The sequence below is a fragment of the Phoca vitulina genome, unplaced genomic scaffold, assembly GCF_004348235.1.
Source record: "Phoca vitulina isolate PV1807 unplaced genomic scaffold, GSC_HSeal_1.0 scaffold10, whole genome shotgun sequence".
Classification (NCBI taxonomy): domain Eukaryota; kingdom Metazoa; phylum Chordata; class Mammalia; order Carnivora; family Phocidae; genus Phoca; species Phoca vitulina.
Genome location: NW_022589713.1, coordinates 11,986,402 through 12,058,490, shown reverse-complemented (window position 1 = coordinate 12,058,490; position 72,089 = coordinate 11,986,402).

Here is a 72,089-nt window from a genome sequence, read left to right as displayed (position 1 = left end):
TGTAAAGTGCTCTCTATTTAAGAAGTCATAAAAGAGCACAATATATTTCTGGAATACTGTTATCCATAATAAAAATTAAAGTGTTGGTCCTCTAAATAGAAAGTTCTAGTTATTAAGAAAATTCAATTTTGGTGAAATAGTTTCTTCCCTGTGATGCTGACTAAATTAACTGTATTTCTAAATAAGAAACCTTTCGTGCATTACTCAAACCATACCCATAGAAAGCTTAGTTTATTTCCATGCTTTTCAGAACCTCTGTTTCCTTAATTCATTTACATTTCTAATAAATTCGACAGCCAACTTATTTGTTTCTAATCTTTTCCAAGGGTGCAAAAAATTTTAATGTAATCTATTTCTTTTTATTTTTTGAGAGAGTGTATGTAGTTAAAGGGGGAGGAAGAGAGAGAGAACCTTAACCAGGCTCCATGCCTAGCACAGAGCCCCATGTGGGGCTGGATCTCACAACCTTGAGATCATGACCTGAGCTGAAACCAAGAGTCGAATGCATAACTGGCAGAGCTATCCAGGTACCCTAATATAATCTATTTCAATATCATCAGGAATTAATTCAAGTTTAGATTAAATCAGTTATGAAAAATAAGTACTCTAGGTCTAATTTGGTATCTTCAGAAATAAGGACAGTCTTAAAAGTAGTATCTCAGTGTATCTAATGAATTCTAATAGTGAAGCTAATGAAAATCTAACATGTTTAGTTGGTTCTCCTATTTGTTGGCCTTTTAAAAATTAAATGCATATTTGTGTGTGAGTCTGCTCTGTGTAGACAGCTACACGTGTTCTTTTTAACCTTGTGAGAAAAGAGCAGTGGAAGATGGGCGAAAGCAATCGGGAAATAAGATAGAATTAATAAATGTGGGTAGAGGTGATGCTCATTTCATAGACCGAATAGTGTGTTTACAGATAAAATGCTTTCAGGTGATTTGCAAAACTAAAGATTTTCCTACTCTCATTTCTCATTGCTCTGTAGTAAAATATCCTACTAAAAATGCCTGCAGCACTTTTTAAATGCAATTTTCCTTTCCATTAGAAACAAAAGCACATGCATGACTTTCCTTTTACTTGAATTTCTTCACATGATGTAAAAACAAGTAGACCTATTGCTTATTAGCTGTGTGAGCTTTAGCAAGGCATTTAATATATCCAGGACTCAGTTTGCTCATCTGTAAAATAGAGATAATCAGATAATTAAGAGATATTAATGGGAAAGTGTATATACAAATGCTTGCAAGCTTCTGAATATACAAATGTGAATTCATGTTACTATCACTGGCTTTTCACACAGCTAAAGGACGTATTCTTGATTGACTTATAAAAAGAATCAATCCATATGTAAACACAGGTACTCACACATCTAAGCCAAGAACTGCAAAAAGAAATAAGTGCAGTATAAAACAAGGCTCCTGATAACAAATACCCTGTATTCATCAATCTCTGTAATAAGGTACCAAAGTCAAATGCCTTTGGATCTAGAAAGAGCACAACGGTATAAATGCCCAGATGTATAATGATAGTGTATGGAGGAAGTTCAAGGGAAGGGAGGAGAGAGTGTATTCCTTTTAAAGATGTTCAAATTCAATTTTAAATTGGTTGTGCTGGCAAACACAGTTCTGGCTCTGTCAGAGTGTAGCTCACATAGGGTTAAAAACATAAAATGAAAACATATGAAATGATTAGAAAACAATTAAAGGCCCAATTCAGTAGATGACTAAAATTCAAGACCCAAGAATAAGCTGGAACATTCAGTAGTCAGATGGCAGAGAGGAGTAGCCAGTAACCCTGAAGACTGAATAATATCCAGATGGGATGGGAGGAACAGGGAGCAACTTCTGAGAACTCATGCACAGAGCAGGGAATGAATGAGTTCTCCTTAAGGGCCATCGTTGCTTATAAGGCTGAAAGATTATTGAGAATAAGCAAGAGATAAAGTTGGAAGATAGAACACAAAAGTAAAGAAGATTGAAATGAAACTTGAACAGTATGCGATAGGGTATAGGGTGACACTGCATATCTGGGGAGAGATATGCAAATGCATTTTTCTTGCTAAAACCTTTCAGTAAGAAAACTGTTAAAATAAAAATGTAACTGATTAAGAAGTACTGAGGGCTGGGTGCCTGGGTGGCTCAGTCGTTAAGCGTCTGCCTTCAGCTCAGGTCATGATCCCAGGGTCCTGGGATCGAGTCCCACATCGGGCTCCCTGCTCTGCGGGAAGCCTGCTTCTCCCTCTTCCACTCCCCCGGCTTGTGTTCCTGCTCTCGCTATGTCCCTCTCTGTCAAATAAATAAATAAAATCTTAAAAAAAAAAAAAAAAAAAAGAAGTACTGAGGGCTGAAAACCAAAAAGGGGACAAATATTTCAACATGGGAATTTATTTCAAACGAGTAACTTATGAGTAACTGATTAATCAATTTTCTGATTTTGATTAACTTATGAAAGGTGTTGAAATGACTAAAGAAATCAGGGTGGGGGTTAACTGTTTACCATACCCTTTGGGTTTACCCCAGTCTATCATGACCTGTACCTTTTCATCTTCGAGCTATTTTACAACTCTGTAAATTGTAGAAAACTGATAGTAATGTAAATAATTCTTGTTCAGAGAAATGCAAATGAATTTTATCTAGAGAGAAACTGATTCCCCTTAGAAGAAGTCACTTTTACATCTATTAAAAAAAAATAATTTCAGCATTCTTGACTGTCTAAATAGATGTATGTGCTCTCTGCATTCTCCTTTGAATCAGTTTTTAATACTTTACTAGTTCCCTCATGTATCAGTTTCCTAGGGCAGCTACGACAAAGTACCAGAAGATTGGTGGCTTAAAATTTATCTTCTAACATTTTCTGGAGCCTGGACGTTTGCAATTAAGCTGTCAGCAGGGAGGCTCCTGGGCGCTCAGTCAGTTAAGCGTCTGACTCTTGATTTCTGCTCAGGTCATGACCTCAGGGTTGTAAGATCTAGTTTGTCTAAGTCATAATTTTGCTTTTTTTTTTTTTTTAAGCTATATTTCAACAAGATAAACATTTTATAAAAGAAACATGCCCCCATTCCCATTATATATTTTACAGCTAAAATTCAAACTGTGGGCCTCCTGAAGACAGGTTCATTGTCTTTCATTATTTCATCCCCCCACATATAATATTTGGTACAATAGTATGCACTTGATAAAGGTTTGCTGGATTTAAATCAAAATATGGGTATTAAGAGTCCACTAACCATTTTCCTTTCTTTGTAACAACAATGTAAGGAGGCTGAATTGGTCGGGGCCTAAGGTTACTGTTGGGTTCCAGCTGTGAAGTGACAGGGCCTGGATCTAATCAGAATGGAGGAGAAAGAGCAAAGCTGAGTAACATGTCAGAGAAAGAAAATCCCGAATTTGGTGATAAACACTAGAAAATGTGAAGAAAGAATCTAGCTTGACACCAAAGTCCAGGAAAATTGTATCACTTTAATGTTCTGGGAGGTTAATCTTCCAATAATGAAGGAAGTCAGCATTTTGAGGGAGACTAACAAAAAAACCCAACATTCTAAATCTAGAGGCTCTCAGAATCCAGCCACTTCATTTCACAGCATGTTAACTGATTTTCAGAGAAGTTAGGTAGCCAGATTATACAATCCAGCTAGCGAGAGTATAAAGCATCTGTATTCTCTGTCCAGTGGTCTTCTTCCTAAACCATGCTTTCTCCCCAGGAACATATCTTTGAGTTTTATGCTATTAAGGGACTTCCTTCACATCAACCTCTCCCAACTACTCCCAAGTAATAAAGAGGACAGGAGAAGCAATTATTCCATACCCATATTGTCATGCTATGTTATGAACATGTTTCTGACTAGAATGACTATATTGGTGGTGGAATCCTTCACTGCCCTCCTTCTGCATTAGGTAAGCATGGTTTCACCCATCAACTCTCTGCTGGCCCAGATCAGTAGAAAAAACTGTGTTGACTTTTCACATCTGAAACCACAGTGGTCAATCTCTCTGTCTCTCTCTTTTCAGATCTATTCTCTACCTCTGTCTTACTGTGTGCCCCAAGCAGTAGACCCTTAGAGAATGTATTACCCAGGTTTTTTGTTTTCTGGTTTCCAGTGGATTTGGCTAAAGGAAGGCATGGCAAGAGATCAAAGATCAGGAAGAGAAAGGGGGTACTGGGGTAATTTTTTCCTTTCCCTATAACCACATTCCAACCCCCTCTCCCCCACCCACCCCCACATGCCAGGTCCATGATTTGTGGCACTGCTTGCATCCCTTCATGACTACGGCCCCTAAGAGTTGGCACTTTATCCATTGCTCTCCTTATAAGGCTTTAGTACATTACTCCCCAGGGCATAGTGACAGCTTCCCATTATTGACTATCTTTGGCTCCAGCTTCCTTATCCCTGCCCATACCTCAGTAATCAGTCCTTTCAGTAAAGTCTTCAGCTGAGCCTGGTGAATGGAACTGCTTCATGCTGACACACTGAGTGGGGCAGTCACCATTCAGTACAATTCAACATTAGTCAGCGCTGAATTTAAATATAATGAGCCACTTAAAACTAGCTATTTGTGGAATAAAAGGTTAAAAGGCTAAGTCAATGTTTTCTGACAGATTTAATCACAAAATCCCAAGGCCTCGTTCTTACTCCATTTATATCTATTCCTTCAGTGTTCACCACATTCTTTTTGCTTTCTAAAATCTTCTTTCATCTTTCCTATGACAACCTGATGAATCACACATGTCATTATTATAGAGAACCTCTGTAATAGGAGGTCTAAGAATAGCATATGTAGTAACATAGCATTATACAATACCCTGCCTCTTTCAGGACCATGCAATCACATATATCAGTTCATGGAAGTGGTCAGAGGACCACACAGACTTCCATTCCCAAGTAGTAACTTTTTAGTGAACCTCCTACCTATCTATAATATGTATCTCTGGAAATAGTATTAGGTAAAAGCATCTATAAAATACTTAGACATGGAAAATCATTTTTCATGGCTATACGCTCTGATATATGAGCCCATTGAGTCTCTGGTCAATTAACTAGAAAGTCAACAGACTTACTTCTATTACATTCATTTCCTTCTTTTTCTTTTTCTTTTTCTTTTTTTAATGGAACAGTATGTGTTTCTCAGAATCCAGTATGGATTTAATGCTCAAGTAAAAAAATATACATACCCCATGGGGATTTTAACAAGAAGAAGTAATTTAAATAAGGAATCTAAAAACATTTTTGTTCAGAGTTTTTCCACCCCACTTTGTAACTTCTCAAGGGTAGAGGATATTATCCTGCAACTGGAATAAGAAATGAATTCTCACCGTGACTCTCTCCTTAACTGTAACAATGTATAAAATACTTTTCTGGGCTAGTATTTTCTCTGAGACAGTTGCATTAGAAATTCATTAAGATCCCTTTCAGGGTTTGGATTCTATATTCTGCCTATAAATTGACATTTTTCTCTTTACTGTCCCAGGAGAAGAGCCTAAGGGTTTCTTACTTTCACAGGAGGGAACTGCCTGGGGACAAAGCAGGGAGGGGTTGGCTGACAGGAATGCTGCTTTAAATCCTCAGTGTGCCAAATAACTACACTCATTCTCTCAGTAACACCCTTCATTCAAATAGTTGTGGGTGGCCACATGCCACAGAAGCCATGATGAAAGACCTTGCAGCATCTATAACTTCAGGTCTTCATTGTGAAGACCTTCCTCAGACTAGCTCTGTTCCGTCTTTTTATAATGATGAAGGAAGTCTCTCTGCCTGTTTATGGAACTCTGAGCAAATACCCACAGCTGTCCTCAGATGGTACCTGGATCTCCTTGTAATCTCCAAGGGGTTTATGCCCATCTTGGACCTCATAAAATGTATAGTTACTTCACCATCCCCTACACTTTTGTCCCTTCCACATCTGGTAAATTTTCTCGTAAAACAGCTACTTTTGTTGAGTTTCCAGCCATCACTTTGACTAACTTTAGTCATCTGTGATCGTTCATTTTTATAGCGCTTCTAGCTGTTCCCCACCTTGACAGCCATCAGTTGTTGGTGTTTCAGCCCACAGCCCTTCAGTCTTGTAGAAATAGTCCTTGCTATCCAGGAATTCTAGTTTCTGCCTTCTCGTGCCCACTGGGGTAGGAATCCAGGGACGACTATGTAGTTTTGTAAGAGGAAAAGGGAATGGCACACAACCCTATCTCCACTGGAATGCTTTAAGGTGAACAGTTACCATCACTTTTCCTAAGGGCATTCTACCTCACTATTTTCTCCAAATCAGACGCGAGCCCGAAATACAGTAGGAGTGTAGGAAGAATTGGTGAATCTTCACAGAGCAGTAGGTCATAGAAAACAGCAGTAATTTTAATATTAACTCAATTTTTGGTCACCTACCACGGAAAGGTTGGCTATAGACCTTGGCAATTGGCTCATAAAGATCTTTTTCCTTTCCTCCTTCCTCCCTTCCCCCACTCACTTACTCTCCTCTCCCTTTTTAATTCTTTCTCTTCTTCCCCCTTCTGCCTACTGAGCTCCTTTCCCAAACCCTTTCCTTGGGAAATTTCCCTTGGCTTGCCTTCTCTTTTGTCTTACAAATTCAAGCTCCCCACTCTTTCTTGGATGCTAATGAAGTTCACAGGAAAAAGAGATAATGCTCCTATTAACATCTAAAACACTACCCTAGGTGAAAGGATCTTTTTCTTTCATCAGGAATGAGTAGTGAGGGATCCAGTAGGATGCTTTCTCATTCTCAAATCACACCCCCTCCAACAAACAGGTGGTGAGATTTTCACCCTCTAACAAAAACGTGGTGATACGTGACCCTGACACAGGGAGCCTCCTTTACTACTACTCTCTTATGACACACACAAGCATGGTGCAGACCAATGTTCCAGATTTTTCAAAAACAAATCTAAGGCCTGTTAAAAGAATAAAGCATTTCCTTGATGATAATGGAATTTTCATTAAACTCACAAAAATATAATTATTTGTAATCCAGAAGGATGAATTATTTAAAATTCTATGAAACCTCATAGCCAGCCATTCACCTTATGAAGATGATTTGTAAAAAGAAAAAAGCAGACCCTGTCTTATTGATCGAGAAACATAAAATCCTCTGGGGGAAATAGGATATGGAAGATCAAAGTTACATGTAAAAGTGACTTTTATGATCGCTAAAATAAAAAGATTTTACTAAAATAAACTATAAAAGGTGTTTTGCACATCCGAAATTACTAATGAGCCATTAAAATTCATTTCTATCCTATTCATTTACTATCCTTTTGTTCACTAGATGATAGCCTTAGATTTTCTCTCACCAAAACCTTCATCCAGATTTTTTATTTTTTTATCTTGGTTGCAGAAAATATATTTGCTTAGAAGTGTTTTCATTTTCCAGGATCTGAGAGTCTACCCAAATGTTAATGGCTGTTTGATACATGGTTTAGTGTTATTAATATCCTCTGTAGTCTCTCCACAGTCCTGAAAATGAGTAATTTGTTGGAGATGGAAAAATGGAGGTATCTTTATGTAATATACTCAGCTATGCTAAAAGCTATTTTTCAGCAGCTCTCCCCAACATTGGAGTTACAGAATCTCAGCTCAGCTGAGGATGACTTTAGACCAAAAGGTTTATTTGTAGTCTGTTTTTCCACAGAACACCCTAAATTCAATTTCTAATAATCTCAGGGTGCAGATCTAACACTCTGGTTGACCTTTATAGCTCCCAGACTTAATTGCAAGATCCTCTATTCTTAAACTCTATTGTCTGTTTTATTCCCCATTTCTATTTCCAGTTTTTCTCTTTTTCTAATTGTTCCCCAACAGAAATGAGTCATGATTTTGGTAGAATCAAAATGCTCTCAGCCATGGAAAAGTAAATAGAAAGAAATCCTGGAATAAATGTTTCTGCTGAGTGGAGTTATATAACTGTCACTCCAGTCTCTGCAGGGACAAGGGGGTTAGGATTGCACAGAAGGTTGAGAAAGGAGCTTTAACATTCATTTTCATAAAGGGGCCCAGGGGAGAGAAAACTGATGGAAAGAAATGGATATTATTATAGGGCATCTGCTCTCTGCCCAATCACTTGGACAAGTTTTAAGCCCTTTATAAAAAAATGGCATAGGGCCAGGAAAGAGGTTGATATTTCTAAGAGACACCAAGTAGAAATATTGCTGTTTCTGGACTGAGGTGAAACAAGGCAATGCAGAATTGGAAAGAATGTAATTCCTCCTCCTCTGCACAGAACTCAACCCATCTCCAGCCCTACCAGGAGGGACAGCTTTGGACACAGCCTTGGACAGTATCCTTGATGTGCACATTGATGTTCTTATAATATTCTCAGTGGGCACTTTGCCACCAACCATATGGTGCTACACTTCTAGAAGCTTCACAGAGAAGTCAGAACAGGAAGGAAAGGAGTTAATGGATGCCATCTGGTACTGCAGAAGACAGGTACGTGAATGTCCATAAGGGCACCCCCGAGGTCCCGCAGCAATACCAGAGGGAGCTGTGTGAAATTTCTGCATATGCAGTTGGTAAGACTAGACATTTGAGCTCTTAAGATGAATGTGATTTCCTTTTTGTCCATAAATAGTTTAGGATTGGTGATATTTAGGTAATAATTACCTACCAACAAAGAGGGTTCCAAGTTGAGGAGGAGTTACTCTATTTGGGATGTTTCTATGTGAGGATTAGTTGGAACCTTTAAAATCTTCTCATAAATGTATTTATCACTAGCTCCAAGTTAAGTAGTTTACTGCAAAAAAATTACAAAATTCAGGATTTTAGCTTTTAAAAGGCAATCAGAAAAAAATGTCAGATTTTGAGTAACCACTGGAAAAGCTGGGAAGTAAAGCTAGAGCTTTACTAGAGAGACAATTACCTAATTGGAAAAACCTGCCCAAGGGAAATGACTTTTAGAAGGAAAGTGGAGCTCCAAAAGAAAAGTGTTATATCAGAGGAACATTGCTTCAGATTGACTAGTTTGAAAACTAAAAAGAAAACTTTCATGATGGATAACTTCATGATCAGGGACCTCCTTGCAAGGCATCACTCAACAGAGTTAAATAAAGAAAGAAATAATGAACCTAATACCTAATATTATCATTTGACATTTATTAAATGCTAGGAAAAAAATAAAAAGAATATGTTCCATGCTGTTAGGGCATTACTGTGTTTGTAAACCTTTGCTGTTGGCAATAGGGTTTAAAATTAAAGAGCCCATTTTCTGGAACCACACTGCTTACACTTAAATTTTATCTCCATCAGTTTCTAATTGGATGTTCTTGGTTTCTTAAGCTTGTAAACGAGAGATAGTAAAAGCATCAACCTCACAAATTTGGTATGATGTTTAAGCTAACAAGTACATGTAGAATGCATGGAATATGGCCATAAATAACAACTAAATCAAACTATTTCTTTAAAGAACTTAATAATTATGAATTTTTAAATTAAGGATATATACATCAGACTTTTAAAAAATGTTCCTCTATTGCCAGACCTAAAGCATCATCTTTACTGTAGTCTTTTCATATTAATTAATAAAAAAAGGATATATGCTCACTTTAATCAGACTTGCTTAATTCCAATACAACAAAAAAAGTGAGACATTCTTAAATATATCTGGCCCAATGAAGAAGGTTAATAGCCAGGATATTTGCAGTAACTCATAAGCATGTATTCTTGAGTGATATGTCCTAAAAAAGCACTTGCTCCTCTACCATTTCTTGGGAACAGTAGCTTATGGCAGTCAAAAACCTGAAACTTTCACATGGTCCTCATTATGAACAGGAAATGGGGAATTAAGCAGAATCAGAAAAGCAGATGTTGACTCTGAGTCAAGAGTCAGTATAAGACCTCACAGAAAGAGAATGACTCATGGTTCTATGCCTCTTAGAACAATGTCCAATGTGACTAACATGCTACCAAATTAAATGCCTGCTCCAGGACAGTAAAAAAGATGGCCTTGGATTTTCTAATGGACATTTCAATAAGCAAGATTGAGGTAAGGCAGAGAGAGATCCCAGAAGGCTGGGACATTAGGGGTTATGATGAAGATTCTCGGCGGGGAGCGGGGAGGGAGGGAGACTGGAAAATAATTCTTTAAAGCTGCCTTCTTTACATTTACATGTCTTCTGACTCTCTTCTCTGCCCTGGAATATAAGATGGTGCCAAGCAAATGAGGATGAACTTCTGCTCTAAAAAAGCTATATAGTTTGCTAGTTTGCTAGTGATTAATAGATAGATGGATAGATAATAGGTTATATAGATAGGACATGTATCATTTAATATTCAGAGAGGTTAACAATTAAAACATTAAACTCAGTGAAGAATAGCTCTGCCTTACTGATTTTCCATGTCACTGTCTCATAATTTAGGGGAAAATCTCACCTATGATCTGCTTTCAGTCTTTATTGAGTGATCATGACATGCTGAGCACTATGCTGAGACATGTACGCATTGTCAAGAGATTTGTGTGCATTCTACAAATTCAAAGTTAAGTGCTATTATTATCCCCATTGTATAGATGGGAAGACTGAATCTCAGAAAGAAAAAGTGAATCTCCCTAAATCACACAATTCACACATGTGGATTTGTGATTTCAAACTCAGGTCACCCTGATTCCATCCTGAGTGCTTAGGCTTTACCATGAAGCCACCCTCAAGTCAAGCCTTGAATTTTTGCAGTGGATGCCACCTGGGCAGCTTTCATAAATCCTGGTGCCCAGGCTGCACCTGGCACCAATTCAGGAGGAATATCTGGGGTGGAACCCAGGCATCTGTTAAGTTTTTAAAGTTCCCCAGATGAGTCCAATGTGCAGCCAAGGTTGAGAACAACACACATGTATTCCACTTAAAATTTCATAGTTTTGAATATTTTCTTTACATAAATTTTCTTTACATAGTAGCCTCTCATTTTCATAAATGAAAAAGATATTTTTCTTGAAAATTTATGTCCAATTTATGTCTAACTACTCTCAAGACTCTGGAATGCTCCTGGAGAAACCTAATCCAAATGCTTATTTCCTACTGTCATTTTTTTCTTGGTTCATTACTTTTTATCTTATGGATCAGAGTATTTCAATATATAGTAAATCTACAATTAACAATAGCATGATGGTTAAGGGTTGAGAATTTGGAGCTGGCATGTTTAGGTTTGAATCCTAGCTCTATCACTAACCTTGTGCCTCTTTGTGCCTCAGTTTTATCATGTATAAAATGGGGCTGGTAATAACAGATGACTTACAGACCTGTGTCAGAATTAAGTTGCATGGAAAGAAGTCCCAGAATAATTCCTGTCACATACTAAAAAAATCAATAAATTTTAGTTATTATTGTTATTTTGTGCATAACAAGAGAATGTGTTTTCCTTTGTCATGTGCATATTCATGTGATAAGGACCTAATCATATCTCACACTTGACAACTCTCCCCAAATCTAAAAAGTCATTTTTTCTCATCAGAACTAGGCACACAAGGACCCTCTTTGCAGTGCTGGAAAACTGACTGCAAGCTTCTTTTACTTTCACCACTGAACATGCGCCCCAAATACTTGTCTCAATTCTTCTGATCTGCAACTATTACTGTGCACCTATTTTGTTGTCTTAGAGCAACACTCAAGCAAGTCCGCTCCACTCCCATGTAGACACTGTCCTAATTAAGACAAGTTCTAGGTCTGGTGTAGCACCTGGAGCTTGAGTCTATTTTCACCTGTGTCATTTTATCGCTGCCTCCCACAGGATCAGAATTAAGGGGCACTTTGCAGTGGATACAGTGGTGAAGTTTCAGGCCTTCCAATATACACTCAACAGAACTTTGACTCTCAACTGACACAGTAACATTTGTATCATAACCTTACAAGGCTTCTCAATTTAGTCATGAACACTGTAACATATATTTTGCAGCCAGACTCTCCTTTTTTCTTCTGGTTTTCTTTTCCCTATAGATCTCAGCCTAAAGGCTATAGATTTTTTTAAGTGAATGACAAACTATTTTTTATACATCTTTTCTTATCTCTATGCTGCAGTATATTTTGTTCAAGCCATTTGTTTTCTTCTTTTCTCTATTTCTGTCAACATATGCTATTCCATTTCACCTCTGAGAGGTATATCTTTTAAAGATGGCTAAGAATATTTTTAAAGAGAATGCGAATTGATTCTCACATACAGAAATGATTCATTAGCTTTATTTTGAAATTTGAGAACCATAATCAAAATCCACACAGAGAAAAAGATAGGGATATTCACAGAGGGCCTAGTCAAGTTCTAAAGGCTTGAAAAGAAGTGAGAAGATGAACCAGAAAAGTCCAGAGTCTACACCGAAACAGACTGTGAAGCATAATATCAATAAAGGCCATGAAATAGCCAAATGTGCTACATTCTCTCAAAGTTCAGATGCATATCGTAGCTGAGGGATATCTGATACCACAGGCTCTGTCCAGAAGGCCAAAGCCAAGACCAAAGTAGTCTGCTCAGAGCCATGGCAGAAGCCTGTCTGGGCTCAGCCAGAAGTTAACCAAAGCAAGATGAGAAAAAATTTCCCTATTACTAGGAAATCAATCACTTGGCATTGGGGATATTTGTCATACATCACAAAAACAGTACCAAGGAGTACACGGTGCACATTTGGAAAAACACATCAAGCATTAAATGGTGCCTTGGTGCATTAACATGTCCTGGTAACCTTAAACACGTCGCATAATTTCCCAAATTGTCTACATTATATACAGTGAGTAGCTTGACTTGCTCACACATTTAGACAAGAAACTATCATTCCAGACATCTATGATACAATAATGTCATCCCCATTGGCATATGTGCAGTCGCAGTCCTTGCAATTTTATACTTTAGTGCCCATTCTTTAAAAGTATACATTTATATGCTATTACAAGAGAAAAGACTTAAAATCTTATTATTCTAGTACTCACGTCCAAAATTCCTATTGGAATATATATCAGATATTGACCACATTATACTAAATCATAACCTCTCTATGGTTTGTACTAGTTATAATAGGACCCAATACTTTTACATTTCAAAACAAGGGTGGATATAATGGAGTTTTTATACCAGGATGGAGCTGAGCTATTACTACTAAGCCTATTATTCTACAATGCAAGAAATTTAGGCCCATGTCAGAGCTAGAAAAAAATCCCTCTAACTCAGTGTTCTTCAAACGCTTTGAATGGTGTGACCTGTTTAAAGGAACCACACAGAACCTCAGTGTCTTCAATTCTAAATGGAATAGTATCCAATTGCTTTCCCTCAGAGAACTGTTACGAGGTTAAAATAATATGACATAAGGAAAGATCATATAAAATAAACGGAGATTTATAACAGTAACATTATTATTTCTGGCTCTAGTACTAAAAGAGCTATCTGATATTTCCATAAATATTTTTTCTCCAGCTTCATTAAAGAATCTTTAAAGCCATAATTACCTTAAACATTATAACCATTATAATGTTTTATGAAATTATTTTTATGAAAATTTTGCCTACTTTATAGATGTCAATTTTCCAGCCACATTTTTGCAGGTGTGCTCGGAAATCAGATACAGACTTACGCTTTTCAGTCCTTTAGCCCTTAGCATAAACTACGATGGCTAACAATTTCCTACTAAGAGAACATGTTTCCATCTAGAAACTTGATCTTAACAACTAGGACCTTATAATCCTCCAAGGTCTTCTGAAGGTATTAGCATACCCACACCTTGCTGAGGAAGGGACTTGATGATAGAGAGTGGGGACTAGTACCAAATCCCTCAAGTTTCTAATTCAGCTGCTTCCAACAGCTCCTCAGAACCACTCAGATTTGCTGCTTCTTTCCCCTTCAGTTTTTACATTTATAATTATATTATTTAAGGTTATCAATTAACTCAGCCAAAATTCTTCCTTCATTGCCGCATAAGTGGATAAGGAGTCTTTAATTATTAACAGAGGCTAATAAAACGATGTCAATTTTTTTTGTCGGTGTTTTAAAATATTGAGAAGTCTCTCTCCAGAGATGCCTGATTCATATTTTCTTACTTCTTGGAACTGTGTTTCTGTCTCTGTGCCAAACAGTCAACCAGAAGCGAGGAATGGTGAATGCTGCCACTAGCTTTTTACCCAGCTGTGTGAGCAGCATGATACAAGTTCCCTCTGTGTCATTGGCTTTGCCTTATGCAAATCCCAGTTTCTGTCCTCGGTGTCCTCCCATGAATACCTTAGGGAGAATTCACTCAAAACAATGCTAAAGACATTCCAGATCCAACGTGTTATCTGAATTCTCCTTGATAATCGTACTGGATAAATTTGAGAACGTGCCAAACAAAAATGGTTTCTCTTCATAAAATTCACCGATTAGTCAAATTATAGGGGGAAAAAAACAGGCAGAGACCGCAGACTTTCATTAATTGATTCTGAGGTTATTCATTCATTCATTTATTCATTCATTCAATTTGGACAGCAGCTATAACAAAGTGATTCTTCACTTCTCACTCCACAGCACTTTATTATTATGGTTCTGTGCATAGCTATCTGTTCATGTTTCCTCATTTTCCCTTCATCCTCCATTCCCAAATATTATTCCTCTTCCTTCACAGGCACCCACACTGACATATTTAATGTATGTCCCTCTAAGCTATCTTCTGTAAATTAATTTACCTGTATATATACCTGTAATACTTATGATTTATACGTTTATAATGTACACAAAATGTTTGTTCTGGTTTTTTTCAACATAATATTTGGAGCACTATTTAAATTATAATATGCAGATCTGTATCCTGCCTTCTGACCACTGAACAGTATTGCAATTATTTTGTGGTCATTCACATTTTATCACCTACTACTCTGATGTACTTCATGATTAGAGACAGTGACTATAATACAACAGGTATACTGAATACACTGAATACACTTGTCCTCCCAGTGGAGATTGGGAATTGGGCAGCGGTTAATGAAAGCTAAGAGTAGAGAAACTATTCTTTTTAACGGGAGGAAGAAAGAGGAAGGCAAGCATCACTCATCAGGGCTACGCTGGCTGAAATGGAGACAGAGGACAAGAACATTTCCCCAGATTAACTACTACAGTTAATCCACTGCTCTGTAATTTGTGTGAGCCCTGCCTGGCCTTGTCCATTAAGCCCATCCTATCTAGATAGGCCGAGAAGATACATTTAAGCTGCTTCTTCAACCATCTTCATTTTCCTTTTTCCAATCTGTTTGGAATTCCATTCCCCATATTTCACCTACAACTTCGTGCATGCACTTTGAATCCCACACCTGATAAAGCTCTGGCAGGGCTCACATAATCCCCCTTCATCTGGGATTTGCATTCACGCTTCAGACCATTGCATTAAGCTGCTCCAGGAAACAAACAGATGTCTCAAATTCAAGCTTAAAGGCCATCACCAGTAATCAATATTTCAACAGAGTTTGCTTTATTAAAAGGAATAGAAAAATATGGATCAAATAAACAAAACTGATAGTAATTAGCAAAGTCAAGTTTTGGGAGATATGAATGGTGAGATGCCATTCCTCTAGCAAAGAAAATCAATGGGTAGTACATTACCTTCCAAATATCTGATTAGCCTACCCTAATTGGACTATCACAAATCCACGAGAGATTTATTACAATACCCTATATTTCATCTTTACTGCCCACATTAGACAATTTGATCAATTGGCCTATATATTCAGTCATCCTTAAAATTTTTCTAAAAATGGACTCATTTCATTGTGGTATTTCACTAAGGATTTTTCTTCCCTGGATTTTTTCAGTGATGAGGCTATACCTGAAAATTGAAACAGAATGCCCTAATACAAAGAACGTTACATAAAAAGAAATGTTATTAGTTTTAAATGAGTTGGGGATGCAACACTTCTCTCATGTGATCTATAGGAAACATTCTAGTTACTGCGTCTTATATGCAGACCCTGTTTTGAATATGAAGAGTACAGTGATAACTAGTACATGATCAGATTTTCAACTCATTGTTTCTATTTACTTTTCCTAGAAATTTCAAACCAGATTATAAGATTTATAGACTATGATTATAATACAGTTTTTATTATCAGATAGATGCTATGCAATTTACTATTAAATATCAAATCACAATTATTGCAATAAGACACAATTAAGCAAAAAGACACATACATGTTTTAAAGTACACACATGCAATATGCAGAAGAAAGGAAGAGAATAAAGAAAATATGAAATCAAAAGAGGAATTAGGAAAAATGTGTAAGTGGCTATTGCTATTCACCGTCTATCATGGACTAAAATGTCAACTGTTTTGTGACAGAGGCATATAAAATAAAAATTTAGATCATATTATAGTCTTCTTATCTTGGGAGTTTTTTTCTATTCATTTCAAGTGAAGATTAAGAAACTAAATCCAAGCCTTCACTATTTCCCTGCCTGCTTCAGTCTGTGCTCCATTCTGCCTAGTATTTATCTTTTACTTTCCCCTGTGATTATAAACCAGGAAAGTTCCTCATTCCTTAGAGGATAAGGCTAATCTTGAGCAAACTTGTTTAAACTGGGACACACACTTGTCTGTTTGGCTCCCTCTCACTTTCCATCACGTGCCCCCCTCTACAAATACATAGATTATTTAGATTCTGTAAGCAACCCTTTTTTTTCCTCTGAAATTTTACTCACCTTATTACCTTTATCTAAAACGTCCTTTCCCCATTGTCTGCCCCACAAAATCTTGTCCGTCAAAGTTTACTCCAAATGCTACCCCCTCTGTATGACATTCTTGGAAACTTCCCCACTTCCCCCTCCTACTGACAGAATTAGTCACCTTCCCCTCGCATGTACTTGTAGGAGATAGGCAGTTTAGTAGTGCCACCATGATAAGCATTAGATAAGTATTTGAGTCAGCAACTATACGGTCCCCTGTAGCCATAGTCTATCTACCCTCTTCCTAGACTATATAATAAATACTGAGCTTTGAGTGTCTGTGCTGAAAGAAAAGACTGAGACAATCATTTATCTTTAGTCCTAATAAGAAATAGGATACAAGTTTCCAAGTGGAGGAATTATGTGCCTTATCAAATTGTTGAGAAAATCTATTCGTCACTTTTACCACCAAAGACACACAAAATACCTCGGGACTACAGCTAACTGCAACAATTTTTAAATACCCCTGAATTTTCCTCAAAATGTTAACCATAGTGCAATGGAGATCCAGACAGTTCATATTTCAAAAATGTCCTAATTCTCAATATGGGAGATTTTATTTTGAGAATTCTAGATACTCTACAACCTTTTATCACAACCCATGTGCCAAGATCCATGTCAACTTATAAACAGATTAGCATATTCAGTTTTGTTTATATTTGCTTCCTCGAGAACATTAGACATCTGGGTTGAACATCCAGGTTATAGTTACAGCAAATATACAAAATCCATACTGAGAAAGCCTAAAATATTTCTTAATGCCATAATTTCCCTATACCTCTGTGAGAACTGGTGACAGAGTGTCAGCTCCCTTAAAAACGAGGGGATCTCAAGTGCAACAGTGGGTGAGCCAGCTGGGGCCTGGGAACTAGCATTCCAGGGAGAGTGCTGTTTACACGGATGCTGTCCTCCTCTTCCTCCTTCTCTATCTAGTTCTCTCTTCCCTCTCCTTCTAAATAACCATATTCTATTTATCACTCTTGCTAAAAGATTCCAACATAGCAACTCATCTGGAAACAGTTGTATGTTGGCTATTACCGTGCTTTCCAAAAACTTCAACGGTCCTGTGTGTGTGTGTGTGTATACATTACATTACATAAAATGCCTTTGATATTTGGGAAATTGTAGCAATGAGGAAAAAGAAAGCCACCAGGACAATGGCAGCTCTTGGTATCAGTTATCAAGAGGCTACAGGGACATCAACCCTCTCACAGGAGCTAAGAAAGTATTAAGACTTAGGTTTTAACAAAGAGTTTGGGGAGAACCTGGTGCACTTTGCTTTCCTTTGCATGATAGGTAACCTAGGAGAGGGCAGAGCTGTGATCTGAATGAAGATATTTGTACTTAAAAATGCCAGTGCCAGAGTAAACTTAACAGGACATGAATATCCCTAGGTCCTAACCCAACTCCACCTACCATGACAGTAACCTTACCCAAATGTGACAGCATTAGCTACTACTGCTTAACAAAGTACATGTTTGTCTACTTGAAACAACCATCTATTTGGCCACGATTCCCTAGTTCAGCAACTTAGGTCGAGGTAGGCTGGGCAATTCTTCTTAGCTTGGCTGGGCTTCCTCTCTCATGCATCAGCTATCATCCGGAGGCATGGCTCTGATATCGTCTAGGCTCTTCCACATGTCTTTGCCCTCTGCTGGGAAAACTGACTGCCATTACTCGGATTGAGGCAGTCTCTCATCCACAGCAGGCTTGCCCACTCCTTTCCATAGGGCACAGGCAGGGTCCCAGGGACTAAGTGGAATCATACTAGACTCCTTAAAGCTTAGTCTCAGACTGGCACAAGTTTTTACTCAATACATACTGTTTGAATATAAGCCATACTGCTACCCAAATTCAAGAGGAAGGGAAACAGAATCCATCTCTAGCTAAGAGATGCTGCAAAATCATATTGCAAAGGGGCATGAACTCAGAAAGGAGGGAAGGATTGTAGTCACTGTTACATTACTGTTCCTATACATTAGTACCACTGTGTGGCATAGATGTATTGTTTCTTATTCCTGGGGAATCACTGATTTCATCTGTGTATGATTTAGCCCATCCGTATATATATATATATATATATATATATATATATATATATATATGGATGCCCATCCTTAATGAGCTAGTGCTGATGTGATGCATCCCTTTTTGCATCATTGTGCCACATACCTGTGGAATGCTGTGAACTCTAGCTTTAGCTACCAGCTTCTGTTGACATAGAAGGTTTAAGGAAAAAAAAAATTCCACTTGTTACTATCTACTTGCTTGATCCTACTCATCAGTGGCCCAAGAATTTATATAGATGTTTACAGGGTTTTCAAACACAGATTCTTGAATTCAGATGCTAATGCAGCTTCAGTAGTTGCAGAAAAGAGATGGCCTATGATGGCCTATGATATGCTGACCTGCTAGAAGCCTAAGCAGAGACTAATCAGCATCAAACACACTTCAGAAAATAATCAGTGGCCACACACATTTACCTTCCTATCAGACTCCAGCAGTGATATCATTAAGATTCCCAGAATGTTGAGACAGAAGTATGCCACATGATATGGAACAGGCCCTATACAAAAACCCTTGGGACACGTAGGCTTAGATAGGGGTGCATGGCACTGGGAATCCATTCAAGAATGTAATGATTAATGTTATGGAGAGTGCTTCTTAAGGATACTGATGTTCAAATGAGAAAACTGACCCAAACACGGGCAACCTACCAGTTTGGGAAATAATGAGATTAAAATAGGATTATCCGTTGTGCAAAGCATGACCTGAGATATGAGGAAGATTCTTAAGCCTCTTCCTACAACATATCTGGGCCTGTCAAGTTCTGTAGGTCCTCTTTTCCTGAATGTAAAGTCATTGTTGAGCTACATGGGGAATGACTTAAATTGGCCAAGAACAAATGAAAACACACGCCACCTTTCTGAGGTAAAGAACAGAGATTCTATTATGAAATGGTTATCCTCCAATTTCTTAGTGGATTTTAACTCAAGGTACTTTAAAATATACTGATGCCTGTGACCCACCCCTAGAGATTCTGACTTAATTCATCTGAAGTGAGACATAGACATGTAGATTTATATATATGCATATATACATACATATATAATTTATTTGAGAGACAGAGAAAGGGGGAGGGAGAGAGAGAGAGAGCATGAGCACAAGCAGGGGGAGCCAGAGGGAGAAGGAGACTCCCCACTGAGCAAGGAGCTCATTGCAGGACTCGATCCCAGGACTCTGGAATCATGACCTGAGCCAAAAGCAGACGCTTAAACAACTGAGCCACCCAGGTGCCCCTGACATGTAGATTTTAAAAACTGCTTAGATGATTCTAACATGGATAGATTCCTCACTTGAATAGGGAAGAGGAATTATAGAAATTGCTGGAAGTTGTAAAGGGAGTGACTTCCTTCGTACAAAAGTTTCAGAGATGCTTGTTCAAGTTGTAAACCATTAGGACATCCAGGGAGCAACAGACTATAAAAAGACTGACACTACTTACTGGCTTGCAAATCTGTCAAAATTGACTTTCCTGAAAGCATTATTCATACTTGTAGAAAAGATGCCCTATTGGGGCTATACTCTCTTGTCATAAAGCAGACACAGGAAAAAAAAAAAAAAAAAGCTTTAAGATCTCAGGTTTATATTCTTGCAGCTAATAATGGGGCAGGACTGTCATAAAGGATGGAGTATTTAATATTTAGACTATAATTCAAGAGTGCTTTGTTTGTGGGTTTTAATTTATACCGAGAAATTTAATAAACAGAAGGGTTTCATATTGATTTTTATGTTGCTGGCATTGTATTTATCGTATTTATGTCATCATGGGTCACCTACACAGTCTCTACTAAGCTATTTTGGACTGTATAACTAAGCATAATTTAATGTGAAAAATAGAATAGGGATAGGATTTGGGGCTCAGATTCTATGTGGCAATGGGTTAAAAGGACACAGCAATGGGGATACAGGAGGACATAGATCTTACTACATTTCCATTGTGATCCCTAAGAGGAAATTTTTACCAATTCCACATTCTGGCGACAAGTGTCTACATCTATCTTTATCCTATTACTCACCCCTCCCCCAAGAGAGTGAGTAATGATTGGCGCCTGCTACCAGTGAATTCCGCAGAGGTAATGCCGAGGACACTCAGCCTTTCTCCTGCTTATGACCTTCTGGGCCAAGTGCAGTTGAACTTGTTCTCACAGTCCCCAGACACTGGGCAGACAAAATGCACCTCTCCCAGTAGGCCCACCCAGGTCTCAACCCTATCTCGCCTTCTGTGTCTGACTCCATAAAGAACAGGGTCAACCCCGCTCTATAGGCTTGTTGTCTTAAAACAGAGCCTTAGGTCACTCACCACACTCTACAATCCAACTTTACCAGCAATAAAGCTGATGCAATAATTTGCCTCATTTCACTCTTTGGGTCAATTTTTTGATTTGTCACAATCAAGAAAGAAAGATGAGAAAGCGAATAGTCCATATTATGACCCCCAAAACGTTGCTAAAAGTAATTAAATTAAACTAGCAAACAATATGACTCCAGTGTTCTCATCACTAAAATATCTTCAGGCACCTATACCACTAAGATTTGCTTTGAAAGATCCATATGTATATATGTGTATGTGTGTGTGCGTGTGTGTGTGTGTGTGTGTGTGTGTACAGGGATAGAGAAAGAGATCGAGAGAGGGAGAGCACTCTCAAAGCAGGTCACAAATATATATAAATATATATGTATAGTATATATATAATATACACACATATATCATATACACCATATATGTAAACTATATGTTTATAATACATATAAGTGTGCATATATACGTGTGTATGTATATTAAGACAATTTATCAATTAAGCTTATTAATTATTTAAATATAAGATTCTTACTTTGAAAATATTTTTCCATAAACACTAGGAATCCCTAGTGAATTTATAAGATTTTTCAAGAACATAAGAATTTTAGTGAATAAAGCAAAGGGAAAACAAACAAATAAACAAACAACTCCATAATTTACTCACCATAAAATCTGAAATATATCACTTGAAATCTGTTTCCTTTGCCTGATCTGTAAAAAGAAATAATATTAACAGATGCCCTTCCAAAAACAATTATTTCAAGGCTTAAATAAATTGAAAAGAATTAAATCCTTATGTGAAATTCAAAAGACCATGCAATTGTTATTGTATTTACTTTCATTAAAAATAAGTAAGGGCTTAGAATAAAAACCAGACTCTTCTCTCCAGCTGTTCATGATTTTATCGACCATGAGAAATTAGAATGCAATTTAATAAACTTATCTAGAAAATTACATGCTATTAACAAAAGTTATATTCTCATCAAAGTTGTAGTAACATCTGCAAACATTTTTAACCCATTCCTGAATTAAATTACCTAATAACATGTTCACATTAGCACATGGAGGCACTGTGGAGTTGACCAGGTCAGAACAGAGGCCCTAGAACTGGAGAGCTTGGGCTCAACTCCCTTATTAGTTCTGCGGCTTGACTGATCTGCTTAACGCTCTGAGACTCAGTTTTACTCATCTATAAAATAATATCTACCTCATAGGGTTGTTTGAAGGATTAAATTTGATAAGTATATACTAACAATTTAATGCAGTACCTAGCACATAGTACTCAGCTCTTATTAATAAAGAAGTGTTTGTTTTTTTATTAATGCTGTTTTTCATTTATTTTAAAATGTTATAAATATGCTTAAAGTGTTAATGTCTTTATAATTTTGCTGCAGTCTTTCTTGAATATTTCTGCCAAATCTCAGCTCAACTCATAATCAGGCAATAAAAAATATATAATAGCTCAGAAAATATGACTGAAATGTAAAAAGAAATAAAGAACAACCATTCAGCTAACCAAATATTATCTTGCTTTTTATATCACCAAGTAGCATAACTGAGATTTTGCACTAAATTGTCTTTTTTAAACTTACATGACTAAATGGAATAACTCTTTTGGCAGCTTGTAGGTAAATCCTTAGATATAGCTGTGAATGGCCAAATCACAAGTCCATATATCAGTCCACTTGTGTCTTTATTTTAATCATATATAATAGATTTATGATCCCTTTGATGCCAAATAAGCATTTCTGAAAGTCCTAGGAAAAGATCCAAGCATCTGTCTTCTCTAAAAGTAATCACATTAGGGGCACCTGGGTGGCTCAGTTGGTTAAGTGTCTGTCTGCCTTCGACTCAGGTCATGATCCCAGGGTCCTGGGATGGAGCCCCGCATTGGGCTCCCTGCTCCGCGGGAAGCCTGCTTCTCCCTCTCCCTCTCCCACTCCCCCTGCTTGGGTTCCCTCTCTCGCTGTCTGCCTCTGTCAAATAAAGAAATAAAATCTTTTAAAAATTAAAAAAAATAAAATAAAAGTAATCACAGCACACTGATGAATAGTAAAAGACTTCTGCCAACTTAAAAGAAACAAACTGAGGGTTCTAGAGGGGGGGTAGGGGGATGGGTTAGCCTGGTAGGGGGCACATACTGAATGGAGCACTGGGTGTTATACGCAAACAATGAATCATGGAACACTACATCGAAAACTAATGATGTAATGTATGGTGATTAACATAACATAATAAAAAAAAAATATGTCCAAAAAAAAAAGTACTAAATGGCAGAGACAGACAGGCCCTATCAAGCCCCTAAGAATATAGTTTTATTACAATTTATTATGGATATACCTAATTCAAAGTGCAGATTTTCCCAACACAACTTTGTCCAACAAGATAATGTATACTGTTACAATAGAGCCAACATCTACAACACTATTTCACAGTTTCCAAATTTATTCCTAGAAAGCTAGAACTAGCTCTAAAAGGTATTTCATCACCATTTGCAATTTTCAAAGCTTGGAAATATGAAATAGTGGATGAGTTTATTGACCTCATACCTTAAAAACTCATATTCAGTGATAAATGACTGTAGTGTGGCCACACTTGAAATCCACTCTGCCTTTGGGCTGAACTCAAATAATCTTACTGAAGTTAAAAAACAGGGCTAAATTAATAAAATTTTGAAAACCATACTGGGCGTGGAGCCTGCTTAAGATTCTCTATCCTTCTCCCTCTGCCCCTCCCCCCCTTTCTCTCTCTCTCTCTCTCCAAAATAAGTCATAAACCCAGGATGTGCTAAGAATAGCAAAAGACAGTTAGGAATAAAGATACCAAACAAGAAAAGGAAATTTCTAATTAATATTTTTATCTGGTTATACAAAACAGCCACAGGGTTAAAAAATAAAAACAAAAAAACCCACATATTAATGCAAGGTTCCAGAATATCAGCATAAATATATAATTAGTATTATGGGAGTAGATATATCATGGAAGGTGAAAAACTGACATAGACAAATAGTACCCAAATTTAATCTAGTGAAACACTAAGTCTGGGGCACTATGGATAGAAATGCTTTAATCCATATGCACAACCCTCCAAAAAAGAAAATTTTGCATATATATATGTACAAAATGCTTTTTAAGCATATACTTAGATCCTCTTAAAATTAACAATATGCAATCTCATCTGAATCCATTATCGAATGCATTGCAGCTTTTTGCCTTTGTGATTTTCTTTTTCAAAGAAGTGATACTCAAAATACAACTAACAAGAAGCGGTAGTTTGTGAGCCTGATTTATATGCACACACACACACACACACACACAGTTGAAAAATTAAAAGATTTGGAAACATTGTTTATCAATAAAATCATTTGTAGTTCAAAGGCAAGATAAAATATCATGGACTAGGATGACCAATGAAAATGTTCTGGAAATGGAAGAACTTAAATAGATTATTCAGGGATGGATTGAGGATTCATAACAATTTTATAAAAGAGAGGAACGTATTTGATATGAGGGCGATGGCATAATGAAAACATTTAACTGATTTATAAGGGAGCTATTTATAAGACTAGAATACTGTAATTGGACCAAAGTTTTAGGAAGTTAAAATGATCAGATATAAAAGTAAAATTTTATCCTGAAAAATGGGTATACTGAAAGAATTTTAGTAAGAAAATGCCCATAATGAACACTTTCTTAAGGATCACATAACCATCCCCTCTTGTTTTGAAGAACAACAGCTGAATTTTCCTTCGAAAACTACCCCTCCTAGACTCTTAGTCCACAGATCCATGATAAATGTGGAGTTCATCTCATCCTCCAGATTCCAGGAATAGGCACTGGTCCCAGGCCTGGCCAATTAATGTATTACCACCCCTTGGCCAGGGATGAACTCTTAAGACTTGCAAGGCCAGTATAACAGGACGGGGAAGTTTGTTGGAACAGTTGAAAAGAGAAAGTCTCATTCTGCTGGGTCTTCTAGACTATGAGGTTGTAAGCTGAGCAATGCTTGGAGTCACCAATAGAACCTGCTTGAGAATGAGGACAACACCAAGAAGAACTGAGAGATGGGAGAAATAGCTTACAGGTAACAGATTTCTTTGGGGCACCAGGATACATCTGTGCCTGAATACGGGTTTGATGCTGAGGTGATCAATTACATCAGAGAATAAATTCCCTTTTTGGTTTAAGCCAGTTTTCAGAATGGTCCTTAATTCTTGCAACCAAAAGAGGTCTTATTCACTAATAGAATGAACATGTAGGATTGTATCAAAAAACAAGGTCTGTAACAATGGAAAGTGAACACGCCAAGTTACAGAGTCAGCATTGCTCCAATAATTTACCACTGAGAAAGAAAAACACTTCCCCAGTATGGTACTTCCCTTAAAAAGAAAGATGGGTGGAGTAGGAAAACCATGGAATAAGGAATTAGTTTAACAGACAGCAATGGAAAGCAAAACAGCAGACCTCATAACACGACAACCAAAGATGGGTCCTGAGCTATCATCCAGGGAAAATGGTGAGCCATAAATTTATGGTGGAAACATACAGTTTACTGTTAAGAATATAGTTTTTGAATGTAACAAATATCATTAGAATCTAAAAGGGACTAAAGAAACATCTTGAAAAAAAGGCAATGTAGTTTTTGCACACAGAAAAGAAGCATGAAATATATGGTTCAGAGCATGAAAGTGGATGAAATGGCTTCAGAGGAACTGATTAAATCTGTAAAACTGTAAAATTTTTAAGTCAAATATTTCTGCCACCCATCCCATAAACAAAGTACACAGGATTCATTGTAACCCAGCCTTTAAAAGAAAACTTTAATAAATTAAAATTGTGATATTATTTCCAAGAGAACTTTGGAAAAAAAAAAACTACTACTATCCACCTGAACAGGTTTTATGTAAGAATTTGATATATAATGGTTTAACAAAGTACCTTCCAATAGGGAGATGCCAGTGTTTTAAAAGCTGACAAAGCTGTGTCCATTTGGGACTTTATGAGACAAACTGAGGAGCAAGTGGAGCTACTGTGGACCAAGTCAACTGCAGATTAAGTAAAGTATTTTTTCCAGTTTTTGCAAGGTATGTAACTTGGCTTCAATGTAATGATATAAATGTCCTTCTATATGTGACCTCAAAGTTTTGTGCTACAGAATTTTCAAAAACAACAACAACAAAACCCAGAAACCTACATAGAGAAGGAACATTCTTAGAGGGGAAAGAAGCTCCAATGGCAGGGACGGGACACACCTTCCACCCAAAATAATTTCTAGACAGCAGAAAAGGAGGCTTCAGGGAAAGCATGAAGAGGACTCTGTCTGATCCCATCCAGGCACAGTAGTCTCCAGAAATAACTGGTCAGGCCTTACATGAGGACCCTACAGGGATGCAGATGGGGACAGCCTAACAGCAAAATGTGGATATTAGTAGGATTGTTCAAAGCCAATGAGTCCCAGGGAAATTCTAAAAAAAAAAAAAAGAAAAAATATTATTATTAGCCTTTAGTTAACTAATCACAATTAAATGTGTAGACACAGTTTTCATAGGCAGAAAAAATTAGTAATGGAATCAGACATTCCACACAAAAATTTGAACAGCTGATAAACAACTAGAATACACTGGGGAAAAAGGCATCTATTTTGGTAGTAAGTTATATATTAATAGGACTAAACATGCTAGTTATCAATTGTCTGTTTAGTCTTGGGTAGATAGAAATTTTATTTTCCTCACAATATTGCATTTAGAAAAATTTTCATTTGATTCGAAAATGCTGACACTCTCTCTCAATCATTAGACAATATATCTTCTGCAGATACTTATATCACAGACATAAATATAAATGTGGGCAAAAATAAGATGCCAACTCAGACATGCCTTGAGTTTTTTAGTATCTTTCTTGTTTCTTTCAATATATTCATCTCCAAAGTTTATCTTTTCCATATTTCATGGTTAAAGTTAAGCTTCCAAAAATATTGGGCTTGTAAAATAATTGACACTAAATGTGAATCGTTTCTTGAGAAACTTGGATTAAACCAGGAAATAAAGTTCTAAGATTAAAATGGAAATCTAAGCCCACATATTTTACTATCTCCTTCTCCCAAAGGCAAAGGTCCAAGACTATTATGTTATCAAGTCTGTCCAGAAGTAAGATAAAGACAAGGGTAAGTAGCCAGGAGCCCTTTGAGCTTCAAAACTGTTTTGCATGTACTATAAGACAGACTGATGCAACAAACTGGACTGGGTCGCTGGGGAAAAGGACTAGGGATATCCTCACATCCCTTAACTATTGGAGCACTAGCCTCTAATTTCCCTGTCCTAATTGTAGTCCAGATGTCAGATTACAGGATATCTTATCTTTATTTAAGAGAGTATTTCTGTTAAAATTTGAAGTAATGAGAAGATAAGGCAACCAGCATAGTCTAAGAAAAGAGAAATAAGATATAGAGGAAGAACAAAGATATCCTCTGGAAGCCAGGCCAGAGTAAGAGAAGAAGCTGTGGTTTTTATTTTTTTATTTTTATTTTTTTTAAGATTTTTTATTTATTTATTTGAGAGAGACAGAATGAGAGAGAGCAAGCACATGAGAGGGGGGAGGGTCAGAGGGAGAAGCAGACTCCCTGCTGAGCAGGGAGCCCGATGCGGGACTCGATCCAGGGACTCCAGGATCATGACCTGAGCCGAAGGCAGTCGCTTAACCAACTGAGCCACCCAGGCGCCCGAAGCTGTGGTTTTTAATAGAGACTCTTTATGTGTCAGAAACTTATATAGTACCCATATATTCCTCTAAGAATTATTTTGGAGAATTTATTACAACTAAATCGAAAAATACTCAGAAATGGTTCTATTTCAAAAAAAATGGGCTAGAAATTTTATTTTATTTTTTTTAAAAGATTTTATTTATTTATTTGAGAGAATGAGATAGAGACAGAGAGCATGAGAGGGGGGAAGGGTCAGGGGGAGAAGCAGACTCCCTGCTGAGCAGGGAGCCCGATGTGGGACTCGATCCCGGGACTCCAGGATCATGACCTGAGCCGAAGGCAGTCGCTCAACCAACTGAGCCACCCAGGTGCCCAAGGGCTAGAAATTTTAGATAACAGAAAAGATGAAAAAGATGAAAAGAAATATGCTTTAGAGTAGTAAAGTGTTAACAAGAGAAAGATTTATAGAATTAAGACCAAGAGAAAAGGGTAACATAAAGCAGTGAACCCAGATTTGGGGCCAGTTCTCCTACAATGGCAGCTGGCTGTTCTAGTAGCGATGGCTGAGAAACTGAGCAGAACTTTCAACAGGTCACCAGCCTGGGAAAATGAGAACTGGATTTGACGGCAGTCTCGAGTGGGAGAAAGCCAGGTAAAACTCAGATTCTGGGTTGAGACACCAAAGATATACCCTGAGGAATAAGCAATAAAAGAAATAAACTTATTCTGGGAAAGACTGAAGACCATTATTTAAATTAAATCACTGTGTGACTTCATTAATGACATCTGGGAAGCCCTGGCTGCCTTTGGGAGGAGAAAATCAATTAAGTGAGCTTTGTCCACTATTTCTGGGAGTTGGTTTATATATGTATGTTAGCCCTGTTCACTTCATTCCTTGTCTCTTTCATTTTTGTCAGTACTTGCCAGTCTCTGATCTTTCAGTATTTCATCTTATATAGGTTTCTGATCTGCAATTAGTCCATTCTTATTTTCAGTTATTATGTTTTCAAGGTCTTGAAATTCCAATATTTTAAAATAAGTTTCAATCCCCTCTCAAGCTCCCCAATCTTGTCATATATTTTTAGACACACATTATTTTAAAATATTTGTCTGATAACTTCATTATCTGGATATCCTGTTCATTTGTTTCTATTTGTATTGCTTTTCTTGATTTTCAAATATTACAAATAAAAGTTGCAGACAGAACTTAAGGTATGGAATGGACAAAACCATTATCAAACCAAAGATTTAATAAATACTATAAACTACAAATATTACAGATGCACTGTAGGCACATTTTGTAGAGTAGGACTAAAAAAAATGACAAAGAGAATTTTAGAGTCAGACAAAAAAGAACAAAACATACAAGATTGTTAACTTTGTATGGACACAATATAATCCCTTATGAAGCAGGAATTTACAGAGCTAAAAGAGCACTAGATTTTAACATACCTCTTTCATTTTGCTCATAAAGTCAGCAGACTTAAAAGTCAGTAAGGATAGAGAAGGTTTGAATAACATGATAAGACAGTTTGTTCTAATGATCAGTGTTCTTCACCATAATCTGCTGAAGGATGTTCTATTATTTACATCCCTCTTAATTAGATGGGGGAAAAAAGTGTTGTTCATAGAGGTTACTGCTCTAGACAGTTCAGCTAATGAGTGCCAGAACTGGAATATAGACCCTGAACCCACGCTCTTACCTGCTACAAGTCCCTACAACCCACAAAGTCACATGTAAACAATGGAAGGAACATGGTTTTGCTTTGTAACAATTGGGCATAAAGATATCAGATTGGATTTTTTTCTAAGTTAAACTACAGATGACTTTGAGCTTCCTCGTATCATGAAAGCAAAGTGCCAGCTTTGTCCACCCCACCGACGAGATACTCTATGGAATAGAAGAACAGATTTTAGTTGAGAAGGTGGAAAAATATCTCAGTAAGATGAGCCAGATTGAACATCTATAAAAGAGGGGAAGGCATTACAGGAAAATGGAATTAGCATAAATCAAGACAGCAGCAATAACCAGCAGTATGGTTAGATCATAACACCACTGGGGGGTGAGAAGAAACAGAGAAGGAAGGGAAAAAAAAACAACAACAGAAAACAAGAGTGAAAACATTAATCAGGGTCATATTGCTACCATACTAAGAAGTTTGAACTTTTTCCTATAAAACATTGGTTCCCAAATTTTTCACAAGTTAAGAATCCTTTTTCATATCAGAAATCACTGTCAACTCAGCTTGTATGTATTATTTGCACAGCATCTCCTCCCTTAGGAAACTCACCTCCCTGCTTTCCATTGGAAAAATGAGACTGACTTATTCTTCCCAGCCACATATCCCAATGCCAACTACCTCAACAATTATTCCATGAATAAGCAGGGGAGACAATCAGAAGCCTCTTTGAGCCTTTTTTTTTTTTTTTCTTTCCCTTTTTTGCTGGAGCAATTGGGAGAGGTGCACTCTTCCTTTGGAATTAGAAGCTGTTAGGACAACGTAAGCTGGAACCCCTTATAGCCATTTTCACAGCCATACGAAGAAAGTCTTCTGCACTAAGAAAGAATGAGGCCAGTGAAGAAGAAGCAGAGCTCAAAGAAGATAAGAGAGGGGCCTAAAGCTAAGATTAGCCTCCAACTTCAGCCATTATGTCATCTACTTTGCCTACATTTGTGATACAATCTTGCAAATATGTATTAGGCATATTATTTCTTTAGCATACAGACAATGCTTGATGTGCTTGCAGATCTGTGGCTTCCTCATAATAAAACCATTATTCTTCCTGACATCAGGATTCCATGGGTTGGAAATCAAGCTACAGGCAACAGAAAGAATGAGAAGCTAACAAAATTACCAGACAAAGATAAATAAAATGACTAACTGTATTTTTGAGGTCAATTCATATTTCAATAAAATAATTATGGTCTTTTTATGTAAATTTAGTATTACTTGACTTCACTCCTTTTCCCTCTATTTTTGTCTAGTTATGTATATATTTAATACATCTGTTGGCATCGATTTATAATATTCAGCATTGTTCTCGATTTATTATGTTGAAAAAGGACTGAATTAGTTGAACTACATAGACATATTAATATATAAGTGTGGTCAAAATGGAGAAGCAACTTCAAAAAAAAAAAAAAAAAGCCAAAGCAGAAATCTATAGGAATGTGGTTAAAATTCACCCAGGCCCTTGCAAAATCATTTGCTTGGTGTCATTGTTTCTTCTCACTACTATTCTAAGTAAAAGTAACTTTTTTTTAATTGGAAAAACTGACATTTGGTGAAATTATTCATTTTGAGAATCAAAAGTCAGCCTTTATCAGATGCATGGTTTCTCTGGAAATGAGATGAGTTTTTTGATGTTGCCACCCTTAATTTTCTAAATGGAACAGATATTGTCTGGATATAATAGGTATGTGTCTACATGAATCCTTCATTTCTGAAAACAAACTTCCAGAAGTACTTGTCTTCATGTGAAAAACAAAAACAAAACACCATTGTTCCTCACAAGTACTATGATGAAACTTTCTCAACAAAAGTTGTTTTAAAAAAAAATTTAAAGTGTTTGTTACTATTGGCGCTGTTTTGTGATGGTTACTCTGAGTTCATGTCTCTAAAATTATCATTATATCAAAAAGATGATGCTCTTTGATATAGGTAAGGTGGCAAAACTTACAAGAGCTGAGGGACCTGCTTCTTCAGAGATACCTATTTTGTTACCAAGTGCTGTCAATTCTTTTAATGCCATTCAAAATACTCCCCCTATTTTGCCCCTATCTGATTTAACTGCCACTCCATAGATTGATTGTCAGACCTTTTCCATCTCACTGTCATCACTGCCTCCACATCCTCCTTGTTCTTCCTGCATCTCGATACAACGTGGTCCAATCTATCCAGAATACTGCAATCAGATTCATCTTCCCAAAATACTGTTTTGAGTAAACTTGTGCCACTGCATGCTGTACTTCTAAAAATACAATGTGTAACTAATTTACAAAGCCCAGCACAATGTTTTCAAAATTCTCCCCCAGCTCCTTATTTGAAGACTCCTGCTAAAACATGTCCATTTGTCATTTCTAAAAGACTTGTCCTTCTCCAGTGTTTTCTCCTTCCTCTTTCCTTATTTTCTTTCTGCCACTCAACTGCTATCCACATATTACACATCAGTCAGCCCTTCAGAGTTTATAAAAAGTACCAATCTTCTGCAAGACATTTAATCTCCCTTTCCAGCTCTTATTGGCCATTTCTTTCTCATTACATTTTTATATTTTATAAATATTTGTTAAATATAACACATTATATTTGTATTATACATACTGTATAACATGGTATATATCTATGTTGTATTGTATGGTAAGATTTTGAATAATTCATTACAATTCCCATGATGCCATCACTAGTTTTTTTAATAAATTTAATTATTGAAAAGACAAAAAGTAAATAGGTGATCTTTTTTCTTTTAATCTATGTATTAAGCTAGTGGGGAGAGGAATATAAAGTTTCCAAGATAAATGTTACAATTTCAATCCCAGTTTGAAAATTTTTATTTTCAATAATTCCCAGAGTACACATGTATAATTTGCCTTTTTAACTGAGACAAATACCAGGTGTTTGCTTCATCACCATCATTCATCAACCTATTGCACATACCCCATGTATAATCTCTTTAATTGTGCACAGAAGAAAGAAAATCAGAATGAATAGGTTTTGGCATATATGCCAGACAAAATACTTCCTACAGTCACAGACACATGTAATGCCTTTGAATATTTCATTCCATTTATATGTTCCCATTTCAACTCGATGACTCAGAGACTTTGTTTAATCTATTTGGTACTTCTTTCACTTCTTTTAATTCAGATATAAATGATCAGATACATTACAAGGGCCTAAGTAGTACTAACCAAATAATGGAAAATGGAAAATGTGAGTTTCATATTCAAAGCACTATTGTTTAGATCCCAACTCAATTTTGTCTCCTCTCACCTCAGTAACTTGGAATTTCAGGTTTCCATTCTTAGAAGCTCCTTTAGTTAACTCATCACTGCAGACTTGGTATCTGGCTGCAGTGAAGGAACATTGGTAATAGTGACAAAAATGGCTTCCAACAATTAATACTAAAGGCATGATAGAAAGATCCGTTTATAGACATTATAATGCTGTCTTAATACTTTCTGGAACAAGGTGTGATATAAATGAAGTCATCTTATTTCTTTCCTTAGGGAAGGAGTATATGCAGATCATTTTCTCATAATTCAGAAAAGAAATTTCTTCATTAGTTTTTCATGAAGGGCCTTATTTTTCTTTGTTTACAAAAACATTTGGTGGTGCAACTTTCACTGTAGCATCCAAATTTTGAAATCCTTCCTCCTTCCTACAACGAGTAAAATATGCCTTGATATTACCATAGCACAAAGATAAAAATATAAGCACTGAGATGTCAAAGAATGTGAGATACCCATAGAGACACTAACAACCTCCATGAGGAAAGACCAAACCCTCTTTCCAACCCAGCACCAACTTTTCCTTCTATGAATTGATTATAATGGCTCTGTGCGGCTACAGCCCCCAGAATATTCACTCCCAACAAAATGGATTCAGGCTAGAATGTGAAAATTATCTCCTCTTTCCTCAATACTATGTAGAGAAAAATCTGTCATCCTAATTATTTTCTCGAACCAGAAGAGGTGGGGAAAGACATGTGCCTTTAGCTGAAGAAATTTTCTTCTAATGTACCTGGAAAGTCATATGTGTGAAATGAACACACACACACACACACACACACACACACACACACACACACAAAATACTGAGGAATCTTAATAGAAAAATTGGCTGGTATTTGAAATTCATCACCATCATTTAACCTTAGTTAAATCACTTAATATTTCAGGATCAAATACCCAACAGAAACTTATAACCACTTACTCTTTCAATAAATATTTATTGAATACCTAAAACATTTCTGGCAATATTCTTTGAACAAAGCCGAAAAACGGTTCCTGCTGACACAGAGCTCAGTACTTAGCAGGGAAGATACATTTCCCATATTAATACATCATCCCCTCCATTTTCTGGGCCTCCTCCCCAATCTCAGATATTGATCTTTCTCCCTGCCAAACACCTGGGACCCATTACATACTCCCCCTTTTCTCTCACTCTGACATTCTCTTAGTAATCAACTTTTGCTGATCCTAACACCTAAAGCTGCTGTCTGTGCAAACAAATGACAAATGGGAAGCTCTACGTTCCCAGGTGAGATTGGTGCTGCCTGGAATTGAATTTAAAGACTGAATACATAGTCTGTTTTCTAATTACATGGTCACATCTTTACTTGCATTCTTGTCAAGGTAGGGCAACTTATGATGAGTGTATTTTAACTTTCAGTATACCTCATGCCAATAGTTTTGCATTTTTCTTATTTCCTCCTTTTCAATTTTGACTAAGTCCTCATTTATTTTCTATGAATGCCTCAGCATTCTTTCCATTTTCCTTTGAGTATAGGAGTCTTCATTTCTCTGTCTTAGCAGCCAAACCAGGTAAGATAAAGAGAAGTGATTTCCAGAAGGAAAATGTGATAGGTTGTGTTTGATGCTTGTTGCCCAATCACACTGCTTTGGTAAGTAAATATTTCCAATGCCTCTTTTGGTTTTCCTGAAAATTTAAAGCTAAAGAAAAAGACAGAATCTAAAGTGAGGTTGGACTTAAAAGCCTACACTTTGCCAATTATCATTCCTATATTTCAGGAAGAATTCTACAGAAATAATGCTTGAAACTTTTCACAGGAATATGTGAAATAAAAGGGCGAAAAAAAAGTATGTATCAATGGATTGGAAAGAAACTTTCTACTCTCAGCCCAAGAACTGCCAAAAATATGGAAATGGAGGGAGATAGGACTAAAGATGAAAACCTAAAAGTTGCATAACCATATACAGGGAAGCAGGCACTCTTTTCCAATTTACAAATGCACTATTGATTTGGGGTGGCTATACATTCCAGGCACTGTTCTAAGCATTGGCAATACAGAAGTAAAAACTCTTGGGGTGCCTGCCTGGCTCAGTCCGTTGAGCAGCCGGCTCTTGGTTTTGGCCCAGGTCATGATCTCAGGATTCTGGGACTTTTTCCCCACATCAGGCTCTGCCCTCAGCAGGGAGTCTGCTTGAGGATTCTCTCTCTTCCTCTCCTGCTGCCCCTTCCCCAACTGTGCTCTCTCTCTCAAATAAATAAATCTTTTAAAAAAAGAAGTAAAATTTTTTATGCTTTCATATTCTATTCTAGGAAACAACTGCTAAACAAGTAACCATACCAAGATGTTTATATTATTTGTCCAACACCATTTTAAAATGCTTTCAGTTTTTAATTTCTAAATATGTTACAAAATGTGATTTCCAGGTAAGAAAACAAAGAAAAATTTATATGCATAGCAAAAGAAACAATCAACAAAATGAAAAGGCAACCTATGAGAGAAAAAAATTGCAAATCATATATCTGATAAGGGGTTAATACCAAAAATATATAAAGAATTCAGAAAACTCAGTAGAAGGGAAAAAAAAAAAAAAAGGTCCAATTTAAAAATGCGCAAAAGGCCTAAATAGACATTTTCCCAGAAAAGACACATAAATGGCCAACAGGTACATGAAAAGGTGCTTGACATTACTAATCATCAGGGAAATGCAAATCAAGACCACAATGAGATATCACTTCACACCTATCAAAAGGGCTATCATCAAAAAGACAAAAGATAACAAGTGTTGGTGAGAATGTGGAGAAAAGGGAAACTGTGCACTGCTGGTGGGAATGTAGACTGAAACAGCCACCAAAGAAGTCTCCTCAAAAAATTAAAAATAGAATTACTATATGATCCAGCAGTTGTACTTCTGGGTATTTATCTAAAGGAAACAAAATCACTGTCTCAAAAAGGTATCTGTACTCCTATGTTTATTGCAGTATTATTCCCAATAGTCAAGATATAGAAACAACTCAAGTGTCCATCAACAGATGAATGTATAAAAAAAATGTGATCTTTAGATATAGATATATAATGGAATATTATTCAGCCCTGAGAAACAAAGGAATCCAGCCACTGCAACAACATGAATGCACCTGGAGAATATTATGTTAAGTGAAATAAGTCAGGAAGAGAAAGACAAATACTGTATGATATCACATATATGTGGAATCTAAAAAAGCAGAACTCATAAAAATAAAGAGTAGAATGACGGTTATCAGGAGCTGGGGAGTAGTCAAAGATAAGGGTGCTGGGCAGATGTTGGTCAAAGGGGTACAAAGTTCCAGTTATAAGATGAGTAAGCTCTGGGGATCTAATGTGCAGCATGCTGATTAGAGTTAATAATACTGTATTACAGACTTGAAACTTGCTAAGAGAAAAGATCTTAAATGGTCTCACCACAAAAGAAAAATGGTAATTCTGTGATGTGATAGAGGTGTTAGTTTTGCTATGGAGCGAATCATTTTGCAATATGTAAGGGAATTAAATCAACATGTTGTACACCTTAAACTTACATAATGTTGTATGTTGCTTATATCTCAGTAAGACTGGAGAGAAAAGAAATTATCAAAATATAGCTTAAATATTTCTAATGCAGAAACAGAAATGGAAGGACACAAAATTAACATTATATATCTACCTTGCAACTGCATTTGGTGTTTCATTTAATTTTCTCATCACTTAGAATAGTAATCCCTACAGAAAAACTATATACCTGTTCTTTGAACTTTATTGAGATTCGTGTTAAGACCCACAATGTGATATCAATTTTTATAAATGCTTTGAAAATATTTGTCCTATATTGACATTAGGTTAAGCTTGTTAATGTTCTTCTTCAATGATTTATATTTTTTTAAATTTAATTTTATTATGTTATGTTAGTCACCATACAATATATCATTAGTTTTTGATGTAGTGATCCACGATCCATTGTTTTTGTATAACACCCAGGGCTCCATGTAGTACATGCCCTCCTTAATACCCATCACTGGGCTAACTAATCCCCCCTCCCCCCTCCCCTCTAAAACCCTGTTTGTTTCTCAGGTCCATAGTCTCTCATGGTTCATCCCTCCCTCCAATTCCCCCCGCCCATTTTTCCCTTCCTTCTCCTAATGTCCTCCATGTTATTCCTTATGTTCCACAAATAAGTGAAACCATATGATAATTGACTTTCTCTGCTTGATTTATTTCACTTAGCATAATCTCCTCCAGTCCCATCCATGTTGATGTAAAAGTTGGGTATTCGTCTTTTCTGATGGCTGAGTAATATTCCATTGTATATATGGACCACATCTTCTTTATCCATTCATCTGTTGAAGGGCATCTCGGCTCTTTCCACAGGCTGGCTATTGCGGACATTGCTGCTATGAACATTGGGGTGCATATGGCCCTTCTTTTCACTACATCTGTGTCTTTGGGGTAAATACCCAGTAGTGCAATTGCTGGGTCATAGGGTAGCTCTATTTTCAAATTTTTGAGGAACCTCCACACTGTTTTCCAAAGTGGCTGTACCAACTTGCATTCCCACCAGTGTGTAAGAGGGTTCTCCTTTCTCCACAACCTCTCCAACATTTGTGGTTTCTTTCCCTGTCCATTTTTGCCATTCTAACTGGTGTAAGGTGGTATCTCAGCGTGGTTTTGATTTGGATTTCCCCGATGGCTAATGATGATGAACATTTTTTCATGTGTCTGTTAGCCATTTGTATGTCTTCTTCAGAGAAGTGTCTGTTCATCTCTTCTGCCCACTTTTTGACTTGATTATTTGTTTTTTGGGTGTTGAGTTTGAGAAGTTCTTTATAGATCTTGGATACCAGCCCTTTATCTGTAGTGTCATTTGCAAATATCTTCTCCCATTCTGTGGGTTGCCTCTTTGTTTTGTTGACTGTTTCCTTTGCTGTGCAGAAGCTTTTTATCTTGATGAAGTCCCAAAAGTTCATTTTCCTTTTGTTTCACTAGCTTTTGGAGATGTATCTTGAAAGAAGTTGCTGTGGCCGATGTCAAAGAGGTTACTGCCTATGTTCTCCTCTAGGATTTTGATGGATTCCTGTCTCACATTGAGGTCTTTCATCCACTTTGAGTTTATCTTTGTGAATGGTGTTAGAGAATGGTCGAGTTTCATTCTTCCGCATGTGGCTGTCCAATTTGCCCAGCACCATTTATTGAAGAGACTGTCTTTTTTCCATTGCATGTTTTTTCCTGCTTTGTCAAAGATTATTTGACCATAGAGTTGAGGGTCCATATCTGGGTTCTCTATTCTGTTCCATTGGTCTGTATGTCTGTTTTTGTGCCAGTACCATGCTGTCTTGGTGATCACAGCTTTGTAATATAGCTTGAAATGGGGCAACGTGATGCCCCCAGCTTTGTTTTTCTTTTTCAACATCTCCTTGGCGATTCAGGGTCTTTTCTGATTCCATACAAATTTTAGGATTGTTTGTTCCAGCACTTTGAAAAATGTCATTGGAATTTTGATCGGGATGGCATTGAAGGTATAGATTGCTCTGGGTAGCATAGACATTTTAACAATGTTTATTCTTCTGATCCATGAGCATGGGATATTTTTCCATCTTTTAGTGTCTTTTTCAATTTCTTTCATGAGTCTTCTGTAGTTCCTAGAGTATAGATCCTTTACCTCTTTGGTTAGGTTTATTCCGAGGTATCTTATGGTTTTTGGTGCTATTGTAAATGGAATCATTTCTTTAATTTCTCTTTCTACAGTTGCGTTGTTAGTGTATAAGAAAGCAACTGATTTCTGTGCATTGATTTTGTATCCTGCCACATTACTGAATTGCTGGATGAGTTCTAGTAATTTGGGGGTGGAGTCTTTTGGGTTTTCCACATAAAGTAGCATGTCGTCTGCGAAAAGAGAGAGTTTGACTTCTTCTTTGCCAATTTGAATACCTTTTATTTCTTTTTGTTGTCTGATTGCTGTTGCTAGGACTTCTAGTACCATGTTGAACAACAGTGGTGAGAGTGGGCACCCTTGACGTGTTCCTGATCTTAAGGGAAAGGCTCTCAGCTTTTCCCCATTGAGGATGATATTCACTGTGGGTTTTTCATAGATGGATTTTATGAGCTTGAGGAATGTTCCCTCTATCCCTATACTCTGGAGAGTTTTAATCAGGAAAGGATGTTGTATTTTGTCAAATGCTTTTTCTGCATCAATTGAGAGGACCATATGGTTCTTCTCCCTCCTCTTATTAATGTGTTCTATCACATTGATTGATTTGCGAATGTTGAACCACCCTTGCATCCCGGGGATAAATCCCACTTGGTCGTGGTGGATGATCCTTTTAATGTATGGTTGGATCCTATTAGCTAGGATTTTGTTGAGATTTTGGAATCCATATTCATCAGGGATATCGGTCTGAAATTCTCCTTTTTGTTGGGGTCTTTGCCTGGTTTGGGGATTAAGGTAATGCTGGCCTCATAGAATGAGTTTGGAAGTTTTCCTTCTGTTTCTATTTTTTGAAACAGCTTCAGTAGAATAGGTATTATTTCTTCTTTGAATGTTTGGTAGAATTCCCCAGGGAATCCATCAGGCCCTGGACTCTTTTTTTTTGGAGGTTTTGGATCACTGCTTCAATCTCGTTACTGGTTATTGGCCTATTCAGGTTGTCAATTTCTTCCTGTTTCAGTCTTGGCAGCTTATAGGTTTCCAGGAAGGCCTCCATTTCATCCAGATTGCTCAGTTTATTGGCATATAGTTGTTGATAATAATTTCTAATAATTGTTTCTATTTCCTTGGTGTTAGTCGTGATCTCTCCCCTTTCATTCATAATTTTATTAATTTGGGTCCTTTCTCTCTTCTTTTGGATAAGTCTGGCCAGTGGTTTATCAATCTTATTAATTCTTTCAAAGAACCAACTTCTAGTTTCATTGATCTGATCTACTGTGTTTCTGGTTTCTAATTCATTGACTTCTGCTCTAATTTTAATTTTTTCTCTTCTAATGCGTGGCTTAGGCATCGTTTGTTGCTTTTTCTCTAGTTCTTTAAGGTGTAGAGTTAGTTGGTGAATTCAGGATTTTTCTATTTTTTTGAGTGAGGCTTGGATGGCTATGTATTTCCCCCTTAGGACCGCCTTTGCAGTATCCCATAGGTTTTGGACTGATGTGTTTTCGTTCTCATTGATTTCCATGAATTGTTTAAGTTCTTCTTTGATTTCTTGGTTGACCCAAACATTCTTGAGCAGAGTGGTCTTTAGTTTCCAAGTGTTTGAATTTCTGCCAAATTTTTTCTTGTGATTGAGTTCCAGTTTTAGAGCATTGTGGTCTGAGAATATGCAGGGAACAATCTCAATCTTTTGGTATCGGTTGAGACCTGATTTGTGACCCAGTATGTGGTCTATTCTGGAGAAAGTTCCATGTGCGCTCGAGAAGAATGAGTATTCTGTTGTTTTAGGATGGAATGTTCTGTAAATATCTATGAGGTCCATCTGGTCCAATGTATCATTCAAAGCTCTTGTTTCCTTGCTGATTTTCTGCTTAGATGATCTGTCCATTGCTGAGAGGGGAGTATTGAGGTCTCCTACAATTAACGTATTGTTATCAATATGACTCTTTATTTTGGTTAACAGTTGGCTTATGTAGATGGCTGCTCCCATGTTGGGGGCATAGATATTTACAATTGTTAGATCTTCTTGTTGGATAGACCCTTTAAGAATGATATAGTGTCCTTCTGTGTCTCTTATTACAGACTTTAGTTTAAAATCTAATTTGTCTGATATAAGAATTGCTACCCCAGCTTTCTTTTGAGGTCCGCTGGCATGGAAGATAGATCTCCATCCCTTCACTTTCAGTCTGGATGTCTCTTTAGGTTCAAAATGAGTCCCTTGTAGACAGCATATGGATGGTTCCTGTCTTTTTATCCAATCTGCAACCCTGTGCCATTTTATGGGAGCATTTAGGCCATTCACGTTGAGAGTGATTATTGAAAGATATGAATTAATTGTCATCATGTTGCCTGTGAAGACGTTGTTTTTATAGATTGTCCCTGTAAATTTCTGTTGTAGATCACTCTTGGGGTCTTTCTCCTTTTATAGAACCCCCCTTGATATTTCTTGCAGGGCCGGCTTAGTGGTTACATATTCTTTCAACTTCTGCCGGTCGTGGAAGCTCTGCATCTCTCCATCCATTCTAAATGAAAGCCTTGCCAGATAAAGTATTCTTGGCTGCATGTTCTTCTCATTTAGTACCCTGAATATGTCTTGCCACGCCTTTCTGGCTTGCCAGGTCTCTGTGGATAGGTCTGATGTTATTCTGATGTTCCTCCCTCTGTACGTAAGGACTCTCTTCCCCCTAACTGCCCTTAAGATGGTTTCCTTGGTTCTAAGATTTGCAAGTTTTACTATTACATGCCGGGGTGTTGGCCTGTTTTCCTTGATCTTAGGAGGGGTCCTCTCTGCCTCTAGGACTTGAATGTTTGTTTCATTCCCCAGATTAGGGAAGTTCTCAGCTACGATTTGCTCAAATACATCTTCTAGCCCTCTCTCTCTCTCCACTCCCTCCGGGATTCCAATTATTCTGACATTGGAACGCTTCATGGTGTCACTTATTTCTCTGATTCTATTTTCATGGATTCTGAGTTGTTTTTCCCTGGCCTCCTCTTTTCCCTTTTTATCTATTATACTGTCTTCCAGATCCCTTATTCTCTCTTCTGTCTCAGTTACCCTAGCTGTTAGATTATCTAGATTGGATTGGATCTCATTGATAGCATTTTTAAGTTCTGCCAAATCACCTTTTATTTCTGCCCTTAGAGACTCTATGTTGCCATTGATTGATTTCTCCATTCTAGCCATTGTCTTCACAATTGCTAGCCTGAATTCCATCTCTGACATCTTGGTTATATCTGCATCCATTTGTAAATCTGCAGCATAAGTCATAATCTCTGAGTCTTTTCTGTTTCGGGGGCTCCTCCTCCTAGTCATTCTGTTGATGGGTGTTTGAGGGAATGTATAGAGTCCAAATTATTGACCAGAACCCAAGCAAGATGCACCTGTTTCCTTGGGACCTTAGGGTTGCTGGCCTCTTGCTTTCCCAGCCTGTCTTCTGCGGGAGGGGCCTGCCACGCTGTTACTCAGGCAACCCTGTTTGGGCGGAGTTGCCCTGCGCCCCGGAAGCGGGGGATGGGCTCAGTGGGAATCAGTCTTTGGGGCTTTTGTTCTCTGGCACCTTTCCCTGGCGGCTTTCCGCATCTCTTCCTCGAGTCAGAGCAGAAGAGACCGTTTCCAACCCTCTGCCTCAGAGCAGAGAGACCTCAGTCTGTTCTTCAGTGAGCTCTCCAGGCCACACTGTCTCCATTTCTGTCTGTGCTGCTATAAACTGCAGCGTCCTGGGTTGTGTGCCCCTCCACAGCGCTCCCAGTCCTGCCTCCTGGTCGGGGCACGTCTCTGCCCTTTGTGCTTCTAAAACCGCCAGCCGCTCCCAGTTCGCGTGCGCACGACTCTACCGCTTGGGGTTTCCACTCCCGGGGGTTGCAGTTGACCGGCGCGACCCCGGCGCACTGGGTTCCCGTCTCGGAGGCTGCAGATCGTGTGCGCGCGACCGTCGCTCCGGTTTCTGTCCAGGGGGGGCTGCAATTCACGTGCGCGCGATCCCGCTGGTCTGGTTTTCCACCCCGGGGGCTGCCCTAAAGTTCTTTCCCGACACTACGGGTCTGCGAGTCTGTGCCCCGTCTGCAGCGCGCGAGGCTGTCACTCACTGGCGGTGTAGGATCCCCACGTCCAGGCACCCTCCCGCCGCCGTTTATCCTCCGATATCTGCCCGCAGAATCACGGCTCTCCGCTTCGTACCTCAAAACCAACTGCCTGCGATATTCTGTTTGTAGAGATCCAGATCTTCTTACATCTCAGGCTGGTTTCGTGGGTGCTCAGAGTGGTCTGGTAGATATCCAGCTCAATTCTGGGGACCAGTTGAAATAGGGTCCCCTACTCCTCCGCCATCTTTCCCCCGTCCAATGATTTATATTATTGATAATATAACATATCCTTATTAAAATATATTATATAGAATATACTTCAACAAGTTTTAATCTATTGATATATTAATTTGAATACATAAAAGTTGTCAAACATGAAGGTGAATTAATCATTTTTTAGTTTTGTCAATTTTTGCTTTATATATTTTGAGGCTATGTTATTAGGTTCAGACAAGTTTAGAATTTTAATGTGTGATCTTGGTTAAGTAAATTGATTCCATGTGTCTTGGTTTCCTCCTCTGTAAACAGAAGCATTTGTTTCCGCCATGTGTCAGGGCCATGAACACTCTCGATTCACTTTAAATCTTAGATCATGATCCTCCAGATCATAATCTTCCAGATTCCTATTATGTAAGAGAAATCAGACAACCAAGTTTATCTGATGAATAAGTACAAGTAAATAAGGTATTTAGTAAGAAAAAGTGAGTTCTCTTTTGAGTATAGTACCTGAGTTTTCTTGCATGACATATGTGAGCATCTCTTTGGTAACACAGAACCCTCTATTACTAAATTTCAGTTACTGGAAAAAAATTATATTGGAGAAAAATTATATTTGCACCAAAAGTTTCTTAAATTCAATATTTGTTTTTAAATGGCTATGTTTCTCAAGTAGCAAATGGCACACAAGAAAAGCAATAGAGCAACAAAATACATCTGGAACTTTCAATCAACAATCTTTTCTATGTTTACTTATAATTTACTGCCAGAAATAAAAATCTCCCTCAAAGATTAAGAGAATAATCTTATAGGGTGCCTGGGTGGCTCAGTCGTTAAGCGTCTGCCTTCGGCTCAGGTCATGGTCCCAGGGTCCTGGGATCGAGTCCCACATCAGGCTCCCTGCTCTGCGGGAAGCCTGCTTCTCCCTCTCCTACTCCCCCTGCTTGTGTTCCTGCTCTCGCTATGTCTCTCTCTGTCAAGAAAATAAATAAAATCTTAAAAAAAAAAAAAAAAAGAGAATAATCTTATATCAATAGAAGTCAGGAGATGATGAATTGTGTATTCCCATACCACTGCTTAGCCAAAAGTCAACAAAATGGCCTTGTTGTCATTTATTAAATCAAAATAAAAAAGCTGTGGCAGTTGTGTGGGACATGCTTTGGAATGGGAATATTTCCCATTTTCCACCCAAAGATATGAGAGGAACGATCATTATTTTCCTCAACTGAGACTTATTTTAATGCATTAAAGTGCTTTCTATAGCAACAACTACAGAATATTGAGAATATAGCCAGAAATATAATTAGTTAAGGAAAAAAAAAGCCTGAAAATATTTGGAGATGTTGGAGATATAACTTCTATAAATTTAGAACAGGGTAATTCTGGAGAGCAGAATGTTTGCTCATGAATTCCAAACTTTAACTTCTTACATGTTTATCTTCAAGAAAACGTCAAGAAGAGAAAGCCCAAGATTTATGTACATTTCATTTTAGATATCATAAATTTTATCCATTTTTATGAGTTGTGTTTCATAAAATTTATCTTTTCATAACAGCTAAGCCTCTCAATATAACTTTCCTTTGACTCATACAGAGATAATAAAATTATACTTAAAAATATCTCCTTCTTACCTCACTCTAGAAACCATGGTGGTAAAAGAAAAGGATTTTACAAGTTTTCCAAGAATTGTGTTTAAAGTTAAAATTGATGGGAAACAAATTTATTTGCCAGTAAACATTCTTCCAAGACATCCTAATTATTAAAGTTTCTTATGCATGGTCGTTAATCAATATGACTACCCAAATGAATGATTTGTAGATTTTCTGTCATATTCAGATGTAAGGCAAGGAATTATGCATGTTACTTACACCATGTTTAAGTGGTAATAATTACAAATAGTTCAAAATTGTGAGAATTGTTAAAAAAAATTTATAAAACCATCAGACATATTTAATTATTCTGTACCCTGTCTTACCAGCCCTCCTGTGACACTGGAAATTCAGAGTCTAGTTCTGACACATTTGGCTGACATTATTAAAGTGAACCCAAAACATGCCATATTTTGATGTAGAAGTATGCATTAGTTTAATTCATCAGGCATTTATAGAGCATTTCCTAAGGGTGAGCCAGTGGAAAATCTTTTGTAAGTTTAGATTCCTGTGAAGTCTTCTTTTCTCATTTTCCTAAATTCCAATTATCCTTCAAGTTCCTGTTTGGGTCCCACATACCTGAAGTATGTCATAGCACAATAAAGAATGCAGACTCTGGGACTAGAAAAGCCTGAGTATGAATTCTAGTACTACTTATTAACTTACTAACTGAATGACCTTTCAAACTCATTTAAATGTGCAGGGGCTCAAAGTCCTCATCTGTGCAATGAGCACAGTTGTAATCTACCTCAGGATTGTTCTCAGGATTTGACAATATAAAACAGAACTTCAGAGATTATATATTTATTCATTGTGTGCTTTCTTTCAGCTATTATATGATAACAATACTATAAAGTATTAATGCCTAATTATTATTAGTTTCTATGTTCATTAAGACCATTTATTATTACTTCTCAGCAGTCCCACTGCTATTGGCTATGAACCCCAACTGTTTCCTCCTCCACTGTCAGCACGGCATAAACCTCAAATCTGATAAAAACAACCTCAAGAGATTCTATTCCCAAAAATTTTGTCATTCATAAATGAAAATATGGTTTCAAGTTTAAAGAAGGTTATAAGGACTCCTGGGTGGCTAAGTTGGTTAAGCATCTGACTCTTGGTTTTGGCTCAGGTTATGATTTCAGGGTCTTGAAATTGAGCCCTGCATCGCAACAGGCTCTGAGCTCAGCTGGGGCGTCTGCTTAAAGATTCTCTCCCTCTACCCCTCCCCCAACTTGCACTCCAGTGCATGCAACTCTCTCTCTCAGATAAATAAATAAATCTTTAAAATGAAGTTTATAAAGCTTTTGTGACACATCCAAAATTAACAAGGCCATTGGTGTTTGTGTATAAATGTACAATGGGACTTCATCCACTGTGCAATAGTATGAATATTCCTTTAGACACTTATTCATAAACTATCTTGGTTTTTTTCCAAATTTTCTCATTTTATAACATCGTGTTTAAAATTCAGATATAGTTACTAAAAAATGAGATGATGTTTTGTTTATTATATCTCTTTCAGCACCATATAATAGGGACACAAATATTTGACTAAGGATTTAGCCCATGTTCAAGTCCACGGCAGAATTTTCAAGAATACTTTCTCAGTATGATCTACTTACAGGGAAACTTTGCTAGTTCTGTAGAGCTATACACAATCTTTAAGATCCATATTTGGTGAAGTCTAATAAAATAATTCATAGAGATAAGAAAATTCCCCACAGTATGTTACTAGCTACTTCCAGACAATGTCAGGGCTCAACAGATGATGCTCTAAGGGAGGAGAGAGTTCGGTGCCCCCCAGAATGGGAAGAATGGATGTTAACTCCACCTTCCCAAGTCCAAGGAGATGACTGAACTGAATAGAGACTGAAGAAGTTTACAATATTAAAAATATTTTACTTCAGGAGCACCTGGGTGGCTCAGTCAGTTGAGCATCAATTCTTGACTTCAGCTCAGGTTATGATCTCAGGGTCATGAGATTGAGCCCTGCTTCAGGGTTTGTGCTGAGCGTGGAGCCTGCTTGGGATTCTCTCTTTCCCTCTGCCCCTCCCCACCCCACTTGTGTGCTCTCTCTAAATACATATATTTTACTCCATTTAGTGGAAGATAATAACTTCTAGGTGATTAAATAGAAATCAGAATTTTTCATTGTTAAGATTTACCAAGAAGTGATTAATTTGATTCAGGAAACCAAAACAACTATAGTATTTATATATTGGTTACTTGAAGTAGAAGGAACATGTATCTTAATCATATTCAAAATAGTCTCTTTATCATTAAGGATCATTAGACACAAGCAATAGAAAACAACTAGTTCAATTTTGCAAAGAGAAATTTATAGATGCTTACTGAGTTTCCAGAGAATCAACGAGAATCTGAAAAACCAAGTTTAAAGGAAAGGTGGTATGGGGGGCTAGAAAACAGGAAGCATCTTGTACAAAAACCAGTAAATCAGATCTCTTAAACAAAATGGATCTCCAACTACTTCAGCCACTTTGTTTCTTGGATCTTGATTCAACTCTTACAGAGAAAGCAGAAGAATGACCTAGCCAATATACCTGCACAGGCTGTGGCAAGGGAAAGGGGAGCCCTAGGTTTGTCCTAATAAACAGTGCTAACGAAGAGATCAACTCTCAAGGGGAAATTGAGGGTGCTGTTATAAAGACTAAATGAATGCCAAGGCAGCTGAAAACAAGGCAATGTTTATCTTTTTTATTTTGAATTTCTTCTTGTGTGGCTATCAAAACAAAAGCGTGAAGAATTACCATTCTTACACAGTTGTTAGTGCTACTTTTCAAATCATTTTTCTATTTTTGCCTTGAACTCTCTAGAGCTGCCATTACGGGTAAAATAATTATATTTATTTTAATGTCTCTAGCCCACCTGAGCTAAGTCTGTAAACCAGGCTGTTTCTAATGATATTGTTCAGACACTAAATGCAGAGTGAATTATAATCCTATGTTGTTTACCTGGATTTGAAAAAACCCAATACCTTTTCGGTCCACCTTCTCCTAAGAGTCAGGCTAACTCCTTAATTCCAGGAGCATTTAAATATTAAAATGAGGAGGATAAGAATTTAAGGATGTGAAGGAGGATGTGCAGATTCAAATAGATCAGAAATATTTTCAAGAATGTTTTAAACTTAATATATTTCCTATCCAAACTCAGTAAAAACCATTTACGACTTTTGGGCTGAATTCTATTGCTTCCATAAACAAATCCAATCCAATTTAGTAAAAAAAAAGCAGGGGGAGGGGAGGATTTACCAGGAAAACTTGAAATAGGTCAACTTTACTGTAATGACTGGAAAAATACTGAATGGAATAATCTGCCATTTCTCATTGAACACTAGAGTTAGACATAACCAAAATGGCTTTATGAAGGAATAACATGTGTCCTTACACTTGCCCAAGAAGCTGGCAAATCTTCAGTATAAACAGAAACAGCAGAAAACACCCAATAGATGCATTATGATTTTAACTGTCTCCACAAAACCACATTTAGCTACTTGCAACTGAAACAGAGTAAACAAAGGCATTATTCTATATTTGTTTTATACCAAAGATGAACTATTTTAGTGTGTTCATAAACATTGTTCTTGTAACACACACATGCACACTTAGTATTTGGGAAAGTTAGCTTACCTAGTGACTAAATATAGTGAACCTAATAAGGACTAAAATAACTTTCTTTACCCAATTTGCAGTAGGTTATATATTTACGTATCTTCACAATAAAAATATATAAAATATTGTTTCATATTTCCTTGAAGATATAGATTATGGATTATGATAATTGTTATATTAGACTGTTACCCCCAAATTGTATGGTGTAATTTAGTGCATCACTTACAACTTTAACTCATTTCTCTCCAAATATCTGTGTAGAATTTATCTAGCTACCTAAAAATCCATATAAATCCCATTCCAGCCCTCATATAAAATTAATTATTGAATCAGCAGATATGTTTCAACTTTTTCTCCTCTCTCTGGTACTTGAGATTATTACTCCTTTCTTTCATCTTTTCTCCCCACAATGGTCTCTTAATCACTGGAACCCTCTTTGTTCCATCCTTTTTCTCGTCTCACTCTATGCAGATTCTATGACAATTATCACGTTTTCCTGTAGAATAACAGCTCTTAATCAATCATTCTGATCTTCACAGCTCAACAGCCAATGGCCTAGCAGATGTTTCCATTTAGGAGTCCCCCAAATACCTCTGGTCTCAACCCCTCCACACTGGACACTTGTCTGTTTCCCACCTTCCTTATATCTGCCAACAGCATCCCCATCCAATCAGGATCTCAGTTCATCTTTTACACCATCCCTTATTTTATCCCAGATCAAACTTACCATGAAGTCCATTCAGCTCTATGTTCTTAATATCTTTTGATCCCCTCTCTTCCCATCTGGTCCCTCAAGACCTTTCCTTTATTTAAGCATCATTACCGTTGATCTCGAATATTGCCTTTCTCTGATTAAAACCCTTCAACAGTTCCTCAGAGCCTTTAGAAATCACTGGTGCTATGACGATTGGCTCATAACCTTTCCATCAGCTAGAGCATACTAGTGTCTCTAGCTTTAACTCCAGGCAGCCCACTCCACCTACTTGTCACACTCGCTGATCTCCTAAAAGGTAAATTCTGTCTGTTCCTCTGCTCATACTGTCATCTCTTTATCTGGCTTGCCCATCAAAAAAAGCACATCTTTATTAGGTGCCCTCCAATCACACATTTGCCTGTCTTTTCTGCCTAGAACTCTACGTCTTCACTTTCATTTCTGTATCTACAGCACCTACCACAGCAACCGATATGTGGTAAATATACTTAAATATCTTTTCTTCAATTCCATAAATGTCTACTTAAGTGGTCTGCCTTGGGCAAATTATTAATCTCTTTACATCACTTTCCCCACTGGCAAAATAAGGACATAGGATAGTGTCTGCCTTACAGTGTGTTTGGGAGGAGTAGGTTGAGTCTCCTACATGTAAAGCATTTATAACCATGCGTAGTACATAGTAAGTTCAAAATAGATACATTAGATATTATTCTCACAGTAACAGTACTTGTTATCATTCCTCTGCTAGTTCTTTGCAGCCACCTTATATGGAATTCTTTATTGAACATTTCAAGCACTGTTCTCTTGTAGCGCTTCCAACAACACGGGCCTGCGTGGCTTTCCTCTTTATAGCAATGTTAAACACCCTTAGCTTTCAGCAGCACTCGGAACATCCCTTTTCAGAACTGGTAACCATTTTCGACTTCCTTTCACTGTCAACACAGCACCTGTTCGAATAAACACCCTGGCACTATAGCACAGATATTAGGAAAGCAGCTTCCTCAGCTGGACAGCTTGGGTTTGAATCCTGACTCCCCCATTTATAACTGGCTCCCGCAGGGAAAGTAGTTTCTCTATGACTCAGTTTCCTCATCTACCAAATAAGGTTCAGAATAGTAGTCACCTCATAAGATCATTATTAGGTAAGACTAAATGAATTTGTAGTTTTAGCATACTTAGAATATTACAGGGAAATGGCACGCTCTTAATAAATGTCATTCATTCAAGTGGCACAGTCTATTAGAAATATCAGTGCCGAAAGTACTTTTAGAATATTGCCATTTATGCCAAATTGGGCATTCACAACCACAAGCATAAACAGAATATATATGTGTGTGCGTGTGTGTGTGTGTGTGTGTGTGTATGTGTGTATTTGTATATATAGATTTGTCTGAACATAAGATCTGGAAAGACCTTAAAAATAGTACTTCCAAAGCCCTGGTTGACTAATTAGGAAATAAAAGCCAATGCCTGTTGGAGGGTTTGTCTTCTTCTTCCAAGCTAGTTCACAGCTTCTGCACCAACCCCTATATCTGTCATTTGGCTAGCGCTGGCAATAGAATATTATTGCACACAGACAACAGCAGCCTTCTGGTGTACACCAGACCATCATTACACACTGGGAAATGGCCAGACTATCACAGCACCCAGGTAAATGTCGCCCTTCCACTGAACCAAACTGACGCAGCTCACAGGTAGACAGAATAGAGGGTAAAAGCACAGAGCCTGAAGCCCACTACTTGAGTTCAAATCCACATTCTGCCACTTAGTAACCATCCGACCATGGGCAACTTATTAAGTTCTTTGTGCCCTATATTTTCATCTATAAAATAGGAGGTAATTAAAAGGGCTGAACCAATAGTTTCTTGAGAGTGAAAATGAATATATACATACAAAGAACTTAGAGCAGCATTTTGCATGTAGTGGCACTGTAATAATAATAATTATTATTATTATTGCAAAACACACAGCTACATGAACATTGTTAAAAATTGTTTGTCGGGGTGCCTGGGTGGCTCAGTTGTTAAGCGTCTGCCTTCGGCTCAGGTCATGATCCCAGGGTCCTGGGATCGAGCCCGGCATCGGGCTCCCTGCTCAGCGGGAAGCCTGCTTCTCCCTCTCCCGCTCCCCCTGCTTGTATTCCCTCTCTCACTGTGTCTCTCTCTGTCAAATAAATAAATAAAATCTTAAAAAAAAAATTGTTTGTTATTAGTTCAAAGTCTCTGTATCTTGTACTAAAATTCAACATACTTATTTTCCCCCCACGTACTATAGGCTACTGGGCACTAATGACTTTTACTTTAAGTAATTTTTAAATAAACTCATGCTTTATTAAAATGAAGGCAGTTTACTTGGCTTAAGTTTCTGTATGGTGGTAAGTCATTTTCCAAGTTGGTAGTAGCAGAAGTAGAATCACCATGAAGCCAATGAAACTTAAATTTCAGAGCCCCTCAGTTTTATATGCTTCTCCAAGGCTGTGGGAGGGTCTAAGAATGTGTTCACAGAGTGAATGTTTTAATTTTCAAAAGTGGTATGTATCTATGTTCTTTTTAAAAAAAAAGATACCTGGGAGGTCTGGGGGGGCTTGATCGGTTAAGCGTCCAATTCTTGGTTTTGGCTCAGGTCATGATCTCATGGGTCATGACATCAAACCCCATGTCAGACTCTGTGCTCAGCAGGGAGTCTTCTTGAAGATTCTCTCCCTTTGCCCCTCTCCTCACTCACACATGTGCATGCACTCTCTCTTTCTCTCAAATAAATAAGTAAATCTTAAAAAAATAAAATAAAAAGAAGACACTCAAGCAACAATATGGATGGACTAAGAAGGTATTATGCTAGGTGAAATAAGTCAGACCAGGGAAAGACAAATACCATATGATTTCACTTATATGTGGAATATAAAAAACCCAAACAAATGAACAAACAAACAAACAAAGGCAGAAACAGACCGATAAATACAGAGAACTGACGGATGCCAGAGGACAGGGGGTGAGGGGATGACCAAAATGGGTGAAGGGGAGTGGGAGATACAGGCATCCAGTTATGGAATGAGTAAGTCACAGGGATAAAAGATACAGCGGAGGGAATATAGTCCATGGTATCGTACTATCATTGTTTGGTGATAGATGGTACCTGCACTTGTGGTGAGCATAGTATAACTTGTAGAGTTGTCAAATCACTATGTTGTACACTTGATATTGTGTGTTAACTATTTCAATAAAAGGAGACACCCTAAATCACATAATCATATTCGCCCTTGGATAGTAATAATATCACCGACATAACTGTATGGAAGTGGGACAGAAAAACTCTCATGTGACAGTGGTCCCATCTATCCTAGGTACCTGGGAAGATTTCTTTGATTTGAAACCATAGCTATTATTTGCAGGGAATTCCTGTCTCAAGGCCTCAGACTGGGTCCCATTATCCCTGACGCAGTCACAACCTAAGTAAGCTTTGTGTAGTGCTTTCCTGCAGCCCATAGATTTGGTGTAGCATTTGAAGAGTGCTTTACATCAACTGCATTGCAATTCTTTAACCACCCTGCCACCAAAGCCCACAATAGCTGCTGTCCGATTACCTTGTTTTCATGGTAATTTTGGAGTCCTCTAATATATTCCTGTGTCCGCTGGGATTTTCACAAAACAGTACTGACCCTGAGACCAAGAATTACATTATACAAGCATATGCAGGTATACACACACATATACTCAGAATTCATTGCATTTTCCATGACCTTCCTTTGAATTCTTCACACTCTGTAAAGAAAAAATCATCTACCCAAGTATTTCTATTACTGCTTCTGCCACTGACACCAGTCTTTGAGCTGTAAAGTTAAAGACACCGCCACAAAATAGTCTATGTATTTGCGATGGAAAATAAGAGAATTCTTAGTCCACAAGCTGTTATGTATTAAACTGGAGCTACACCTGTTTTTGTCTTGCTTATACCAGGCTTTGGGGAACTCAGAACCAGATGCAAGTTGCCATGCCTTGTGATGTATTATTCTCTTCTGGTTATTATAACTCAGATACTGTCGATCACAGTGTTGAAACAATCTTGCATCTGCAAAATGTGCTCCAGGGAAACATCAGCAATTCCATTACTTTGAAAGGTATCGGAAGATTGTTTGTGGGTAGCTGCTGGCTCTTGTTCAGCTGGTTATGTACTCATATTCTACAGTCCTCACAGAGAGTTTTACTACTGAATAAAAAATAATTTTGTTATAACCCAGAAAGCAGGAAAGAAGGAACTTCCTTGACTGACAATTGCAATCCTGCCATTTCTCTAATGCTAGCCTATTGGCAATGTTGTGATACAGAACTGAACCCTGAAACTCCACCTTATCCTTATGGAGCATTTCCTGATTGTGGAACTGAATGCTCTTACACAGTTTCTCCTAACCCAAGTAACCACAAGTTAGACAATATATTATCCTCAATGTACTATAGCTATCGATAAACCAATCATTCCCATGGGTCTGCTTAATCTAAAGAATTAGTCAAGAAATAGTCTAAGGACTTCAATTTTCCCTTACAGTAATACTCACATTTCAATAATTATCAAAGTTTACTAATTCTTAATAACAAAAGAAAACTTTTAGACTTAAAAAGAGAGAGGCAAATGTGATAGATTGGCACAACTGATCTTATCTAATTTCCTTCAGTCTGTTCCCTCAGGCTGCCCTTTCTAAGTCCAAATATCCAGAAAACTCATTGCTACTACATGTGTGCTCAAGCATGGTGGCCCCTGGGCATTGCTAGGGACATGTTTTTGCAAATTCATAAATATGCCAAATATGGAACTATGAGGACACACAAGTTCTGAATTGCTTCTGAATCACAATTGGTGGGAGGTCAGGGGTGTCCTTTGCATATTAAAACACAAAGTAGTTAACTGTTCTTTAAATGTTTTCAGAGTCTTTTTCCCTCTCATTTGAAGAACATTTTCAAGATTAAAAAAAAAAGGGGCGCCTGGGTGGCTCAGTCGTTAAGCGTCTGCCTTCGGCTCGGGTCATGATCCCAGAGTCCTGGGATCGAGCCCCGCATCGGGCTCCCTGCTCTGCGGGAAGCCTGCTTCTCCCTCTCCCTCTCCCATTCCCCCTGCTTGTATTCTCTCTCTCGCTGTGTCTCTCTCTGTCAAATAAATAAATAAAATCTTTAAAAAAAAAAAAAAGATTAAAAAAAAAAAAAAAAGATAAAATCCTAAGCTTTACCCAGACCAATAAAATGAGAATGGAAGTGAGGGGTAGGGGGAAGGACTGGTAATTTATACTGTGCAGGCAGGCTGAAAATTTTTATCAATATTTGTGACCAATATGTAAACTGGGAGGCTACCAGTTTGTTTCCACAGTAGGATTTAATGAGACTTAATAAGATCTATAATACACTTTTATTTTGTCTCCCAAAAAGCCTTATTAATAAGGCTGTTCAAAAAGCAGTACTTTGAATTGTACATGTTTATTATATGGTAATCAAGCATCATAATTCATGGTTGCGTTTATTTTGATAGAAGAACAGGATAAAAGAAAAATGTAAATTGATTCTGAAATATATGTGCAGAAGTAAATTCTACAGATCAATCACCAAGATTACTGTTTATGTCCCTAAACTTAATACCTGCTAATGTGCTTAAAATGGCCCTACCACAATTTTTCTAAATAATTGGGCCCAGTGGCTTAAACATTTTCCTTAGACCATGTCACAATGACCCCAAACATGGAAAAGCTTAACTGATTTACTCATCAAAAGAAGAAAAAGAAAAGTTCTGCTTACTTTGTAAATATTTAATTACAGATGTTCTAAGCTGGTCAAAAAACATTGATTTCCATATCAAACAGAGCTCTCTTTCCTTTTCATTTAGGAAGTAAAGATACATTAGGATATGCAAATACAGAAAGATTTGCAGGTCATTTTTTTCTTTTCTTTACCTATGTCATGATAAATTAATTATTAATTTTTTAAAATCCTAAGAGTAAGCACTCTTTCATTTACTTTTGGTTTTATTCTTCTAGAAGCTTGACCTTATCACAAGCTGTTTATAATATTATTTGTATTTATCTGGGGTTTTCATCCTAAAGAGAAGCCTATGGTGTTTAACTACCAACACCCGCACCAGCTTTTTGTTTTGTTTTGTTTTGTTTTGTTTTTAATTTTATTATGTTATGTTAGTCACCATACAATACATCATTAGTTTTTGATGTGGTGATCCACGATCCATTGTTTTCGTATAACACCCAGTGCTCCATGCAGTACGTGCCCTCCTTAATACCCATCACCGGGCTAACCAATCCCCCCTCCCCCCTCCCCTCTAAAACCCTGTTTGTTTCTCAGAGCCCATAGTCTCTCATGGTTCATCTCTCCCTCCAATTCCCACCCCCCCTCATTTTTCCCTTCCTTCTCCTAGTGTCCTCCATGCTATTCCTTATGTTCCACAAATAAGTGAAACCATATGATAATTGACTTTCTCTGCTTGACTTATTTCACTTAGCATAATCTCCTCCAGTCCCATCCATGTTGATGTAAAAGTTGGGTATTCATCCTTTCTGATGGCTGAGTAATATTCCATTGTATATATGGACCACATCTTCTTTATCCATTCATCTGTTGAAGGGCATCTCGGCTCTTTCCACAGTTTGGCTATTGCGGACATTACTGCTATGAACATTGGGGTGCATATGGTCCTTCTTTTCACTACATCTGTGTCTTTGGGGTAAATACCCAGTAGTGCAATTGTTGGGTCATAGGGTAGCTCTAGTTTTAAATTTTTGAGGAACCTCCACACTGTTTTCCAAAGTGGCTGTACCAACTTGCATTCCCACCAACAGTATGAGAGGGTTCTCCTTTCTCCACAACCTCTCCAACATTTGTGGTTTCTTTCCCTGTCCATTTTTGCCATTCTAACTGGTGTAAGGTGGTATCTCAATGTGGTTTTGATTTGAATTTCCCTGATGGCTAATGATGATGAACATTTTATCATGTGTCTGTTAGCCATTTGTATGTCTTCTTCAGAGAAACGTCTGTTCATATCTTCTGCCACACCAGCTTTTTGGAGGAAACCATCAACATGCTCTATAACAGGTGACCGACCTCTCTCTTGACAAGAACTGATTGGACTGGGGAGAGGAGGCTGACCTGCAGACAGTTATTCATAGGCCATTAGCTGGCCTACGTATGACATGGTATGCCCAAAAAGGACACATTATACTAGATAGAAACAAAACACCCAATCAGAATCTTGAGAGGCACTTCATAAAACATTTGAACTCTTTCATTATGCTTCTCACTCATTAATCCATCTTCTGGTAAGTTGGCTTTCTGTAAGTTTATACTACAGTGAAATTGGCTAGCCCTGATAAACTAACTTGCCTCTGTACTCTTGTATTTTCCATTGTGAATTAATAAATTGTCAGGCACGTAGGTAAGTAAGTCGTTCTTCTGAGCGATAGAGCAAAGCTTTGTATGCTGACAAATAGAAAGTCAGGTTGCAGAAAACAATGCTTAACACCCACTGACCTCTGGAACAGAACTTTGCAAACTTTAAATAAACACAGAAATCACCAGGGGCTGCTACTAGTACTACTCAGTAAGTCATGCAAGACTCTAGACACCCTGCTACTCAAAGCATAGTCTTTAGTCCAGTAGCATCATATGGGAGCTTATTAGAAATACAGAACCTTAGGCCTTGTTCCAGATCAACTGATTAGAATTTTGACTTAAGTAATTTTATGCACAGTAACAACTTAGAAGCATTAGTCTAAGACCAGTGGTGGTCAAAGGGCCTGCAGCATCAGCATCAACTGAAAATTTATTAGAAATGCAAATTCATAGACTCCATCCCAAATCTACTGAAGCAAAATCTCTGGGACTGGGGCCCAATCATCTGTCAAATGCTCTACCACTGAGCTATACCCCCTCTGGGCCCAATCATCTGTATTTTAACAAGCCTTTGAGATGATTCTGATATAGGCTAAAGTTTGGGAATCACTGCTCTAGACCAATGGTTCCCAAACTTTGTTGCCCATTAGTTTCATCAGGAAAGCTTTTAAAATTCCTGATAGCCATATTTTGTCTTGCACATTAAATGAGAATGCCTGGAGATGAGAGACAGACATCAGTATTTTTAAAGATCCCAGGTGATTCCAAAGGGCAATAAAGTTTAGGAACCAATGCTTATACTATAATAAACTCACCAAGAAATGGAAACTCTAGCAGAGATTCTCTATTTTAGATCCATATTGAAATCACCTGGTTGAGCCAAGCTCGCATTCTCAGATATGCTGATATAATTATTCTGAGAAACAGGGTTATTTTTCCTTTTAATTTTTTAATTTACAAAAAACCTATTTGTGATATATTGTTCTGTGGGCCTTCACAAACGTATAGAGCCACATTTCCACATCCTCAGTTGTTGACACAGAACAGTTTCATCATCCACAAAATTTCCTCCTCCTGCTCTTTCCTGATTAACCCTTCCCCCAACCTTCAGTTCCCACAACTACTGATTTTTTTGTGTGGTTCAGTTAGGGCCATTTCTGTTGGCTTTACTTCAAGTTAACTGATTCTTTCTTCACCTGTGTTGAGTCTACTGATGAACCAGTCAAAGCATTCTTCATCTGTTACTGTGTCATATCTAGCATTTCCATTTGTTTTACATCTCTCTGCTGAAATTTACATCCGACCTTACATGCTGTCTAATTCTTTCATTAGAGCTTTTAATATAGCAGACATTATTTTAAGTTCTGTGTCAGAGAGTTTTGATATCTGTGTCATACTTAACAATAGATATGTTGATTGTTTCGTTCCTTGACAACATGTTTCCTCTTCTTGCCATTTTTATGCATAATTTTTTCTTAAAAAATGGCCCACTGTGAAAGATAATACGGGCTGAAGTAAATAGATTTTATACCTGGCAATGAATACCCCCTCTTTCCACTAGACCTTTAGTGTGGGATCTGCTTTAATCAAGTCAGAGGTCAATTTGAGTTTAAGGTTTGTGGGAGCTATAGTTACCCTCAGTAAGCTATATGCTTTAAATTTCTCTAGAAATAGCTTGGAGGTAAGAGCTGGTTTACTGGAAGGTTTTTTACTATCTTCCTCGCCATCACCTTAAATCTTCCCTTTATGTTGTGCCTTAGAGTGGGTATGTCTTCACAGTCTTGAATACCCTCAGCAGTATTTCAGTCTGACTTGTTACTTGACCTTGTTGATCTGGTGGTAAAGGGCATGGAGGGGTGTTCTATTTTGTTCTAGTTAAGACTCAGTCTTAGGAAGGCGCTGTGTTCCTGTGTCTTAGGGTTGTAAATTTCCCAGTGCTCCTGCTTCACTACCAGCTATCCTTCTCCTTCTCCTGTGATGCAATGGCTTCCTCCAGTGACTTAAGGCAAATTAGGCTTTTTTTCATAAGAGATAAAGGAGAGAAGAGACTAGGTTGAAATTTTGTGCCATAACACGGCAGCCATTATGTCCCCTCCCCAGGCTTAAACCATCAGGAATACTTTATCAGAATCCTCACCAATCTTTTTGAACCTGGTGGGATCTGTGGAGAAGAATATGCAAGGGAATGAGATCATGCTTTATATCTATGGTCCCCAGAGGTTCCAAATGCCTTGCCAGACTACACTCAATCTCCACCAATTTGTTACCTATTCTAGCTGAATTTTCCTTACTTGTATCTTCTTACTACATCTCCCCAAGTAAGCAAATTCCTGGTTCCTGTCTAACTCTGCACTCACCTGTCTGTTTTGCCTCTTTTTATATTTTGGGCTAGTTTGTTGCCCTGCAACCTCAACTCTGACAGTTTCAAGAAAATCTGTAAATTTGCAGTATATTCATCTATTTTTGTAGTTAAGACTGTAAGTGACATTCTTCCTATCCTTCTACATTCCAGAGTGGAAATCAAAAGTCTGGACATTGGAATTCTAAAGCATCCCAGGTGATTTTTAACATGCATCCAAAGTTAAGAACCACCGCCTTTTAGGAATAATCTTTGAAGCCAGCTAGATTCCTCCAGTCAGAACATTTCTGCCTTGCCCTTTGCTGAACATGCTGTAACATTCAAAATAGTTGCAGGAGGTGATTTTTAGGCCAAAATTAATGGCACTACATTAATCTGCTTCCTAGTGTTTACTCCCCATCTTATAAGCCAGAATACAGGACTTCTCATAAGGTGATTAGCTTGATTACACTGACATTCCCAGATTTGTTGCTAAACTAAGTAGATATATTTCTAGCTTAAAAAAAAAAAAAAAAAAAAGAAGGAAAAGAAATCAAAGGAAAGAGAAGAAGGAAAAGAAAGGCCAGTAGCTCCACAAATAAATTTACTTATGCATTTTTCAAACCAGAGCATGATAAAACATGACAAAAATCAATGGAACCTGAAGGGAAAAGAGAGAAGGGAAATGGGAACACGTATATGAAGGAATTAGCTTGGCACAAGTTACAATTAAAGAAGGAGTATATGCAGGCTTATAGGTCTTTTCCAAGTCAAAATATTGGGGTAAAATAAGAAATGGCCAAGTACATAAAATTATGCACTCCTTTTTCATTGTAACAATACTGAAAGAAAACCTAGAAGCTGGCAGATGCTAAAGAATAAATGATCATTTCAAACATTCCTTAGACAGTTCTACATTATAACTTTCATGATAGAATTTCCAATGTTTTGTGTCCCTTCTTTGTTTGAAGATGGAAGCCTTTCAGTTAATTTTCCATAGAAATTACATTAGGGAAATTGATAAAACTGCCCTTATTTTTCCTCTTTCAGGATTTATATTACTGTATTATAGGTACTACCTAATGACTGATACTCCCCAGTTTCAGAAATTTCCCAGTCTCTCCAGCTCCCCATATCTCCCTTGACCTCAGAAGAGACAATTCTCACACAAGCATCATAAAACCAGAAATGTAAGAACATCTAAAGGTACTAGAGAATTACAAAATGAAGGTCATTAGGCCTATTCTTTTTTATTCACTTTTCTTCTACGCTTAACCTTCTTAATCCAACACAGAAAAACACACACACACACACACACACACACACACACACAGCTACACCCGTTTAATTACAGATAACTGATCTATATCCCTGGAAACATTCAAAAGTGAAATGTAACTTCTAATTTTACATCCAGTGCTCTTGCAGATTCCTGGATGTTGTTCTATTTCACATTCCAGGTATATACCCAATTATGCATATCTATGCATATTTATAACAAAGAGGAAGTGTAAATTCTGAAGCATGTTTTCCTTAGTTCCAATTTCAACAAGCCTCATTTCACTGAACCATCTAGTCATGTGTTTGCTATTCTAAAATTTAAATCCAGTAATTGCTGTAAAATTTAATATAGGCTGTTTTAATACCAGGAGTCACTGATGTTGTAACAGCTTAAAATAGGCTCCCTAATTTAAAAAAAACCTGCTTAAATTACATTTGTTAAAAACAGTACCTTTAGTAGGTTCACATTTTAACTGATACCAACAATTGCCAGAGAATGTGGAGTCAATGAACCAAACAAGGAGCATTACCAATTAGTGCTTTTACAATCTGTGAGCAATTTGGAAACAGGTTTCCAAATGTAGATAAGAACATTAAAAACATTCGACAAACTACTGATGAATAAACCCCACGTTGTGTACGTTACAATGGGGATTTACCACTCTTGTCTGATAACTCTAGGTCACCTAATCCACAGGGCATGGATGTTTCATATAAAGATACATACATTTTACTTTTGTTGATTAGAATTTCACTGGCATGGAGGATTTATTAGGTAAGAAGAAATAAGAAGAAATAAAATATATTTACTCAAAAATGTATATACCTGGCGGCGCCTGGGTGGCTCGGTTGGTTAAGCGACTGCCTTCGGCTCAGGTCATGATCCTGGAGTCCCTGGATCGAGTCCCGCATCGGGCTCCCTGCTGTCAGCAGGGAGTCTGCTTCTCCCTCTGACCCTCTCCCCTTATGCTCTATCTTATTCTCTCTCTCAAATAAATAAATAAAATCTTTAAAAAAAAAATGTATATACCAGGACATGAATAGTTCCGTTTCCTCATGCAGGCTAGTTAGTCTGGTTAGCTAACTGCATCCTGGAAATCAGAATGCATGCAAAGTTTCCCAGGCCTCCACAGAAGTGTGGGTAAAAAGACAATCCTATCGAGCTTCAAGTGGGTAGATTCAAGTTAGTTCCAAGTTTCCTCAGAGATTCACAGAAGAGGGAGATTGTAATAATACTGAACTCTGAAAAGAAAGACAGTAAGAATAGATAGAAGAGTGTATTGCAGTTCACTCACAGATAACAAATTGTGTACTTTCTCCCAACTCTGCATTGGTAACTTGGAATCAGCTGTGATAGGGATATTTAGAACATGAAAACTGACAAATGCTACAAATCAGATTTGTTTTTTTCTCCCACAGAGCTAGTTTACCAACACACTTCAAGAACAGAAGTTTGCAGTCAAATTGACATGAATGTCAATAAAAATCTTATAGAAGTGCTGTGCAATTGTGTTAAAATTATAGAAGAACTTATACCATGAAAGACTCGATTTCATTTGTGAGGAAGTTATTTATTTAAACTGATATCCAGAGGCCAAAGTTTATTCTTATTTGCCCAATATAACACAGTTCCCATGGATGAAAGTGTTTCTTAAATAGCTGCACTTGCTAGTCAACAGGTTGGTATGCAATGGTCTGAGTGTTTGTGTGCCCCCAAAACTCCTATGTTGAAATCCTAGCCTCCAAATGAGATGGTATTATTAGATGGGGCTTCTGAGAGGTGCTTAGGTCATGAGGATAGAACCTTCATGAATAAAATTAATGTTCTTATAAGACAGATCCCACAGAGATTCCCTACCTTTTCTACCACATGAGAACACAGCATGAAGGCACAGGTTATCAACCAGGAAGAGGACCCTCACCCAACTATGGAGGCATTGTGATCTTGGACTTCCAGCCTTCAGAACTGTGAGAATAAATTTCTGTTGTTTATAAGCTACCCAGTCTGTGGTATTTCGTTATAGTAGCCCAAACAGACTAAGACAGGAGCAATTTGGAATGAGAAATATAAAGTACCTAAAATGGTAGAACTCAGTTCATTTTAGTTGCTCTCTTTTTCCTACATCATGAAGCACATTTTCTCCTTTCAAAATAAATATACTGTTCTTTGGCTGGAAGTACTAAACTATAAACCAGAAGGCCAAAAAGTTTGTGGTTCAGATGAGAAAGTCTGGAAAAGCAGCCTAAGTGAGCACTGTGTATTTTCCTTGCATGTGATAATAGAAACTTCATGTTTATCCTCAGACTTTCACTTTCTAGGCCAATACAATCTTGTAACCTCTATTTTTCTTGATTCCTATCCTGACTTAACCTCCAGGTGACTAAAGAAATCTTAGTAATAGTAAAAGTTATATGTACTGCTCAAAACTGGGAAATAGTCTGGTAGCATTTGTAAAGTTACCTTGTGTTCAATCTTTCCAAAAATGTACCAAATGTAATACTGAAAAATGAATCCAGACATTACAAAAACCTGCTAGAAAAATTTAACCTTAATCTTAAAGAAGCCCAAAGTGCTTTAACCAAGCAACAGTCAAAATTAACAGAAGTGCATTGGAAATGAAAGATACCAGAGTTTCTTTTCAAGGACTCCAGAAAATCTTGAAATATTCAATATTTGGAATGCTGTAATTACTCAAGATTAAATTAGATGATTTCTGTTCATTAAGGCTGTATGAAAACAATCAAAATCATTGCTAAAAAACAAGGAATGCTTTCAGTTCATATTTTGCCCTTAGAATTGGGAATGCTACTTATTAAATAGTGCGACATAACAATTTCTCAAACCAAATCATTCACAATATTATTTTATTATTCTAAATTTTTTCCACACCTGAAGTTATATGAAAACAACACTCCCTAATAGCATTTTTGCATTTTGGTAACATAGCATGTTTGGACAAATCATAGAGTAATAAATTCATTTTTTGCCTCCTACTGTCAAAATATAAACACCTGTCTAAGACAAAGTGCTAAAAATGAACTAAACTGTTAAATTTATAAGTGCTTGTGAAGTTTTTGTTTTCTATAATTTTTTAAAAACTTAATATTTCAAATAAGTTACCAGATGTTAGCATGTTGATGTACAATGTAGTAATAGGGGAGGAAAAAAGAGGGCTCCGTTTTACACCCACAATGTACAACATGGTGCATTTCCCACTCCTAGAAATTTCTGCTTATTGAAGCCAAAATTTGGAAAAGAACCCATGTAAAGTTTCTTTTAAAATTCCATGACTATTACTTGTGGACCAGCCTCCCTACTAGACCATTTTGAATGCTACACATGGCTGGTCCATGTAGGAACACCTGTGCCCAGGAATGACACTAGCTGTAAGGATCCTAGTCTAGGCACTGATGAAGAAGAGACTGCAAAATATATTATGGGCTAATATTGTCAAATGGAAGAAAATCTATGATCTTGTAAAAAGCAGCCATTGAGATACTATTCTCTAGGGCCAATATCTGGATGGCTTTAACCATACTAAGTCCCAGGTTCCTCTTTTAGCTTTTCCATATTGATGTCTATGTTAGGAACAATGAAAATTTATACTACCATAAAATTTATTTTAGAGAGATGAAATCAGTGAAAACAGTGGTATATAAAACCTCTGAAAATTCTCTCCACCATGAAAGGAATGAGGCATTGGCAAAAAAAAAATAATAAAATCATTAGAACCCCGGACATTAACCAAAGGCTTGCAGCAATCTGGGGAATATTTATTTAAAAAATGTGACTGAACAAATAAACCAATTAAAAAATGGGCAGAGAACCTAAATAGACGATTTTCCAAAGAAGATGTACAGATGGCCAACAAACACAAGAAAATATGTTCAACATTACTAATCATCAAGGAAATGCAAATAAAACCACAATGAGATATCACCTCACATCAGTCAGGATGACTAGTATCAAAAAGACAATAAATAACAAGTGTTGGTGAGGGTGTGGAGAAAAGGGAACCAGCGTGCACTGTTGGTGGGAGTGTAAACTGGTGCAGCCACTGTGGGAAACAGTATGGAGGTCTCTCAAAAAATTAAAAATAGAAACATACAGCCCAGTAATTCCACTTCTGTGTATTTACCCAAAGAAAACAAAAACATTAAATTGAAAGATATATGCACCCCTCTGTTTACTGCAGCATTATTTTCTATAGCCAAGATATGGAAGCAAACTAAGGGTTCATCAATAAATGAATGGATAAAGAAGATGTGGTATGTACATATAATAAAATATTACTCAGCTATAAAAAAAATGAGATCTTGCCACTTGTGACAACACTGATAGAACTAGAGGAAATTATGCTAAGTGAAATAAGTCATGCAGAAAAAGGCAAATACCATATGATACCACTTATACGTGGAATCTAAAAAGACAACAGAACTAGACTCATAAATACAGAGAACAAACTGGTTCGTAGTTGCCAGAGGGGAGGATAGGCAAAATAGGTGAAGGGGATTAAGAGTTACAAACTTCCAATTATAAAATAAATAAGTCACAAGGATTAACAGTATAGCATAGGGACTATACTCAGTAATATTGTAATAATTTTCTATGGTGACAGACACTTACCTTGGTGAGCATTTCATAATGTATATAATTTGTTAAATCACTATGTTGTATACCTGAAACTAATACAATATTGTATGTCAACTATACTTCAATAAAATATAAAAATAAATCATTATTTAAAAAAAGAAATGTGTCTGAATATTAGTAAAAAGAGTAGGTTTTGTGGCATTTTATTTTGTTTAAAGATTTTATTTATTTGAGAGAGAGAGAAAGAGTGAGCACAAGGGGGGGTGAGGGGCAGAGGGAGAGGGAGAAGCAGACTCCCTGCTGAGCAGGGAGCCCGAAGTGGGGCTCGATTCCAGGACCTGGGATCATGACCTAAGCCAGAGGCAGACACTTAACCAACTGAGCCACCCAGGTGCCCCAGCTTTGTGGCATTTTAATTTGCCCTATTCTTATCCCACTCTGAAGCACTCTGATAGCCTAAAAATCAATAACTCACAATCATAGTGAAAACTAGCAGTTAGGCAGCCACCCCAGAATGGGATTGGAACTCTCAGAATCTCATTGTCAAAGGACTGTGGCTCCTTGGAAGACTACTTGCAAAGCTGTCTTTATTTGACCTGCTGCTGAACTCACTCAGTGCAAAAAGTGCTTTCCCCAAGGAAGCCTGCCATAAACATTTAGAGGCAATCATCTAATTTTCTGACTGCCTGAGGTGGTAAATAAAAGTTGGGGCAAAATACAAGCTGCCTAAAAGGCTTAAAAGAAAAATCTGTAGAATAGATGTTCACAAGGGCTCAGAAAGTCTAAGTTTAATCTCACCACAGAAAAATGGTGATGTATTCTTAGGAATCTAGAAGCCCATGCATGTTGAAAGGACTGCAAGTATGCCCAGGGCTATATACACGCTCAGGAAAGACCTGAGAAGATTCTAAGCTCTCACCTCAGGCTGATTTTGAGGCTCTAAGAGGCCAGTGAATAAACACTAAGGCAGAACTGTCTGTGCCCTGGCTGAGTACTGAAGGCATGCCCAACAAGCAAACAGAACCCCTTGGCAAAAACTGGGAGCCTTACCGGATCCAGGCATTAAGGAAATCTTTATTCAATCATTAGCTGTAACTGATCTTACCAGTGGTCACAAATGATGAGCACAAGTGGTCACAAATGATGGAGAGTGGTCACAAATGATGAAGAGTGGATAGACGTTATAGAATTAGTTCAGAAAAATCATTAAAACAGACAACAAAAACAGTAACAGCAGAAAACCCTGGGAAGAGAGGAGACTCTGATTTCCTGTGTCGTAACATTCTATTATTTAAAATGTTTGGTTTCTTTCTTTTTTTTTTCAAAAAAATGTTCAAGGCATGCAAGAAACAAGAAAAATCTGACCCATATACATGAAGAAGGCAATAGAAACTGTCCCTGATGTTTGGCTTAACTATACAAAGACTTTAAATCAGTTATTTAAAATTTGTTCAAGGAACTAAAGAAAACCATGTCTAAAAAATTAAAGAAAAATGGAGAATGTTTCTTGACAGATAAAGAATATCAATAAAGAGAAATTATTAAAAAACACAGAAATTCTCGAGTTGAAAAGTAAAATAACTGAAATAAAAAAAAATTGACTAGAGGCTCTCAACAGAAGATTTAAGGAGATGAAGAAATCAGCAAACATTAAGATATGTCAGTTGATATTATCCAGTTTGGGAAAAAAAAAAAAAAGAATGAAGATAAATGAACAGAACCTGAGAGACCTGAAAGAAACTGTCAAGTGTACCAACATCCAACATATGCACAACAGAACTTTCAGAAGTTGAAGAGAAAGGAACAGAAAAATATTTGAAGACACAATGGCAGAAAACTTCCAAAACTGGATGAAAAACATTAATCTACACATTCAAGAAACTTAATAAACTGCAAGTAAGATACATCCAAAGAAGACCACACCCAGACACATTAAAATCTAATGGTAGAAAGCCAAAAAAAAGGAGAGAATTTTGAAATCATCAGGAGAGAAGCAACTCATTACATAAAATTATCCTCAATATTATTTACAGCTGATTTTTTATCAGAATCCACAGAGACCAGAAAACAATTGCATGGAGTATTCCAAGTGCTGAAAGAAAAAGAACGTTGACCAAGAATTCTATATCCAGTGAAAGTATTCTTCAAAATGACAAGAGAATTTAAGACATTCTCATATTTAAGGAAATGAGAGAACTTGTTAGTAACTAACCTCCACACAAAAATGCAAAAGGGAGACCTTTAGACTTTAATGAAAGAACACCTGTACAGTGTCTTACATCCACATGAAGAAATAAAGAGCACCAGTGATTATAACTACAAAGGTAAATATTTTTTAAAAGCATAAATACATTTTTTGTTGTTTATAACTTCTTTTCTCCTGTGTGATTTAAAAGACAATTGCAAAAGGCAATAATTGTTATGTGTGTGTTGATGGGCATACACTGTATAAAGACGTAATTTGTATGATAATAACAGCACACAAAAAGGCAGGAAAAGAACATAACAATAGAGAAGCAAAGTTTTTCTATGCTATTGAAATTAAGCTAGTATTAATACAGACTAGATTGTTATAAATTAAATGTTTACTGTAACCCCCAAGCAACCACTAAAAATAGTAACTCAAAAAATATAGTAAAAGAAATAAGAGAATTAAAATGGTACAATAAAAAATATCTATTTAAGACAAAAGGAGGCAGTAATGGAGGAATAGAGGAACAAAACACATAATACATATAAAGTAATAAATAGCCAAAAGGCAGATCCAAATCCTACCTTACTGGTAATTACCTTAAATTTAAGTGGATTAAACACTGCAATAAAAGGTAAATGTTGCAGAATGGATAAAAAACATGATAACAGCATAATTATATGCTGTCTATAAAAGACACACTTAAAGTTCAAAGACACAAAAATCCTTTTGAAAGTAAAAGGATATAAAAAGATACACAATATACCATACACCGAAAGGTAACTAAAAGGAGCTAATGTGACTATACTCACATCAGTCAAGATAGATTTTAAAACTAAAATTGTAATAGAAACAAAAAAGACATTTTATAATGATAAAAGGACCAATGCATCAAGGATATATAACAATTATATAATATACATGCCTCTAACAACAGAGTCCTAAAATGCATGAAGGAAAAACTGCCAGAATCAATGAGAGAATGAGACAAATCAATAATAATAGCTGCTGACTACAATATCTCACTTTCAATAATGGATATAATGGCTAGAGAGAAGACTAATACTTAAAGAGAAGACTTGAACAACGCTGTAAACCAAGTAAACCTATCCGATATGAATATGCCACTCCACCCTACAACATTACAGTGCATCTTCTCTAATATTCATGAGACATTCTCTAGGGTAGATCATATGTTAGGCCATAAAATAAGCCTCAAGAATTGAAAAGGATTGAAATCATTAGAGAATGTTCTACAACCACCATGGAATTAAATTAGAAATTGAGAACTAAAGGAAATTTGGGGAATTTAAAATATGAGGTAATTAACACATTCCACTGTGTCAAAGAAGAAATCACAAGGAAATTATAAAATACTTTGAGATGAACAAAACAAAAACACAACATACCAAAACTTATGAGACACAGAAAACTAGTGCCTAGAGGAAAATGTAGAACTGTAAACTCCTGTATTAAAAAAAAAAAAAAAAAAAAAAAGGGAATAAAGATCTTAAGGCAATAATCTAATCATTTTTTCCTTCAGGGGAGAATTACCTTTCATCAGCCCTTCTAGATAGACTATGGATATACCTGCTCCATGCCTGTTGCTTCTTCTTGTGGCAGGATTCTTTCTTTTTTTTTTTTTTTAAGATTTTATTTATTTATTTGATAGAAAGAGCACAAGCAGGGGGAGGGGCAGAGGGAGAGGAGAGAGAGAATCTCAAGCAGACTCCCTGCTGAGCATGGAGCCTGATATGGGCTTGATCCCAAGACCCTGAGATCATGACTTGAGCCCAAGCCAAGAGTCAGATGCTCAACCAACTGAGCCATCCAGGCACCCCACCCGCTTTTTTTTTTTAAAGATTTTTCTTTGTGGCAGGATTTTTAAACGTGTATACCTTCTCTTGATCCTGCAGGCACCAGGCCAAGTGTGGACAGCCTCTTTTTTGTTTTTACCTATGTGACACTACAACTCAAGCTTGTGGATTCTCCTTGACCTACAGATTTGATCTGCCTTCTGCGTGTGCTCACTAGCTGTCTTCCAAAACTTGCTTTCACTATGGCCTTCAGGAACATACACAGGGAGCCTGCCATGGGAAGTAAAAAGGGTGTGGGTGAGACACACAGGGTATTGGGGGTGCCTGTCGGCAAAATGGGTGAACTTACTGATGAGCCTTTCCCAGTGGCTCATGCAGGCTCTTGATGGAGTCTATGGAATAGTCACTAGGATCCACATTCCTTTAATGCCCTCTGTGAGTCCTATTTGCCATTCTCCCAAACTTTTCATTCCCCTCAGTCATGGAGCTCACAGTTGAGTATTCTGGATGGGATGAAAGAGAAATGAGCCTCTTCAGCAATGTCTTGCCCAGCTGGGGAAACCAGATGCTCACTCACACACTCTTCCTTTCTTCCATGGAAGAAATCACAGGCCAAGAACTTGTCCCTTAGCCCTAAGTTGTGCCAAGTTGGGTGAGGTGTGGGTAAAGTCCAGCTGTTCATCTTACCCACTCCAATACCTCTAAACCCATATGTTTTTGCTCTAGTGGATTTCTGTAACTTCTCCTCTGGAAACATGGACTTCCACAAAGGCTCTCTTGTCTGTCAGTGATTGGCTAAGTCAGTGTTCTCCAGGGACACCCAGACAACTGGGACTGGAGCTGGTTCGTGGTTCACTATAGGGCCCACAGCCAGGACTGAGTTCTGTTTGCCTATTACCCAATGCACATATGAGCAAGACTTCTACCACATTCCTTGGAGTTCAGTGCTGGATCCCACAACTCCAAAAAAGTTTTTGTACATGGATTAATGCTGAAGTTCTGTTGTTGGGTATAGGAGACAAAAATGAGGGACATCTCATGTGCTATGATACAGATATCACTCCTCATTGGTAGCCAAAACAATCATGATAAAGAAAAATTTAGACTCTACTACAAAGCTTTTTAGTAATCTAGATGGTATGATACTGGCATAAAGATAGATAAAGGAATCAATGGAATAGAAATGAAGGTCTAGAAATAAACCCATACCTTCATGGCAATTGACTTTGGACAACAGTGCCAAAACAATTCAATGCAGAAATAACAGTCCTTTCAATGAATGCTGCTGGGACAACTGGATGCCCATGTTTAAAAGAATGAAGTTTAATCCCTACCTCACACCCTATACAAAACTTAACCCAAAATGAGTTAAGAAACAAAATGTAAGTGCTAAAACTATAAAAATCATAGAAGAAAATCAAAGTGTAAATCTTCATAATTTTGGATTGACAGTAATTTATTAGATATGACACCTAAAGATTAGAGAAAAAAAGGAAAATAGGCAACTTGGACTTCATCAAAACTAAAAATCTTTGAGCATAACTGGACTCTATCAAGAAATGAAAAAGACAATCCACGGAGTGGGAGAAAATATTTGCAAATATATATATGATAAGAGTCTTGTATACAGATTATAAAAGAACTCCTATAAATCATCAATAAAAAAGAAATACAATCCAATTAAAAACAAGCAAAGAATTTGAATAGATCTTTCTACAAAGACAATAAACAGATGGCTAATATGCACATGAAATATGTTCAACATCATTAATCATGAGGGAAATGTAGATCCAAATCACAATGAGTTCCTATTTTACACCCAGTTTAGCCCATTAGGGTGGCTATAATTTATTTAAAACAGAAAATAATAAGTGTCGGTGAGGATGTAGAGATATTGGGACTCATACATTGCTGGTGAGAATGCAAAACTGTACAGCTGCTTTGGGAAACAGTGTGGCAGCTCCTCAAAAAGTTAAACATGGAGTTACCATATGCCCCAGCAATTTCACCCATAGGCAGATACCAAGAGAACTGAAAACATATGCCCACACAAAAACATGTACACAAATGTTCATAGTAGCATTACTCATTATAACCAAGAAGTGTAAACAACCCAAATGTCCATCAACTGATGAGCAGATAGCAAACGTGATATATCTATACAATGAAATAATATTCAGCCATAAAAAGTAATGAAGGGCTGACACTTGCCACAACATAGATGAATCTTGAAAACATTACACTAAGTGGGAGTCAGACACAAATTGTCATATAGTGTACGATTCCATTTGTATGAAATGTACAGAAAAGGTGAATCAGAAGAGTAGACAGTAAATCAGCAGTTGCTGAGGCTGGGGGAGTTGGGTGGGGGTTTAGAAAGTGACTGATTATGAGTACGGTGTTTCTTTTAGGAGAGACAAAAATGTCCTAAAATTAGGTTTTGGTTATGCTTGCACAACTCTGTGGATATACTAAAAACACATTGCTTGTGTTTTTCACAATTCATTAAATGGATGAATTTTCTAGTATGTGAATTGTATGTCAGACAAAAAATTTTAGTGAAGGAATTAAAAAAATATTTCTAATGTGAAGAAGGAAAAAATATGGATAAGAAGCAAAAGAGAAGGTGCTGAAAAAATCAGTAAACAGTCTACAAAGGAGAAGGAATGAAACTTAAGTAGCTAATCCTAACACTTAAATTGAATAAGTTCAAAGAGGTCAGATAAGGATCTCACACTATTTTTAAGGGATAATTTTAGGTTTTGTAATCCCCTTTCTGACAAAGGATTATTTATCAATTTTTATCTTCTTTGGCAGCCTGGGATCAAGAACAATGACATGAGGGAAGCCGTCCAACCAAATTCCAAAATGTACCGCAATGTCATAGTAATTAAACTATTGTGGTTTTGGTAAATATACTGATCAATGAAAATAAGAGAAAGAATGGATCTGTGTATTAATGCCACTTTAGATCATCACAAAATGGCAATGAAATTAATGGAGAAAAGATGAATTATTCTATAAAAGGATTAAGACAATTGATTTCTCCATTAAAAGAAAATAGTATGCGTGATCCCCACCTTCTCTGGAATACACAAGTATATTTCAGATGGCTTAATGATAAAAATGGACTTTTTAAAAATTTTGTTAAAATTAAATGAGTTTGCCTATTTCTGCAGTCGTTCTGATGGGTAGCTCTGGGAAGACAGGAAACAAAACATTTATGAAAATTCTCTCCTATTCCACACCTTTTCTGTAGGACCTGATAAATATTTGTAGTGAAGACATACGTGAAAAAACGGGGTCCTTGAGTTCTTTGGGAAACAATTACTCCATGGAGGATTTTAGAATTTAAAGTTAAGGTAAATATTTAATAGTTGGAGTGTTTCTTATAGTACTTAACATCAGTAATAATACCTATCTCAATCACTAATTTAAATGATCTTTTAGGCTTTTCTTTTCCAAGAACATAGAGAGTCTTCTCCAAGGGCAAATCATTATAACTCTCTCCTGAGTTTTTCCCTAAGCATCAGTCTCCATGGCATTTGTAAACAAGTTGCCCAGTAGAAAACTGTCTGGAAATTTATATGCCACAAGTTTGACAACAGTTATTTAAATGTTCATGGTAAAGGCACTTGGTATAATCTTTTCTATACTTCTAAATTTACAACATGAACATAAAACTGCAAATACCAAAAAGTAAAAAGCAGTAAACTTTAAGCAGCTATATTGGAGATACCTGATTTTCAGAGCCAAAAATGTGATGACAACATCAACAGCCTCAAAAAAAGCTTTTCTGTTATATTTATTAGAAATGAAAGAAAACTTTACAAGTCAAGTATACTGGGGACAAGAATATTCGGAG